The sequence below is a fragment of the Podarcis gaigeae genome (assembly GCF_964106915.1).
Source record: "Podarcis gaigeae genome assembly, chromosome: 8".
Classification (NCBI taxonomy): domain Eukaryota; kingdom Metazoa; phylum Chordata; class Lepidosauria; order Squamata; family Lacertidae; genus Podarcis; species Podarcis gaigeae.
In genome coordinates, this window is record NC_139684.1 from 56,868,890 (window position 1) to 56,929,837 (window position 60,948).

At 47.7% G+C, this 60,948-nt stretch overlaps 1 long non-coding RNA gene across 1 annotated transcript; it reads right to left on the reverse strand.

The window, feature by feature from the left end:
- Positions 1-6,830: 6,830 nt before the first annotated feature.
- On the reverse strand, positions 6,831-41,053 carry LOC310851983. Its single transcript, XR_014567933.1, has 4 exons — positions 40,934-41,053; positions 12,759-12,894; positions 10,408-10,495; positions 6,831-8,278 (listed from the first exon to the last, which is right to left on the reverse strand). It is a non-coding gene; the product is annotated as an uncharacterized lncRNA (long non-coding RNA).
- Between the last annotated feature and the right edge of the window lie 19,895 nt (positions 41,054-60,948).

Below are 60,948 nucleotides of genomic sequence, written 5' to 3' on the forward strand. Positions count from 1 at the left end.
GAGACCTATGAAGCGGTGAAGTATGTGCTGGAGAAAATTGGTTATGATCAGCATAAGTGGTTTATTTGTGTTGACCTGAAGATGGTGAACTTTTTGTTGGGACAAAGTCTGGCTTCACCAAGTACCCATGTTTTCTGTGCATGTGGGTTAGTAGGGACCGTGCTCAACATTACACGAAGAAGGACTGGCCTGTGCGGGAGGAATTGGTGCCTTGCAAAGAAAGGAACATCATCAATGACCCTCTGGTGGACAGAGACAGAATACTCTTCCCACCGCTGCACATCAAGCTTGGCTTAATCAAGCAGTTCACCAAGGCTCTGGACAAGGATGGTGACTGCTTCATTTACCGTATTTTTCCCTCTATAACACGCAGATTTTTTCTCCTAAAAAGTAAGGGGAAATGTCTGTGCGTGTTATAGAGCGAATGTGTGGTCCCTGGAGCCGTTTGTCCCAAGTGCATGGCAAAAATCATATTGCGCCATCACGGAGGAGAGGAGGCTGCTGCTTTCCTGCATTCTGCCTCAGGGTCTTACTGCCCACCCTGTTCTGTTTCGGTTGCTGTTTGCTCAGACGGAACAAAGAGCAGTGAAATCCCCTCCCCTCCAGGCAACCCCTCCCCTCCAGGCAAGTAGAGAGGAAAGCAGAGCGTCCCTGCTCCAGTGGTGCTGCTGCTGCTGCTGCTGCGTCTGGGGACTCAGCAGGCAGCGGAAAGCATGCAGATGAGAGAGAGAGGGCTGGCTTGAGTGGGTGGGTGGACTTTTGCCTTCCTTCCCCCCCCCCTTTAAACCCCTCTCCTGCATTCTTAGCCAGCTGCTTCTCCGCACACCCCTCTCGTGCTCCTTGTCCCTTCTATATTTTTCCTTCCCTGCCCACTTAAAACGTGGTTACAAAGCACGGATCCACATGGATCCTCAGGATCTTTGCATTGGGCCACCCCAAATTCACCATCAGATCACATAGCAATGATCTGATGCAAAAACAGGGCTGCAGTGGTGCAAAAACGTGGTTACAAAGCATGGATCCACATGGATCCTCAAGATCTTTGCATTGGGTCACCTCAAATTCACCATCAGATCACATAGCATGTCCATGGCTACAGCCTGCCCCCCAAAAATCACGTACCCACTGTTGCCTGGGGCTGCAATGGAGCAAAAACGTGGTTACAAAGCATGGATCCACATGGATCCTCAGGATCTTTGCATTGGGTCAGCCCAAATTCACCATTAGAGCACGTAGCATGTCCATGGCTACAGCCTGCCCCCCCCCAAAATCACGCACCCACTGTTGCCTGGGGCTGCAATGGTGCAAAAATGTGGTTACAAAGCATGGATCTACATGGATCCTCAGGATCTTTGCATTGGGTCAGCCCAAATTCACCATTAGAGCACATAGCATGTCCATGGCTACAGCCTGCCCCCCAAAAATCACACACCCACTGTTGCCTGGGGCTGCAATGGTGCAAAAACGTGGTTACAAAGCATGGATCCACAGGGATTCTCAGGATTTTTGCATTGGGTCACCCCAAATTCACCATCAGATCACATGTCTGTGGCCACAGCATGAAGCACAAAAATGATACATCCACTGTTTCATTCAGAATGTTTTTTCCCTTGTTTTCCTCCTCTAAAAACGATGTGCGTGTTATGGTCAGGTGCGTGTTATAGAGCGAAAAATATGGTACTTGTGCCAGGCTTTTCCAGGATTGACCATGGAGAAGTTGAAAGCTGGCATCTTTGACGGTCCTCAGATCCATCAGCTCATCAGAGATCCAGAGTTCGGAAACTCAATGAACAAAGTGGAACTGGAAGCATGGAAGGCATTTGTTCTGGTAGTGAAGAACTTTCTTGGCAACAATAAGGCCAGAAACTACGCAGAACTTGTCAACAACATGCTGACTGCTTTCAGAAACCTGGGCTGCAACATGAGCGTCAAAATGCACTACCTATTTTCACATATGGACCGGTTTCCTGAGAACCTGGGCTCAATGAGTGACGAGCAGGGGGAGAGATTCCATCAGGACATGAAAGAGATGGAGACCAGGTATCAGGGTCGCTGGGACGCAGTCATGATGGCGGACTCTGAAGAGAGACCTCCATCCCGCTGAGCATTCCAGGAGTTCCAAGAAATGGAAGTTCAAGCCCTGAAGCTTGAAAAATGGTGAAGCAACATGCAATTTACATGTACTTACCTTTATCAATGCCCACCATTCAGTTTACAGAAAACCTGACCTGATGGAGAGAAACGGATGCCATTTCCTGATTCAGCAGTGCAAAAATACCCTAAATCAGTTGTAGAAATCTAGACAACATTCAAAAAGTAAAAAATTGTTGCCCAGTGTAATTGATTCTGAAATTTTCCAAGGAAGCCTGTGGTCCGTCCGTCCCCCCCCCCCCGCCCCTCACCACCTTGGTTATTGTATTTTTAAAAGCAAGAACAAATAATCTCATTTTTCAAGGGCTAAAATATAATTATGAGCTTTGTCTACACGAATTCCCAGGGGGATGGCAGGCTTCCTCCTAATGTTGTAACAGAAAAGGCAAACATCATAATTAAAGGAGCCCACTTAATATATTGCCGGCAATTATGTTATTAGCGAGACGCAGAATTGAGGCATTAAAACAGCAGAAAGCAAGAAGACGCTCTATTCTGACACATTTTTCATTACCGCAACCCTGCCTCGCAGGGCTGTTGTGGGGATGAATGAGAGAGGAATTTCACAGTGCTCTGCATGCTAAACAGGCCATAAAACTGGAGAATAATCGGGCAGCAGTGATTAAAAATTAAGATAATATCACAGGAGCTAATAGGGGCATTATTGCACAGTGTTGTGTGAGCAAATTAAAAGCAAGCCGATTCTGAGTACGCATTAGGGAGAACATCCTGGTGGTGAGAGCTATTTAACAGTGGAATGGTCTCCCTCAGAAGCTGGTGGCCTCTCCTTCACTGGAGGAGCAGAGGCTGGATGGCCATCTGCCAGGGATTCCTTTGCTGTGACTCCTGCATTACAGGGGTTGTGCTAGATGACCCTAAGTCCCTTTCCAACTCTACAGTTCTGTTATTCAAGGCAGATGTATAGGAAGAGAGGGAAGGCAGCCTGATTCAAAATTCCTGGTTGGCTTCCAAAAAAGAACATCTCAAGGGGATGTGAGCAAGCTAGAAGTCCAGCTCTGGGTTGGCCACTCAGTGAGGAAGGGAGGTGTGAGGCCAGCCTGGCCACCCCACCCAAAGCCTCCACACTGGCTAGGCTGGACACACCACATTGCTTTGCTTGCAGGTAACTGCTGCATCTCAAGGCCAGCAATATCAGCCTGGGCACAGGAGGATCCCAGATCTGCATGCAAGATGGGAGGCAACACAAGCCAAACCCGCCCCCCACCTCGTTGCCTCCAGGAAAGGCCCAGTGGAATGCCCCTATTTCCCTCTCCTTTTAGCCAAGTAAGAGTCCCGAACAGACACATGCAATCTTGCAGACGGGAGATTCAGGCTCCGTGAGTGATCCAAACTAGGCAGCCAATCATGAAACTCAATTAAAGTGAGGAGGAAGGGAGGGGGATGGACCACCAGAAGCTGCGTTGGAAAGAAGCACAAGAAACATTCTCTAGCTCTCAAGTTCTCATTGTGGCTCCCAAAGGCACCACAGTGACCCTCCGCTCTTTCCCTTGCCACCCACCAATTGCCCCTCCCAATTTTAATATATGTAAAATAATAATACAGTGGTACCTCTGGTTAATTCGTTCTGGAGGTCCATTCTTAAGCTGAAACTGTTCTTAACCTGAAGCACCACTTCAGCTAATGGGGGCTCCTGTGTTTTGCTCGTTGGGAAGGAGAGGTCCTGAGTATCGCGCTCTCTCTCTCTCTCTCTCTCTCTCTCTCTTTTTTCTTTTACAAAATGGGTATTTAGTGCTGCCCATAAAACTTTCTTAGGTCTCCAGTTCTGCCTCCAGATTCAAAATTCTGGGGGACCCCTGCTCTGAATTCATCCCCTCAAGAGAGGGACAAGTGAGTGGGGTGTCAGCCTACAGACCATCTCAGGGTCAGCTGAGGGAAGGTGGGGGGTTAGTTGCTGAAAGGAGGGGGCAAGGAGCCTGAGGCAGCCCTGGGGCCAAATGTAGCCCTCCCAGCTAATCTATCTGGACCTCTGGATTCTCCGCAAGCCATGCCCCCTCACTGGCTCGGCTCTGCACCATCCTCTGGTGCTTTTGTCTCACTGGGATGTGCCCTTGGCTTGCAGTGCTGTCTCTGGCTTGCCTCTGCGTGTGCTCACACTCATACGCAGGCGGGTGCAAAAATGTCAGGCCTCTGCATGGCTGAAATGTAGCCCTGCTGTACAGGCACATTTAGGGATGGGGGGGGGATTTGACTCAGTTCACTTTTAGTGGCAAACATCCCAAACTCCCGCTTTCCGAAATAATACGGGACCCAAAATGCAGGAATTCGCATTTATCTGAATTTTTCAAAAATGTACTCCAACCAAGCAATATTTACAAAAACAAACTGGGAGGGGGGAAGGTTGTTCATCAGAATAAATGTGTCATTGAAAAGAGCATGCAGGAAAATGAATTACATTTGAAGAAATTGCTTGACCTAAGGTACACATCATTAGGAGAAATCAACCCTGAACTGCTGGTGAATTTTCATGAGAATTTTTTTTTAATGCAATTTGATGAAGAATGTAGAGAACCAAACGTAAAATTGGATGTATAAGAAGCTGAGAGAATCCAAAGGGACAGGCCCACCCATCCCTTGCCACATCAGTTGCCTCACCCAGTTTTGCATCTGGCCCCCTCCAGTTTTGTATGTGGCCCCCAGAAGGCTGACCACTAGGGAATGCAACCCTTGGGCTGAAAAATTTCCTTGACACTGATGTTGGGAAATATACACATACCCAACATTTATCTCCAGATAGTCGGGGGGGAGAGAAGATGGCCAGATGGAAGGGAATCCATGGGGCAGAAGGGATTATGAGGGAAACTGCAGGTAGGCAGAAAGATCTGCTTTATTAACACATGTTCAGCCCCAGGAAATACAATTAAAATGTGATAACTGAGAGAATGTTTGCTCATCCAGTCCTGTTAGACAGGACTTGTGGATTTTGAGGGCTGTCACTGGGAAGCGGAGTTCATAGCTTATTAGAACTGGATAGAAAGACTTTGAAAGGGACTGGCCTGTCATCAGCAGCGTGTCTTCACAGAAATGTTGTCTTTTCCATTATTAATTTCATATAGCCCAGGCAGCATTCAGAATGCTGTCTTAAGTTTCATTCTATCTGTCCATTTGCCCTCTTTTCCTGACGCTGACTTTTTAATTTAATTTAATGTTACACCTGTCTTTCAGGCTGGATGGTGTTTCCACCCCGAGCCTTTCAGCTGCATTTTAAACAGAGCGGGTTTGATCCAGCCAGATTTAAGCACTTCCATTTCAGCATTGACTTCAGCAGGAGAGCGCTGCAACAGGAGACCCTGTGATGTTGCTTTGAAGGGAGTTGGACTAGATTAGCCTTTGGGTCCCTTGCAACACTACAATTCTATGATTCTATGACGTTGCCTCAAGCTGGGGGCTTTTGCCTTTGATAAATTAGCACACGTACACACACTAATAATAATAAAAACAATCAGGCAGCATTTGAACCCGGTCCTGTTGACTACTATCTTGGCAGAAAATTTATGGCAGAATTCTATCAGTTTTAACACTTACAAGCAGCCCAGGTGTCAAGAGCTAAGTTTAGATGAGGGCTATTAAGTGCTGTTGAGTGAGACCCGGAGGACACTATAAAGGGGAGGGGAGGCATTAAATTCAGGCACTGAAATGCAGAGGTCAAGGCCATCTGCACATGCACGCACACACACACACACACACTTCCAGCATCTGCTCCAGTTGTGCCTTCTGCAAGCAGAGAGGGCTTTCCGCCGCTGCAGCTTTCTGGCTCAACGCTCGGGAGTCACCTCCATAAACATTTGTTTTAGGTCAGCTTCGGAGTGTAAACACTCCTGTTCACACTGCTCAGGGGCTGAAATTATTTAGATGTTGACACTGAAACAGGCTAAGCTACTGATCTGTTTGAAAAATGCTTGCACCACGCAGAGCCTGCAGGGCCCGGTAATCTCTGCGCAAAGTTTATACAAGCACCAGCTGTTGTGGGGAGTAAATTGAGAGGATAAACACACAATGTCAAAAGCCTTGGCTCCGTGGGGTGGGGCGGGGGGGCATGTGAGCTCCCTCCTGGGACCCAGAGGTGCTCTTCAGTGCTGAAGCATACCTGCCAAGCTGACTGGCTGAGGATTGTCATCCCAGATGTACGACTCAACACTGACCACAAACAAACTTTGCACATGCTCAGAGGCAACTCGACCGTGTTTCCACCAGCTTCATTTCCACCAGCATCCCTACTTTCTACTTCAGGGTTCAGCTGCAATAGTGGCTGGTCATTCCCTCCCCTCAAGGAACCCATAAATTGTTGTTTTGTGGAGAAGGGGGATTGGGAGCTCTGTAGTGGAGGGTTCTTGGTGCCTTCCTCAAACCACAATTCCCAGATCCTTTAGGGGGAAGCCATAAGACTTACATAGATTGTTGTGCGCATGTGCTTTGCCCATTTCTCATACATATGTGCCGCTGCTGTCCTCCTTGTGGGATTCTGCTTTGGGGTTGTGTTTTGAAAGAAACCTGCAAGCAAACAAACAAACTTTGTGCAATTACACCCAAAATTCTCAGCATGCACAAATAATGTTGCTGTTACATGCAAAAAGCAGGGGCAGGATTATGCATCAGCCAAAGTGGTGCAAGATCAGAAACAAGCATGAGTGATGGAATCTATGGCGAATGGAACCTGCTGATCTGCCCAACTATCTCTTGATGTTGCAGTCAACTCCTGGTGAGCATGCTTGTGTCTTGTGAACTGGACCCAAGTGATCTGATTATGGGGCTAGAAAGGACCAAAAGGTGATCTAGTCCAAGCGCACCCTGTCTGCCCAGCAGCCCCTATCTAGGAACCATTTCATGGCATCAATCCACAGGGTGACGCAGAGCAAACAGCAGCCCTGCAGTTTTATCCTATGGGTCAAGGAACCTCCTGGAGCCAGGAAGACAAACAAGGGATATTCATTCATTAACCATGGAAAGTGCCCTTTTCAGATACTGAAGGGTTTCTAATTGATTGCTTGATTGATGAATCGGTTAAAAAAGTAAATGATCAACTGAAAATCTTCTAATGGGTTGACTGTTCTAATCATCGCTAAAGATGGCCAAGTCATTGTAATCAGCAGAGGCAAATGAGCCAATGTAGCAGAGTAGAGGGGATTTAATTTGGATTGCAAAAGAAAAGCTGCCACACACTGTTCAAAGAAAAGGCCATCTTTAGTGTTTTCTTCTTTTATTCCTTAGTCCGGTACACAACAGAACAACAGCAAGTGCCTCAAAAATAAGCAAGGGAGCCTGGGCCCCTAATTCATATCCACACTGATTGTAAGAACATAGGAACGTAAGGTCCTGCTGGATCAGGCAAATGGCCCATCTAGTCCAGCCTCCTGTTCTCACAGTGGCTGACCAGATGCCTCTTCTGGGATACCCACAAGCAGGATCTGAGCACAAGAACCTGTGTTTCCTGCAACTGGTATTCAAAAATATTGCTGCCTCCAACTGTGGAGGCAGAGCAGAGCCATAATGGCTAGGAGCCATCCAAGTAGGTGGCCATCAGTGCCTCATATGGGAGCGAGTTTAGGTCCTTCAAGAAGCTCAGAGCAATAAAGGCTGGTCTATTAGGGCAAAAGTATACCCTACCCACCAGCATCAGTCTGTCTCAGTGAATTCACACCTCTATGCTTTCTTACCTGCAACCAGTCCAGAGGTGATACCACCTATCAGCTTCCTCTTCCTTACTTTCAGTGTTGGTTTTACAAACTTAGTGGGGAAGAAGGGGCTGAGGAGGATGGGGACAAGCTGTCAACTGTCATGGTGATGGTTGTGCGGCTTTCTGCACCAAACCACACATTTGTCAGGTTGCTGTGCACCATGGACTGAATCCTTTGCACAAACAGTGCTTCCTAATACATTGGCATCCATTTCTTGTATATCTACAAGTTGTGATGCCTATGGGCTTTTCTTGCCATCAGCAGACTTGCTTGCCTTGACCAATGTGCCAGCCTATTTTCCACGGGACTTGGAATCTGTAGATTTGCCTTTTGCCAAACTGAAACTTGGAAGCAACCTCAACACATGTGTCAAAGTTGTTCAGTTCACTAGATGTGTTCCTCACTTCCCACAGCCAAAGGAGTCCTGAAGTGATCTGCAAAAATAAAATTAAAAAACGGAAATCAGATCATAACTAAATGCTTGTTAAAAGGATGTGAGTGGTGCATTTTGTGTTGATGGAAGATTTTTTAAGCCTGCACATCTTTCTCATTCTGATCTGAGCACATTGCAGAATGTCAGCTGAATCTGTCCTCCCTTGTAGCTTCATACAATCTGCACACACAAATTCTTCAGCTCTGGACTGCATCTGGCCACCATCTGGTGTGTGAGATGCTCCAAACGGAGACAAGAGATGGAGCATTTCACAACAGATCTTCCAAGCAGCCTTTTTAGAAATCCCTGCAAGTATCCAGTGTTGGTCTGAAAGCCCAGCAGCCCACCCCTCCCTCCACTGCAGTGTGCCACCTTGTGCCCATCAATGTGTTCCCCTGAATATTCAGCAAGTCTGCTTCCCTCCACAGCCTAGTGCTGAGACAAGGACAGTATAGAGAGATGTCTGAGGAACTGGAATCCTCAGAATCCCAGTGGAAGCTGACTTAGGGTGCAATCTCCCATACAGATGCATGGATTGAGACAGACTCATCCTCCAGATCTTGCAGACTTCTCCAGACTTTTGCTCAAAAGAGGCACATGTTTTGCAAAATGCAAATGTTAAGACAAAATAAGTTTTGACTTGCATACATTGAGATAAAATACATAACATACATGTTAGAATTCCTGCCCCATGGTTGCAGTCATGGGATTTTTGTCTATCACATGGAGTATGTTTTGACTCCACAGAGTGGGAAGTAATGGAGACAGGACATTTGTGTTACTGTGTTCCGTGAAGTGGGACTATTGTCCTTTGTTCTTTTTCTCTTTGCTGTCTCATGCTAGAGGGAGAGGGAGCCATGTTGCAGTGCTCCGTGTGTGTTTATATGTAAATAAAGTAGATTAGCCAAAATGCTGAGTTCTGAGGTCTGTTACGTGAGCTGTGAAAACACTGCGGATCCCTAAGTGTGCCGATGTCTGTTGGCATCAGTCGCTATGATGTTCGGGCAGAAGAAAGCTTTTGAAGCTCCCGAACAAATGACCAGGAGGGAGAGAACATGCCAGTCGGGCATGTGTCTCTGCCAGGGTCCTACTCAAGAGTAGGACGAGCTCCTGACACTTAAATGTAAGCAGAGGAAAGGCAAGTGTGGATGAGCCCTTGAATGACTTTCAAAGTGGCTTAGACAAGCTCATTGAGGAGAGGGCTGTCAATGGCTACTAGCCTTGATGCCATGCTCTGCTCCTGAATACCAATTGCTGGAAACCAGAAGAGAAGAGAGTGCTTTTGTGCCCAGGTTCTGCTTGTTGGTTGACTATTGGGCATGCTTAGTGGGACTGACAGGGGCTGGAGTCCCACAGGTAAAAGGTAAAGGTAAAGGACTCCTGGACAGTTAAGTCCAGTCAAAGGCGACAATGGGGTTGTGGTGCTCATCTCGCTTTCAGGCTGAGGGAGACGGCATTTGTCCACAGACAGCTTTCCAGGTCATGCAGCCACCATGACTGAACCACTTCTGGTGCGATGGAACACCATGACGGAAACCAGAGCACATGGAAACGCTGTTTACCTTCCCGCCACAGTGGTACCTATTTATCTACTTGCACTGGCATGCTTCCGAACTGCTTGGTTGGTAGGAGCTGGGACAGAGCAAGGGGAGCTCACCCTATCATGCAGATTCGAACTGCCAACCTTTTGATCGGCAAGCCCAAGAGGCTCAGTGGTTTAGACCATAGTGCCACCCGTGTCTCACAACATCCAGAGGGCCACCACAGAGGGCCACCACATTGGCTGCATGTGGCATAAACAACTCCCACAGAGGCTCAAAAGCTTTTCTGACAGCTCTCCTCCTCTGGATGACCCTCTCCCCAGAGAGGTTCCTTCTCTTGGTCTTGCCTTTGCCTCATGGCTGCTTCCTGTAGTCCTTTGGCATCTTAATATGTAGACTTTATTGTGATCAGAAACCCTGATAATGCAGGGAGGCTTCTAACTTTTCTCAGATAAACATGCTGAGAAGCTCCCCTCAGACATCTCATTGCAGGAAGGTTGGGGCAGAGGGGGCACCCAGTCTACACTGAGATGGGGGGCAAGGGGGCAGTTTAAGCCTGAAGAGGACTATATGGGCTTCGGTAATTCACCTTCATATCATTTTCAGCAGTAGAAAGATGGATTTTCTGGTAATAGCAGCATTACACACAGAAACACATCTGGTTGTCCCCTTGCCAGCTGCAAGAAAGGAATTGGTGGGTCTGGGGAAAAACTGTTGTAAGCACAATTAGCCTTCTAATTAACAAAAATTCATAATGAGCACTCGCAAGTCAAATGGGTGTTTTGTACATGAGATAGATGGGACACATCCGCCATTCAAAAATGAATATTTATTTCGTATGAAATTTTAATTTTTCAGCATAATGAAAGGCTAATTCATTATGAATTAGAGATGAAAACATTTCAGGACTTTGGTGACAGTAAATGAGGCCAAGACAAGCGCCTTGCCAATTAGCCATGGAAGACAGATTGGCTGAGCCTACTCATCCATTTCCGAAACAGAATCTAAGGCAAACACGTTTGCAACATGCATTCACTAACACTAACCGGGTTTGAAGCCAAGAATGTATTACTAATCACTTCCCCATAGAAATGCTATTTGCTATGCAATCTCTAGTGTGTTCACCCTGGAAAACACGTAGTGGTTATTCCGTTTTACAGACATGGAAGTAAAACTGGGAGAAAATGATTTGTCCAAGACCACACAATGAGCGCAGGAGACCTAACAGAACCTTACTGGTCTTGTGTCCCAAGCAGAAGTAATGTAATGCAAAACAACTGTTGTTAAGACATTTCATTCTGAAGCTTCTAGACAGAGCCAAACAGGGATTGATGACAGGTGGATGTTCAGCCCCCCTAACATAAATCTTGACTACCTGACCCCCTAACATAAATCCTGGCTAGGCAGTCAAGATTTATGGGGACTTGCTTTATTTTGACCCCAAGTGCTCAGAAAAATCTGTCAAAATCTTTCTACAATTTCCACTTTTAGTTAAGTATTTTTATTTATTTACTTGATTTAGGAGGGGCAGCTGCCCTCCCCCCCCTTGGCTCTGCTCATGGTCACCCCCCCCCCCATTGAATGGGCACTTGTTGCCTTTCCAGCATTGGCTTTTTAATCCATGTTCACACAATACTATCCAAATTGCATATTTAGTGTGTACTTGGTTATAAAATGCTACTGTTTGACGTCGTTTCTCAGACCAGCTTCACACTGACTCAAGTCCTTAAGCCATTCCTGATTCATCTCCATATGTGAAAACCTTTGCAGAGGGTAAATATGTCCCCGTCCCATCAATGCCACCTACTGCAGCCATCCCCAAACTCGGCCCTCCAGATGTTTGGGGACTACAATTCCCATCATCCCTGACCACTGGTCCTGTTAGCTAGGGGTGATGGGAGTTGTAGTCCCAAAACATCAAGAGGGCCGAGTTTTGGGATGCCTGACCTAGTGTGTTTGCAGACAGAAAGGTATGAAGCCATGCTGATGTGAACAGCTGGACGTGGGGGAAGAGCTGTGAACCCCCCACCCGGGGGGTAGCAATTCACTGAACTCTAAGGCAGTAATGTAAACACACCCACAGTTGGACTCTAACAATCATCATCCCTGATCATCAGCCATGCTAGTTGGCCTGGGGCTGATGGGAGAAGAGGAAGAAGAAGAGTTTGGATTTGATATCCCGCTTTATCACTCCCCGAAGGAGTCTCAAAGCAGCTAACATTCTCCTTTCCCTTCCTCCCCCACAACAAACACTCTGTGAGGTGAGTGGGGCTGAGAGACTTTAGAGAAATGTGACTGGCCCAAGGTCACCCAGCAGCTGCATGTGAAGGAGCGGAGACATTAACCCGGTTCACCAGATTATGAGTCCACTGCTCTTAACCACTACACCACACTGGCTCCCGCCAGCCCAACAACATCCCAAGGGCACCATGATGACAAAACTAGCCCCTTGGAGCTGTGCTTTCCATATTAGTTCCATGTGATTCCTGGCTTGTTGTTCTCTGTTGTTCTCTGCTTGGTGGTGTAAGGAATCCAAAGGCCTTGTCCAAAAGCAGCAACATGGAGAGCTTTTGAGTTGCTCCCCCAGGAGCTGGCCCTCCCTTCAGTTCCTTCATCATCTTATTTGTATGCCACCTTTCCATATAAAGAATCATTCTCAAAGTGACTTGCAACAAAGAAAGCAGGAATGCATTTCAAAATCTAACTTCCCCCCAACCCCGGTTTTAATAAACGCATGTCTTTTATTTTATTTTCCTTTCTTTTCATAGGTCACTTTGAGTTGCCCAAGGCAAAAGAAAAGGATTAATAAATTTAACAATAATAATAATTGTAAGAACACTTGCATAACAATATAGTGCAACATAACAGCATACCGGAAAAACCCCAATATTTCAGTACAGTACTATAAATATAGCAAGATTACATTAACATTACACCTACCAGCAATAGCAGAAATAACAAGAGAGCTTGACAGCACATCCTTTCCAAATGGCAATTAATGTAAAATGCAGGCATCAGAAAGAGCGCGGAGTGAATATGTATTTTAAGACACCAAGCAAAAAGGTATTTGAACCACCTGAAACAAGAAACAACCAAGGCTGTTAGTCCAATCACACAATGTGCACATTTCCAGTGATGGGGGCTTTGATGCTGGGAGTGCATCAACAGAGAATATAACCTGTTTTCTGCAGGAGAGCAAATGGAAACAATGTAGTGGAAAACACCAGTAGGTTGTAATACCTAAATCAAGAAGAAGGAAACATTTCTTAATCAACTGCAGCCATGTGGATTGGAAATGGAAATGAAAAAGATAAAATCCCACCTGCCTTAATGTTAAAAAGGTAAAGGTAAAGGTACCCCTGCCCGTACGGGCCAGTCTTGACAGACTCTGGGGTTGTGCGCCCATCTCACTCAAGAGGCCAGGGGCCAGCGCTCTCCAGAGACACTTCCGGGTCACGTGGCCAGCGTGACAAAGCTGCCGTTTACCTTCCCGCTGGTAAGCGGTCCCTATTTATCTACTTGCACCCGGAGGTGCTTTCGAACTGCTAGGTTGGCAGGCGCTGGGACCGAGCAGCGGGAGCACACCCCGCCGCAGGGATTCGAACCACCGACCTTTCGATCGGCAAGTCCTAGGCGCTGAGGCTTTAACCCACAGCGCCACCTGCGTCCATTACTGAGAGCCTTAATGTTAAGCTCTCAGTAATTCAGGTACGGGAAAAGGATCTACCACATTCTTCTATTGCTCCCACATCCGAAAAACCCACAGGCTCATTCTGCAGGTTTTCTTTGTGGTCCTTGCATAAACCCTCTTTTCAGAGCAAGCCATTTACAAACATGCCCAGAATTCTAATCCAGCACAGATTTAAAATTTTACAAATTTTCAGAGATGTTCAGGTTCTGGGATTCAGTTGCCAGGAGTCCAGACTGCTCACCACTTGGCCATTGCTTTCCATCCTGCTTTCAAGCCTTTTGTGGTTTCTTAGACTTTGATGCCACACACTTCTTCACGGTATATATGCAAAATGTTCTATTAAGGCTAGAAACTGGGCTTGGCTTTTGTTTGTTCTTTTAAGTTTTAAAACTCTGTTTTATTGTTAACATGAGATGAGGTGCAGAATGTAGTACTAACTGATACACTTAACTCCCTGAGAAATTGAGTTTTCTTTTCTAAGTTATTATCTCTAGAGGTTAGGACTTGCTTTTCTCAACGACTAGCAAAACTAGCTGAAAGTATGGTTAAATAGTCAAATTGCAAAATAAACTGCAAGATGATAAATTCGTCAGCAATCTCTATAATTTACAAAGGTCACAGAGGCACCATTTCTTAATGCAGAATGTGGAATGCCAAAGTGAAGGTTTTTTATTATTTCTCTTGCGCGTGGCCTGGTGTTCAGTGCAGCTCCTCCACCCATCTTGCTCTTGGAATCCGCCAAACTGCCATTGATCTGCCGGTTTGTTTCTCCTCATATATTCTTTTTTCAACAATCGCTGCGGCTGCCTTGGCAACCAGAGACCGAAACTGACAAAACACCAATCAGTCTATTTCCATCGTCCCAGCTGCAATAAATCTAAACTGTGACATAAATTAAATTAAACTTTCAAAATACTTTTAGTTTTATTGGTGGGAAAGGGATTTTAAAGTCTTCCCCCCCCCCCCCAGTTCTAGTAGCAAACACACACACTCACTTTAAAAGATCAAAATAAATGTGCTATTTGACAATGGCACATCAGCTGCTGGCTGATTTATGAGAAAGTCACAAACAGCCCCTTCTCTTTCCCCACATTTAATTTGAATTTAGTACGTGTTACCTCCAGTTTAATAACTCGCTGCTCTCTTGCTAGCCACAGGCCGCCAGTATTAGCATTGTGGACAATGGAGCCCCAAAGGCCCTGCAGGGGACACTTGCTGGCTTCTGGGGAGATATAAATAATCTGAAAATCTTATCAGTTAGTCTTCACGTGTAGAGTATCTCAGTGTGATGGCCTGGGACTCGGAACCAGAGGAGACTCAGTCTGCATCGGATCCTTTGCCTCAGGCATCATCTGAACTAAGTCTGGGGCCTGATCCTGAAGAGTCCCAGTCTGCACAGGTCCCCCTGCAACAAACACCAGCTGGGCCGAGCCAGGGGCCTGAGCCTGCCCTGGCTCCAGATGCGGGGATTACCTCGTTGCCATCAGCTGGGCCATCACCTCCAGCTGCTCCACTACGGATTTGGTCAGGGGAGGCTGAGGCGGCCTCTGGGTCTGGTAACCCACCGACGTCTCCCGAGCTGGAGAGACTAAGGTTTGAGAGGAGAGACCTGAGTACTCACAGGAGGAGTGCTCACCTTCGGGTGAAACAGGGAGCTGGGGGAACAGGACCGGCCGCTACCCCAACAAAGATAAAAGGCTGTTGGACCCCTCCCCAGGTTCCAGGAGCAACATTGCTGTATGTTAGATCCTGCCTGAGATCCTGTACCTGTCCTTGCCTGGTTTCCTGCTTTGTGTCCTGCCTTGGCGCTGTTGGACTGACTCCTAGCGGAACCTTTGGATTCTGGACCAGTCCTGGGCTGCATTTCATGGGTTACCCCAGGGCCCAGCACACTCAGAGCTGCTCCCTCCCATTCTTCAGTGCCATCATAAACATCCATATGAGTTCCAGGATGTTTGTTTGATCAACCCCTCATAATGAGTGAGATACAATGGGGCCACCAAGTGTGGCCATGCCAGGCACCAGAGCTGGGCTGTGGATGGGCTGCTCCCCAGCCTCGGCTGAAGGTTGGCCAAGGCAAGAAGAGGCAGCCACCGCTCTTCCAGCATTTACACCAAGCCTGGTCAATGCAAAGACTTCATATAGTCTCCCCTGGGTTGATTATGACCATGCCTCCTCCTTCCAAAACCAAAGAGAGCTCTGACCATACCAATGGATTCAAGTGACAAGAAACAGCATTATGAGTAAACATTGGGAATAACTTCATGATGATATGAGCTGTTTGGCAGTGGGATGGACTACCTCAGAAGGAGTTGGGTGCTTGCAAGGGGTTTGGTGAGGTAACCCTTGGGATCCCCTTCCAACTGTACAGTTGTATGATTCTATTATTCACTAGAGGTTTTTAAACCAAGGATGGATGGCCATCAGCTTTGGAGCGACGCAGAAACCAAACTATGGTGTCACAGGCAAGAGAGGTTATGAGCTGAAGTGTCAAACCAAGGGGAAGGCAAGTGGGTAGCTGTGTCCCAAAGGGCAGCGGAAGGATGAGTTTAAAGTTCAGGCAGAATTCTGTGAGATGCAACCCATGGTCAGAGAGGAAGTTTCTAGGCCTGCTGAGTGACCTACAGAGGAAGCAATATTTGGCTGATGGAAGAGAAGGGGAGGAGAAGCTGTGAGTTCTGTGTTGCAGGGCGTTCCATCAGATGACCCTTAAGGTCCCTTCCAACTTTACAGTTCTATGATTCTATGATTTAGTGGAGGCGTTTAAGCAGGGATTCTTTAGCTGCGATTCTTGCAGTGCAGGTGGTTCTGCAGAGTAGAGCACAGCCATCATGGCTAATGGCCTTCTCCTCCATGAATTTGTCTGATCCTCTTCGAAAGCCATCCAGGTTGGTGGCCATCACTGCCTCCTGTGGGCACAAGTTCCATACTTTATGCACTACCCGAGAAAGGACTTTCTTTTCTCTGTCCTGAATCTTCCAACATTCATCTTCACTGGACCCCCATGAGTTCTAGTGCTATGAGAGAGGAAGAAAAACTTTTCTCTTGCACTTCTTCCACAGCCCCCGGTTTGGCCTGAATGTCTTGCTCTTACCCATCCTAGATATTCCTGGGGGCCCTGCAGCTGGACACAGCTGAGCCTTCATTGAAAGGTGGCCCAAGTTTATGCTGCTGAGAGTTGTCTCTGCTGAGCAGACTGGCAGGAAATCAATCCCAAGATATAGAAGCATCCTCTCTTTCATCCTTTTTTATGATTGTTTTAAGGTGAATTATTAAAGGTCATGGAGGGCCAAGTGCACAATGTAATAAAGTTGGAAATCGCTGCCTCTATCAACAGCTGAGAAAGTAATACCCTGTTTATTCTCTGCTACCATAGCAAGATTCTGGTCATCTCGTTTTGAGAAATAGACCTTGTGGCATGTAGAAGGAGATTAGGGATTGTTGCAGCTTGATCAGTGGCAATGATCTAACAGTATGACTTGACCCTCTAAAAATACCTAAGAAATCATAGAATTGTAGAGTTTGGAAAGGACTTCACCTAGTCCAACCCCCTGCAATGTAGGAATAACAGCTAAAGAATCCCTGACAGATGGACATCCCACCTTTGTTTATAAACCTCCAATGAAGGAGGGTCCATCATCTTTCAAGGGAGTCTGTTTCAAATGGTGTGATTCTACACCCTCAAGACTTTCTGGGAAATTCCCAGAATAAAGAACCTTCCTTCTATGAATATTTGTAGCTGGGTTGTCCTGAGGCTTGGACATATAGCGCCCCCTCTCTGGATGCAAAATGAGGTGGAAAAAGAAGAATGCAGTGGTACTGATTGAGGTAATGGAGACCCCTCTTCAGAATTCTCCCTTTTTTACAAACCACCACAAGCAGAAAATGAGCACAGGAGGAAGCCAGACAAAGAGATAACATTTATCCTTTATCTGCTAGTTTCTTTTTTTCATTTGAACTTGCCTGGATTTTCTGCATAGGAATGCATTCAGAATAATTGGGTGTTATTATTAACTGGGAGCAAAACCTCCCAGCTTCAGTCCCAAACATCTCCACATAGAGCTGGGAACAAGTCCTGGGTGCAGCCGTGAAAAGCAGCTGCAAGTCACTGTTAATCATATTGAGACAGGTGAGCCAAGAGTCTGACTGATAGGGCCCCACCACACAAACTTATTCCAGGGCCCCTAGATTGGTCAATTGGCCCTTACCTGATCCTAGCTGAACTGCAGAACACCTAGCGTGGATCTAGGCCCAAATCATTTGGGGCTAATGTTTAAATAGTGTTCCTTTAACCCTAATTGAATATGGAAGTGAGTGGGCGGGGGAAGAAGCTGTGTCTCTCCTGTAAGCTGGCACAGGCTGGGGCATTTCAGAACCTGAGTCGAAATGCCCTCTGCTGCCCCTGCAATTGGGGTGCAAACTCCATAAAGAATCTTCACTGCTGAGCAGGGAGGAGATCCTTTCTGAATGCCATCCTCCTGCCTGACTGTGGGGCTTTGTATCAGCTCTTCTCTTTAAGAGAAGCTGGTGCAAAGCCCTGCCACACCACCTGATGGGAGGGAAAAGCTGGTGGCAAAGCTGGCTGGCAAAACAGGAGTGATGACCCTTGGGAGATGCCACCTAAGGCAGCCGCTTCATCCAACCTCATGGGTGGGCTGGCTCTGCCTGCCAGTCCACTGCAGAGAGCAGGATTCAACCTTCCACTTAGCAACTGTTTGTTACAGGGACTAACAGTGTAACCCTCCGTGAGGGAGCCTTCCCAGACCCACTGAAAGAGGCGGTTATTAAACCGCTTCTTAAAAAACCATCTTTAGATGCGGCCACAATGGCCAACTATCGCCCAGTCTCAAATCTTCCATTCTTGGGCAAGGTGATAGAGCGAGCGGTTGCCGAACAACTCCAGGCACGCCTGGAAGAAGCGGACCATTTGGATCCCTTCCAGTCGGGATTCAGGCTTCATCATGGGACTGAAACTGCCTTGGTCGCACTGGTTGACGATCTCCGGCGGGCTAGGGACAAAGGTGAGAGCTGTTTCCTAGTTCTGCTGGATCTCTCAGCGGCGTTTGATACCATCGACCATAACATCCTTCTGGACCGTCTTGAGGGGCTGGGAGCTGGGGGCACTGTCCTACAGTGGTTCCGCTCCTTCCTCCTGGGCCGTGTTCAGAAAGTGGTGGGGGGGGATGAGTGTTCAGACCCCTGGGCTCTCACTTGTGGGGTGCCTCAGGGTTCTGTCCTCTACCCCATGCTTTTCAACATTTACATGCAGCCGCTGGGAGAGATCATCAGGAGGTTTGGGCTGGGTGTTCATCAGTATGCAGATGATACCCAGCTCTACCTCTCTTTTAAATCAGAACCAGTGAGGGCAGTGAAGGTCCTGCGTGAGTGTCTGGAGGCGGTTGGAGGATGGATGGCGGCTAACAGATTGAGGTTGAATCCTGACAAGACAGAAGTACTGTTTCTGGGGGACAGGAGGCGGGCAGGTGTGGAGGATTCCCTGGTCCTGAATGGGGTAACTGTGCCCCTGAAGGACCAGGTGCGCAGCCTGGGAGTCATTTTGGACTCACAGCTGTCCATGGAGGCACAGGTCAAATCTGTGTCCAGGGCAGCTGTTTACCAGCTCCATCTGGTACGTAGGCTGAGACCCTATCTGCCTGCGGACTGTCTTGCCAGAGTGGTGCATGCTCTGGTTATCTCCTGCTTGGACTACTGCAATGCACTCTACGTGGGGCTACCTTTGAAGGTGACTCGGAAACTACAACTAATCCAGAATGCGGCAGCTAGACTGGTGACTGGGAGCGGCCGCCGAGACCATATAACACCGGTCCTGAAAGACCTACATTGGCTCCCAGTATGTTTCCAAGCACAATTCAAAGTGTTGGTGCTGACCTTTAAAGCCCTAAACGGCCTCGGTCCAGTATACCTGAAGGAGCATCTCCACCCCCATCATTCTGCCCGGACGCTGAGGTCCAGCGCCGAGGGCCTTCTGGCGGTTCCCTCATTGCGAGAAGCAAAGCTACAGGGAACCAGGCAGAGGGCCTTCTCGGTAGTGGCGCCCACCCTGTGGAATGCCCTTCCAGCAGATGTCAAAGCGATAAACAACTACCTGACATTCAGAAGACATCTTAAGGCAGCCCTGTTCAGGGAAGTTTTTAACGTGTGATATTTTACTGTATTTTTGGTTTTTATGGAAGCCACCCAGAGTGGCTGGGGAGGCCCAGCCAGATGGGCGGGGTATAAATAATAAATTATTATTATTATTATGCTAAACATGTCTACCCAGAAGTAAGCCCCATTGCATTTCTCCCAGGAATGTGGATGTAGTAAAGGTAAAAGGTAAAGGTACCCCTGCCCGTACGGGCCAGTCTTGACAGACTCTGGGGTTGTGCGCCCATCTCACTCAAGAGGCCAGGGGCCAGCGCTGTCCGGAGACACTTCCGGGTCACGTGGCCAACGTGACATCGCTGCTCTGGCGAGCCAGAGCCACACACGGAAACGCCGTTTACCTTCCCGCTGGTAAGCGGTCCCTATTTATCTACTTGCACCCGGAGGTGCTTTCAAACTGCTAGGTTGGCAGGCGCCGGGACCGAGCAGCGGGAGCGCACCCCGCCGCAGGGATTCGAACCGCCGACCTTTCGATCGGCAAGTCCTAGGCGCTGAGGCTTTAACCCACAGCGCCACCTGCGTCCCATAATGTGGATGTAGACTGCAGTCTAAATTATGTTGAATATAAAGATGTTGTCATTCCACATGTCAAGACAATCTTGAATGGTTTCGCCATGTATAAGTCGTTATTATTGTTCCTGTTTGTTTCTTAAGTGTTTTGATTACTCCTATCTTATAAAACCATATTTTTTATGGCAGCCTTGCCATTTTTTCTGATAAAATAAAAATAGAAATGCTCATGAGGATTAGACATATTACATTGCTGTTCCCATGTCTTGCAGAGCAGAGAAGTGAGCTCTCTCCAAGAGAAAGTTTGGGAAACTTTGCAAATATTGCAAGATCTTTGGGGCTAGAGAAAAGGCTGTGAATGTGGAGTTATGAAAGTTTCAAAAGCCCACCAGAGCCCCTTTCGATAACTTCCTCTGTTAATTCATTTATTGGAGTCGCCCAAAGATAAATCAATATGGAGAGACCAGTAAGTTCTGTTCATCATCATTGCCTTTTTTCAGGCAACGAAAACGCCGCACTTCTGTTCTGCTCAACTCAATTATCCCTCGGCTCCATTTTTAGAGAAAAGAGTCGTGATTACTTTTTCTCTCCCCTCCCCTGCTGGCTTCTGCCTGGCTAAGTTAATAACATTACAACTTGGCTTGGATGCACCAGAGGATTTTGCAATTACTCAGTGGGGAATTCAGATAGTTATGGGAAATGCGACCCCCACCCCTTCCCCATTCCCTCCATGCACCTGGAGCGCAGGATAATCTTGGGATTCAGGAACACCCTGGACTCTTTGCTCTGTTTTCTCACAACACAATAAGACTCAGTAAAACAGCACAATAATCTTAGGGATCCCCGCCTCCAGTGTTTGCAAGCTCGGAGAATCAGCTTGGCAGGGCAAGCACAGCTCCTGGATTATTAAAAGCTGGGTTTTGAGCAGCAGGGACTGAAACGGTGTTAAATAATGATGTACTACATTAGGTTAATCTAATTTGTTCCCCCGCTAATAGGGCATGTACATGGTAATAAGCAATATCACGCATGGAGCCATGAGGCTGTCAGTGATATAGGGCTGCTGAAACTTGCTTGCCCAGCCCCAGAAATATGTGTGAAACAACAAGGAAAGCAGCCTAGACCCAACAAACAAAATGTTCATCGTGTCAATGGCGGGCAGCATTTGGGTGTGTGCAGAAGTGTCTCAAAAGCCCAGAGGTCTGTCCTTGGCATAATACTCCCCCTCCCTGAACTTACACTGGGGCAATTTTGAGAGGCAGCTCAAGAGGCAATTCAGAGGCTGCCCAGGAGGAGGACTGGCAGCTCCCCTCCCCTTATCAATAGGAGGAAAAATGGGCTGAACTTGCCAACAGGAGGTTTTCACTAAATGCCAGTAGGGCCCCTTTGCAAATGGAAAAGGGTCTTGGCCGTAAGGAGGGCAATGGCTCGATAATATACCTGTAGTGGTATGTTAAGTGCTGTATGGAACCTCGCTTTTAATGGAGATGCACTCCATTGTCTCTCGAGACAGACAGGTGCCAACAATCTGGACCTCTTGCATAGGTGGGAGAAGTCAAAATAGCACTGTCAAGCTCACTGCAGAAAAGCAATGCCTAAGCTGCATCAAAGAGCATTAGTGTGGAAACAACCAGAGAGGTGGTGGTGGAAAATTTTTTGCTTGGAAACCTGCACTGCAAAATTTGGAGCAGTGCTCATTTTTATAGAGTAGCCAAATTTTGCTTTGTATATTGTTGCAGGAAGTTTAAATAATAATAATAGCATTTTTATTTTTGTGCCCCGTCCATCTGGCTGGGTTTCCCCAACCACTCTGGGTAGGTGGCTTACAGCATATCTAAAAACATAATAAAAACACAAAGCATTAAAAATCTCCCGATAGAGGGCTACCTTCAAATGTCTTCTAAAAATTGGATAATTCTTTATCTCCTTGACATCTGAATGGAGGGCATTCCATAGAGAGGGTGCCACTACCGAGATGGCCTTCTGCCTGGTTCCTCGTAACTTTGCTTCTTGCAGTGAGGGAACCAGCAGAAGACCCTCAGAGGAGGACCTCAGTGTCTGGGCTGAGCGATGGGGGTGGAGAAACTCCTTCAGGTATACTGCGCCAAGGCTGTTTAGGGATTTAAAGGTCAGCACCAACATTCTGAATTGTGCTCGGAAACTTAGTGGGAGCCAGTGAAGATCTTTTTAGAACTTAGGTGAGTTTGGAAATGTAAACCAAACCAAATTTCTCCCCCCACCTTACACATGGGGGCTATTTGAGGCAGATAAATCTAAAGCCTCTTTGGGCATATACAGTAGAACTCATTTGGATGAATCTGTGAGTTGTAGCTCTTGAAAGGATAGAGATGCAGCGTCCCATTTCCCTGTGATGCTTCTGCCTGGCTTCCCTCATTCACTGTATCTGACAGACTCTCAGGTATTTTTACTTGCCACACAAGTTCTTTGCCTTCAGAGTGCTCACCAAATGAGAAGTATGCAAGGAGGGTATGATCATAGTGCAGCTCATTAGGCAAGCTTAGTTTACCACATTACAAATTTGGGGCTGGAGAAAGGTCAGCGCTGATCCAGTGGAGCAGGAAGGTCTTGCGCTCAGAGTCCGCTTGGGAGATCTCTTAACACCACCTCCAATCAAAGGGAGCAGAAGGATGCCTATGTAGAGCTTGCCATTCAGACAGGAAAACCTGGTTTCAGGTAATGGGTGCCAAAATGTGTGTAGATTTTGCTCACAGTTTCAAGGCTGCAGGACTATCTGAAGTTATGGCTTCTGCTGCGTTCCCTTTTTTCTTTTTCCATAGTGCAGTTGCAGATTCTGCCTTTTGTGGAGGGAACGGGATTGAGGACCCCCTACTGCTCTGCTCTGTGTAGGACTGAGGAACTCTTCTTCCACTGCAATGAATCTTTTTCAGTCCCTGCAGACTATGTTCCCTTCTAGGCCACATGCCAGGAGCCACGTGCCGGTGGTGGATGAGGCAAGAAGTGAAGAGTGAGTGGACATGTGAGTCTTACCTTTCTACATAGAATCACAGAGTTGTAGAGTTGGAAGGGACCACAAGGGTCATCTAGCCCAACCCCCTGCAGTGCTGGGATCTTCTGCCCAATGTGGAGCTCAAATCCATGACCGTGAGATTAAGAATCTCACGCGTGACTGAGCTATCTCAGCGACATTCCCACTGTGCAAAAAGGTGTCCTATATATACAGAGAGAAACCTCTATCCAAATGAGTAAGAAGCATAATGACAGTTGCAGCCACTCATGAAGGAATGATCGCCGGGTGTGGAGCACACTTTCACCCACAGACAAGCCACAGCTGTCTGAACACCATGCCCTCTATCTAACCTTTGCTCTCTTAGTAGCACCCTGTCTGTGACCTTTGTCTCCTTCATTATACATAGTTCAAGGGGGAAATGACACGGTGGAAACAGGTGCCAAAATAACTTTGTACCACCCCATGATCACATGATTGGAAGATGTGTAAAGGGCACAGTCCAAAATGTATCTGACTGGTTTTGCATATTGTGCTAATAAAAAGAGCCTTCGCAGAGCTAGCTGGCAGCTTGCTTATGCACAGCTCACCTGATGACCAACACCTGTCTCGTGTCCTTCACTTCGCACTCAAAAGTATTTGAAGAGGCTACAGAGCACATACCCTCCAACATTTCTCCATTGAAAATAGGGACATCCCATTCCATAATGATAATTTTGCTATTATTATTATTATTATTATTGGGTTGCCCCAGCTACTTTGAGTGGCTTCCAACATGTATAAAAGCATAAGAAAACATTAGACATTTAAAAAATTTCCCAATGCAAAATTGCCTTCAGGCGGCTCGGGGGTCGGATAACTCCATACCCTCCAATGTTTCTCCAAAGAATAAAGGGACATCCTACTATGTGTGTCTAGGAGGTGATATTTGGATATTTGGATCTCTGAAACCAGACTGCCCTGTGCTCCACTGTCCAAAGAGGGAGGCATCCCTCTGTCTCCATCCCTGTCATTAGCACATCCTCTCATTAGGCCTGAATTCTTCCCTGGATGGGTTCTGAAAGTCCGTGGCTTCAGACGCTGCTTCCATTAAGCATCATTTGATGGAAAGTTCAGATTTGCCTGTCATAGAAAAGGGAGGGAGGTTGTGGGGAAAGTGCATCGTGCGGCTTGTCACTCTGCATCTGACAAGGCAAAATTACCCAGAGCCGAGCATCTTTTCTTATTTATTTTAAATACTGGGGGAGAGTTTATTTCGTTGGTGCCTGGGGCCCGCAAGGTGTCATTTGCCACCAGGCAGCTGACATGTGATTTCATGAATGTCAGGCCTTCTGGTGGGGTGGAAGAGTTTCCTTCTGGAAGCACAAAAGAAATAAGTAATTGGAAATGGGGAGTGAATTCATCTGAGGGGGGAAACTAATCAAGCCAGCCGACACCTGAATCCTTGGTGGATGCCCATCACCATTCCTGAAATCTGCCAGGGGCACGGGTGAGGAAGCCTCGTGCAACTGGGGAGGGTCACGTGGATACCTTGTGCACATACGTGCCTCGGGCATGTCCTGGGGGTGTGAGGTGTCACTGCCTACACACACAGTTCTGTGTGGCCTTTGCCTCCAGCTGCCCCTTCTCATATCACTTTTCCAGCTTCTAGCTAAGCAAACATTCCTCCATCCTGCCTTTCAACCTGAGTTTCCCATTATACATTTTTCATTATATGTTCTGAGGATGTGGCTATTCCATTATCCTCAGAATCTAAGACCGATTGCCTTGTAGTGTCTCCTTCTCCACCTCTTGGTTAAAGACCCCAACACAGCTACAGGAATGTTCTACAGGGGGTTGGGGGGGACAGAGGGTTGGAATAAATCATCCTTTGTTAACTTGGCACCCTCTAAATCCCCATCAGCACCAGCCAGCAGAGGCGCCAGCTTCTCAAGATGATTGAGGGGCCCCGATGTGAAGTCCTGACATCATGCATGCAATGTCATGAGGAGCCAGGAGGTGGAGCCCATCTCCTTCTCAGCAGTGGGGGGGGGGCCTCCTCAAAAAAAACCATGGGGGGATCAAAGTGCCTCAGCGCCTAGGAGCTGGCACGTATGCCAGCCACTATGGCCAGGGCTGAAGGGAGTTTTCATAACCCAAAACATCTGAAGGCCACCGGATTGGTGAAGGCTGGAATAGGAACATTAGGAGCTGCCCCACACTAAGTCAGACCCATAGACCGATTTAGCTCAGTATTGTCCAGACGGACAAGGGCTCTCCAGACCTTCAGTCAGGACTCTATCTCAGCCCTACCTAGAGATTTCATGGGGGGTGGAACCTGTGGTCTTCTGTATCCAAAGAAGATGCTTCTACCTACCATTGAGCTATGGTCTTTCCCAGTGCTTTTTTCTGGGGGGAACACAGGGGGACACATATCCCTAAACATTTTGTGAATCTAAGTTTGGCCTCATTGAGGGGCAGTATTTCAATATGAGTAGGGAAACATTTTTTTGTGAGGGAGCACTGGTCCTTCCCCTAACAAGATGGCGCCTGGGTTCCTTTCACCTCCATGAACTATCATCTCCCTCATTTACATCACAGCGGAGAAGTTTGAGTTTAGCAGATGGGGAACTTTCTTCCCTGCTTTTGCTGATGTCTGTCATGGGCTTGCTCCTCCTGAAGGGATTTTTTCCCCCTCCTCTTTTTCTTTTCTTCTTCCCCCCCCCCTATTTGTAAATTTTCCCAAACAGCTTCCAAACTGTGATGCGACTAGTAATGAAGAGGATGAGGAGAAATCAATAGAGCAGCCGAGTGAGGGGAAACTAATGAGATTCTGTATCTGAGCCTCAAATGCATCCACTTGACAGAGGAAAGAGCCGGCAGAGGGATCCACTTGTTGCTCAGGGCCTTCTTGGCTAACGGGCGATATTGACTCACGATGAGCAAGAAGTATGGAAATAACAGCAATGATTTAGTGCCTGCCTGCAGAGCCAGCATGAAGAGGAAGTAGAGCCAAGGAAGGCTATTTGGGGGGGTGCCCCCATAAAGAGTGAAGTTCCCCAAGAATGCTTCAGCATGCTTCTGAAGTATCCAATGATAATGCCCTGTTGGACTGCTTGAAAGAAACCCAGGGATGTTGGCGTGACCTGTGGTGATTTCTTTCTGGCAACTATTGCTCATATCAACTTCATTTTGGAGAAATCCTCAATATATGCGGGTATTCACACACTTAAATTACATTCCAGAGAAGACAAACAACAAAAGTGGGTTCTGGGAGTGAAATGAGTTGTGCTGCATGACTGGAAGGACTAATATCCACCATCATCTCATGGTCTGAAGATCTTACTGCCCTTTCTGCATTTGAACACATAGATTATAGTTGTCGATTTCATTTAGATGCTTATTTGGACTGCCTATATTAATTTATACATTTAAATCAGTGTCAGCAGGCAGTGGTGGTGGTGGTGATGGTGTTGAGCTGTATTCATTGCTAGACCTACTCAGAATAAACCCATTGAAATTAATGGACGTGACTAACTTCGGTTTATTACAGGTAGGTAGCCATGTTGGTCTGTCGTAGTCGAAACAAAATAAAAAAATTCCTTCCAGTAGCACCTTAGAGACCAACTAAGTTAGTTATTGGTTTGCATGCACATGAAAGCTCATACCAATAACTAACTTGGTCGGTCTCTAAGGTGCTTCTGGAAGGAATTTTTTTTAATTTTGTTTCAGTTTATTAATTTTAGTTGGTCTATTTTAGTAGGGCTAGCATTAAATACAACCAATAACAACAACTGCTACAGTTTGTTATTCTCGTTCTTCTTCCATTTTGCTATATTTGCAGATAAGGATGGGAGACACCTGGTGGACCATGCCTGCCAGCTTGCAACCCAAAGATAGTGTGTTCCCCTAAAGATTTGAGGTTGCAAAAGATGTGGCCATCATGGTTTCTGCTATCCTGCCCATCAATCCCTTGGCCTGTCCCTGTTTGTCTCCTGCAGTAGTGCTGAGAGAAAGACCAGCTCTCTCGGTTGCAGCCGGCAACTCCAGCATGGATGTGTCTTCTTCTGTCCTCTTGGACAGAAATGTTCGTGTGAATGGCTTCCACCCTCCTCTGATGGTTCTTCAGAGCCCCAGGGATTTTCTTGCCTTCAAGAGACAACTGTGGAGCTCTTCATTCAGGTGAGGTGCTTCCCCATTGACCCCTCCATCATCAGATGTGTAAGCAGTTTTCCCCTTCCATCAGTTAAGCCTTCCCACCTCCTCGACTCTCGAGTGGAGTGGCTAGCCCCAACATTGCTGCCTTGGCCTTCCTCCCAAACTGTGTGTGTCCTAACAGGTCAGTGTGCTGTGGCTTGACCACAGCCTAGCCGTTTACTCTTCTCTGCTGTTCCTTCTCTGTCCTTGCTCCCTCCCTGCTTGGAACCCCCTCTAAATATGCCACCTTGCTGAGCCATTATCCTCCAGCTGGCCGAGCATCTCTCCTCCTTCAGCGGGGCCAGCCTCTTCTGGCCTGTTGGGCTCACCTCCTCAGCTGACCCTTGGACTAACAGTGTGAGCACCAGCTGCTCCTGACAGTCTGGTAAAGTGATATCTTCAAAGGCAGGTGCACCCCACACCTCTCCCAATACTGGGGGAGGGGATCAAATAGCTGCAACTTCCTTCTCTACAAGGGAAAGATGAACAGCAGCAATTAAGTGATGCACTATCCTAAACTATTTCAGACCACTGCCCCCATGCTTCCATCAACTCATCCTCAGTCCTCACCCTTTATTCTATGAAAAGCATTATTCAGAATAGCAGTTGGTATGACCCACTAAGGTAGATAGAATTCAAAACAGTAGCAATTAGTTGCACATTTATTAAAAATCCAATTAAAAGTGTTTTGTTTAATTAATTTAATGAGAATGATGAATTTGATCCAGTGATGTCAACTTTTCAAAGTCAGGTACTCATTTACACCTCCAATGGTGCCCCCGCTAGGTAATTCCACCCTGGGGGTGGTACTGCCAACCGGGAGCCAATGCAATATAGTCTAGTGATTTCCGTAGTTGTATTTTTGACTTTTATTGCAAGGGGTGGAATGTGCCCTATAGTGAGGTTATGGAAAGAGTATAATTTCTTTCTTTCCATATGTTTATACCCCACCCTCATAATAGCAGCCGGCAGTGGAGGAGTGGGGGGGTGGATAACAATATAAATTACAAGAAAAACAGCCTCACTTAAAATATCAATAAAAACATACAAGGAAGCATAATAAAACAAGCAGCAGAGTCAGCAATATATATATATATATATATATATATATATATATATATATATATATATATATACATACACACACACACACACACACTGGTGGGGGTTTTTATACCCCAAAGGTTTGGTGGAATAAAAAAAAACTTTTTACATTATGTCTGAACATAGGGAACAATCAAACAGAGATCAGGAGGGAGTAGAACAGCCCCGGACTTGATATGAGAGGAAAGTGATACTGCTTAAGAAGATTACTGTTTTTCGTTGCTTAGGAAGCCGTTGGGAGGAATGGAGGCAGGTCTGTCCCTCAGGAAATTAGACAGCTCCAGAATGCAAGGAAAGAAGCCCCTTCATAGAGGGGAGGGTGGCTGTGCACTTCTGGGTCCTGCCTCACTGCTGGGGAGTAGAACACAGCGCCCCCCCCCCAAATTGCTACCACAGCGATGGTACCTGAAACACGTAGATGTCACCAAAATCTCTGTTTTGACTCCAGTGGTCCCTCTCTGTAGCCTTCAGAGTCATCACAAAATATTTATAACCAGGAGAGTGTTTTGATTTGCGAATATACATTGAAGAGCCTTCCTTAAGGTGGCACCCACCTGTCAAAGGTGGTCCTTGGGGTGGGGGGATTTATTAATCCATATTACGGACCGGATCCAGTTCCCCACGATTCTTGTATACATCGTTTCATGCTAGCAGGTTTACACTCGAGACAGATCCATGCATTTGAATTTATGGGGTAGGGCTTGCTTAAGGCAACGACCTCTAACATCCCCGGGAACAAATCAGACTGAATCCTCAATAAATTGGCAACGTCATCTAACCTCCCCACAAACGTCATGCAAACAATTCAGGGTGGATGCTCAAGAGAGAGGTAGTCTGGAAGTGACCCAAACAAAAGTTGTGCAAACACACAGCTCTCCGTGAGGCCATTTGTGAAATGCTACTTTCCTGGCACTTTGGGAAACATGGAAGCAAGCTTGATGTCTGGCTAATACAAAAATCAACAGCCACACCATTTTTGTTGTTGTTGTTGTTGTTTAGTCATTTAGACGTGTCCGACTCTTCGTGATCCCATGGACCAGAGCACGCCAGGCACTCCTGTCTTCCACTGCCTCCTGCAGTTTGGTCAAACTCATACTGGTAGCTTCGAGAACACTGTCCAACCATCTCGTCCTCTGTCGTCCCCTTCTCCTTGTGCCCTCCATCTTTCCCAACATCAGGGTCTTTCCCAGGGAGTCTTCTCTTCTCATGAGGTGCCCAAAGTATTGGAACCTCAGCTTCAGGATCTGTCCTTCCAGTGAGCACTCAGGGCTGATTTCCTTAAGAATGGATAGGTTTGATCTTCTTGCAGTCCATGGGACTCTCAAGAGTCTCCTCCAGCACCATAATTCAAAAGCATCAATTCTTCGGCAATCAGCCTTCTTTATGGTCCAGCTCTCACTTCCATACATCACTACTGGGAAAACCATAGCTTTAACTATACAGACCTTTGTTGGCAAGGTGATGTCTCTGCTTTTTAAGATGCTGTCTAGGTTTGTCATTGCTTTCCTCCCAAGAAGCAGGCGTCTTTTAATTTCATGACTTCTGTCACCATCTGCAGTGATCATGGAGCCCAAGAAAGTAAAATCTCTCACTGCTTCCATTTCTTCCCCTTCTATTTGCCAGGAGGTGATGGGACCACTGGCCATGATCTTCGTTTTTTTGATGTTGAGCTTCAGACGATATTTTGCGTTCTTCTCTTTCACCCTCATTAAAAGGTTCTTTAATTCCTCCTCACTTTCTGCCATCGAGGTTGTGTCATCTGCATATCTGAGGTTGTTGATATTTCTTCCAGCAATCTTAATTCCGGCTTGGGATTCATCCAGCCTAGCCTTTCGCATGATGAATTCTGCTTATGTTGAATAAGGAGGGAGACAATATACACCATTTTTATCTGACATCAAATGGCTTTTTTTCTTTTACTTTGAGGCCCTTGAGTGTCGGTGTGATATAGTGGTTATAGCATGTCAGAGCAGGACCTGAGAGAGACCAGGATTCAAATCCCCACTGAGCCATGAAGCTCACTGTGCTGGTCCCGGGGGTAAGGTACCGTGGGCGTAAGCAGAGTCCACACGAAGAGGGGCAAGGTCCGAGGCGGAGAGCCGGGCGGGGAACAGGAACGCTGGAACAGGAGACCGAGCAGGGAACAGGAACACCGGATGATCAGGAACAGGAGGCCGAGCAGGGAACAGGGGCACCGGATGGTCAGGAACAGGAGGCCGAGCAGGGGTCAGGAACACAGGAAGGTCCGAAGCCAACAACGACGTTGCTCCCGCAACCTGGGACCGAGCTGACTAGGCTTTTATCCTCTTCTAAGGCCGGGGGCGGTCCCGGCCCCCAGGAGCCCCGCCTCCTCTGGCCTTAAGGCAGCACTCCTCCTGGGAGCAACCAGTGCCCTTCGCCTCTCTTCCCTAAGCCTCTGCAGATCAGGAGAGGCCGAAGGGTTACTGGGCCCTGGAGGAGGATCACCTGACGCCACTGAGTCCTCAAGCACCTCTGGGGCCAGAAGGGTTTCACCTGGGGCCAGCTCCTGGTGCTCTGCCACAGGTGCAGGCTCTTCAGCATCTAGGCCTTGCCCCAGTTCAGCCGGCCCTGGAGGTGGGGACTCCTGTGCAGGCTGGGATTCCTCTGGTTCATCCTCTGAATCGGAATCCCAGGCCATCACACCATCCCCCCTCCCAGGCCCCCCCTCAACCGAGGGTCCGGACCCGGCTTACCGGGGTACGTCGCATGGAACTCTCGGAGGCAGGCAGGTGCGTGGACGTTGGCCGCTGGTTCCCAGGAACGGTCCTCTGGTCCGTACCCCTTCCAGTCAATGAGATACTGCAGCTTTCCCCTGCGGTATCGGGAGTCCAGGATGCGTTCCACCTCGTACTCAGGCTTTCCCTGAACCAACACTGGCTGCGGTCGGGGACGATTCGGGTGGAACTCGTCGGGTGGGGCCACCGGACTCAGAAGGGACCTGTGGAAGACCGGGTGAACCTTCAGGGTTGCGGGTAACCGGAGACGGAATGCCACAGGAGAGACTTGGTCCACGATAGGGAACGGGCCGGTGAAGCGGGCGTCTAACTTCCGCGAAGGTCGAGAGGGGTGGAGGTGGCGAGTGGAGAGCCAAACCAGGTCACCGACGTGAAGTTCCGGCCCCACCTGGCGGTGGCGGTCAGCCTGGGCTTTGTACGCCAAAAGCTGTTGCTGGGACTGGAGCTCTTGTAGCCACTCCATCACCGCCGGGACTGCGGAAGCCGGCAGCACATCTGGAAACAGCCGTGGATGATAACCGTAACTGGCCTGGAACGGGGTCTGGTGGGTGGACGCATTCACCGCGTTGTTGTAGGCGAACTCCGCCAATGCCAGGTGGTCGACCCAGTCATCCTGCTGGTAGCTGCAGTAACACCAGAGGTACTGCTCCAGCACCGCGTTCGCCCGTTCCGTCTGGCCATCGGTCTGTGGGTGGTAGGCTGACGAGAGGCAGACCTCTGTCCCGAGAGTCTGGTGTAATGCTCACCAGAACCGGGACGTGAACTGAACGCCCCGGTCGGACACCACGCGCTCAGGTAGGCCATGCAGGCGGAAGACATGCTGAAGGTACAGCTGAGCGGTTTCCTTGGCTGTGGGTACAGATGGGCAGGGGGCGCAGTGCACCATCTTGGTGAAATGGTCAGAGAAAACTAGAAGGCAGGTACAGCCACGAGACGGGGGTAAGTCCACTACAAAGTCCAACGAAACCGTGTGCCAAGGGCATGGTGGAACTGGCAATGGCTGAAGTAGGCCGGGGGGTCGCCCGGTAGGGCCCTTGGCGCGCCGGCAGACCTCACAACCAGCAACGTAGCGAGCCACGTCAGCCTTCAGGCGGGGCCACCAAAACTCACGACTTACCAGATGGGTGGTCCGATACCGTCCAAAATGCCCCACTGCTGGGGCATCATGAGCCATCCGGAGAACCTCCAGCCGCAGTGGTCCTGGCGGGATATACAGACGACCGTGGTGCAGCAGAAGGCCCTGATGCAGGACCAGCCCCGGATACTGAGGGCTGGACCCCTCAGCCAGCTCCCGGAGTCGTTCCTGGGCCCAAGCGTCGACCTGCTGCTGTTCCCGCACCCGAGCCTGCAGTGGCTCCGCCTCCTGGGTGGCCAGGAATGCAGCTGGAGGTAGGATCGTGGTGGGTACTGCTTGCTGTACCGTGTCTGCGTTGTCTTCAGGTTTCCGGGACAGGGCATCCGCTTTCTGGTTCTGAGAGCTAGGGATATAGTGGATCCGGAACTGGAACCAGGAAAAGAACAACGCCCACCGGATCTGTCTTTGGTTCAGCTTGCGGGTGGTCTGGAGGTACTCCAGGTTCCGGTGGTCGGTTCTCACCTCCACCGGATGTTGTGCCCCCTCAAGATGGTGGCGCCAGACCTCAAAGGCCACCTTGATGGCCAGTAGTTCCCGCTCCCACACAGTATAGTTACGCTCCGCTGGTAGGAGCTGGCGGGAATAGAAGGCACAGGGTAAGAGTAGCGCTTCAGGTCCATTCTGTTGAGACAGGACGGCACCGAGAGCCGTACTGGAGGCGTCGGTCTCCACCACAAAGGGTCGAGAGGGGTCAGGGTGTTGTAAGATTGGCGCCCTCTTGCATGGTTTGGGACCCCAGGTTGCTAGGGCCTTTGGCTACCGAGGTTGGCGGTTTTCCTGCGACTGGCATCTTCTCGGGACAGGATCAGGCATAATGTCCACTCCCACCGCAGTAAAGACACAGGTTCCCCTCCCGACGCCGCGTCTTCTCCGAGGGGGAGAGGCGAGGTCGCACAGCCCCGAGTTGCGTTGGCTCGTCCGGCAACTCAGCTGTGGGCATGGACCTGCTGGGAAGGACTGGAGCCAGGAGCCGGGGGTGCTGGCGGTCCCGGGCCTGGCGACGGTCCTCCAACCGATCGTCTATCTGCAGGCTCCGCTGAAAAAGGGCGTCCAGCATGGTGGGACGATCCATCACGGCCAGCTGGTCCAGTATCTCATCCGAAAGCCCCTCAAGATACTGGTCCCGAAGTGCAGAGTCATTCCAAGACAAGTCTTGCGCCAACAACCGAAATTCCATGGTGTAGGCGGCCGCAGTAGACTTGCCCTGTTTCAAACGCCTAATTGCCCGGTTGGCCTGACTCTCCTTCTGGGGGCTGCCGAACGCGGCCTCCAAATGGTTGCAAAACCCCATATAGTCTGCAAGCAAGGGGGAGTCTTGCCTGAGTAGCGGCAATGCCCACTTGGCCGCCTGGTCCTTTAACAAACTAATCAAAAGGTCACCTTGGTGCGGTTGTCAGGAAAGTTCCGGGCTCGCCCCTGAATATACAGTTTGGCCTGGGCAAGGAACATGGGAAAGCTGGCCGGGGCCCCATCAAATTTCTCAGGCAAAGCCACTGGGTACTTGCCAGGAGCCGGGGCGTCGGCCCCAGGAGCCGGTAGGGCTTCCAAGCGCTGCTGAAGTGCCGTAACCGCGTCGCTGAGCTGCTGCACGGTGTGAGTCAAGGCCTGGTTCTCCTGGGCCAAAGCCACCAGCGCAGCAGCCTGGTCAGCCATGGCCTCTGGCTCTTCCCGAACGCACCCCAACGAAGGGGGAGTGCGGGTGGGGCGGGAGCAAACTGTGCTGGTCCCGGGGGTAAGGTACCGTGGGCGTAAGCAGAGTCCACACGAAGAGGGGCGAGGTCCGAGGCGGAGAGCCGGGCGGGGAACAGGAACGCTGGAACAGGAGACCGAGCAGGGAACAGGAATACCGGATGATCAGGAACAGGAGGCCGAGCAGGGGTCAGGAACACAGGAAGGTCCGAAGCCAACAACGACGTTGCTCCCGCAACCTGGGACCGAGCTGACTAGGCTTTTATCCTCTTCTAAGGCCGGGGGCGGTCCCGGCCCCCAGGAGCCCCGCCTCCTCTGACCTTAAGGCGAGCACTCCTCCTGGGAGCAACCAGTTCCCTTCGCCTCTCTGCCCTAAGCCTCTGCAGATCAGGAGAGGCCGAAGGGTTACTGGGCCCTGGAGGAGGCTCACCTGTAGCCACTGAGCCCTCAAGCCCCTCTGGGGCCAGAAGGGTTTCACCTGGGGCCAGCTCCTGGTGCTCTGCCACAGGTGCAGGCTCTTCAGCATCTAGGCCTTGCCCCAGTTCAGCCGGCCCTGGAGGCGGGGACTCCTGTGCAGGCTGGGATTCCTCTGGTTCATCCTCTGAATCAGAATCCCAGGCCATCACACTCACTGAGTGTGGCCTTAGATGCCAGTCACAGTCTCTCAGCCCAGCCTACCTCACAGGGTTGTTATGGGGATTAAATACAGAAAGGGAGAATCATGTATGCCACCTTGAGCTATTCGGGGGGGGGGGGAGGTGGCCAATAAATAAATGCAATAAATGGAATGAATGAATGTGAGCATACCCCTACCCATGGTGGCTTTATGCAATCCTACTTGCTGTAAGGAGGGCAGGAGATGGCAGCTGTCCTCATGGCCTCCTTGTGGGCTTCCCAAAGGTGTCTGATGGCTGCCCATTGACAGCAGGCTCCTGGGCCAGATGGACCTTCTCAGTCTGATCCAGAAGGGCTTTTGTGACATTTATCAGCATAGAAAGCTACTACTAGTCTCCTGCTCTGACTGGCCATGACTTTGCACAGTTTCAGGTGGGAGACTTTCCCAGCCCTGCCTGCATGAAGCTGCTGCCAGGGGGTCTGATCCTGGTATGTTCTGCATGCCAGCCATCAATCCTGCCACTGAGTTTTGGCCAAGACAGAAGGGTGTTTGTTTGTTTGTTTGTTTGTTTGTTTGTTTGTTTGTTTGTTTGTTTTAATAAACCAAAATCTAATGCCTTGAGCAAGGCCAAAAGCAGCCAAGAAGCTCAAGGCACCTGGAAGAAGCTTTAATTTCATTGCCTTGTTTCTCACCCAGCAGCAAAGGTCTCTTCCTTTCCACTTTGTCAGATTGTCTTTTTGAACCCAGGAGAAAACAGCTCAAATGCTCCTCTCTAGCGCAGATAGATTTAACTTGATTAGAAATTCAACTCTTTCCTCCATGCTGGCTTATACTTTTTCAGATACAAGGGCCCCTCCCCACCCCTCTCCACCCCTCCCCCTTTCTCTTTTTCTTTCCCCTCCTTGATTAAAAAAGAAGAATCAATATTTAAAGGGAGGGGGATTAAATCAGAAGGCAGGCAGGCATTTTCTGCTCTGGCTCCTTTCCTGGAAGGATGCCATTTTCTCTGCTCTTTAGAGAATACAAAACCCATAATAATAAGCGGACGGGATAAGTCTCAGACCTTAACTCCCCTCTATGGTTAATAAAAGTCTAGTGTTTCTTTATCTCAGCCTGACCCTCACCAATTCCATTCGCTCTCCCTTCTTAATGCATTTTCCGGGTCTTCTGACAAAAGCATTTTGCAAGATGGATATACATTTGGTGCCTGGCTATAAGAAGGAAGGCGGGCAATGAATATGATGGACGGGCCATACCAGTGGACAGAAGGTGTGACATCGAACAGAATTCTCTCTCAGAATAAAGAACTGTACTGTGGGTTCCTTATAGGCAGCTCGCCCACGACGAGAGTAAGCAGCTCGCGTGAATAAACCTTCAGCTAGCCTATAGATTGCCTGTTACCTTCTTCCATCCTCACAGTCCCCAGCTTGAGGACTAGAAACTTGCCTTTTTTAAAAAAATAGTGCAAGTGTTATTTGGGGCTGTGCCCACAACTCTGCACATAGATTGAGAGCCCAACTAGAGGGGACATTAAATGTGTGTGAATGCATTTAACATGTTTCAGGTGGAATTGTAGAGTTGGAAGGGTCATCTAGTCCAACCCTCAGCAATGTAGGAAAGACAGCTTGTAGGCTTGTCTCTGGGCCTGGCTGGCATCTAGAGGCTTGAGGTCTGGCACTTCTCAGTGCTGAGAGAGTGCTAAGAGCGTGCTGAGGAAAGCACCCTTCATTCCAGCAGCCATCTTTCCTGGCCTGGGGACATAAATATAGGGATCAAACACAACTGCCAGGAAATGTACCTGCCTATACCTTAGAACTCCCCACCCACCCTACCCATTTGAATACTTTGCATCTGGCTCTATGGAAAAGCTCATTGTTCAATCTCAAGAACATTGCTGTGTTTGTCTGGGATCAAAATGGAGTAGCTGCCCCCTGACAGCCTCTTGCCTAGTAGAGATCCCTCAAAACCTGATGCTCTGGACTTGGGCCTGATTGTCTTGCACCAAGATTCTCCCCAAGTGGGATGATGAGCATGAGGAGAGCCTGCTGGATCAGGCCCGTGGCCCATCTACTCCAGCATCCTCCTCTCACAGTGGCCAACCAGATGCCCCAGTGGGAAACATGCAAGCGGGATTTGAACACAAGTCCTCCTGTGGCTTCTAGCAACTGGTACTCAGAACCACTGCTCTCTCCAGCTGTGGAGGCAGAGCATAGCCATCATGGCAGGAGCCATCAATAGTCCTCTCCTCTATTAATTTGTCCAGTCCTCTTTTAAAGCCATCGCTGCCTCCTGCTGGAGGGAATTCCATAGTTTAACTACCATATTTTTTGCTCTATAAGGCCCACTTTTTCCCTCCTAAAAAGTAAGGGGAAATGTGTGTGCGTCTTATGGGGCGAATGCAGGCTGCGCAGCTATCCCAGAAGCCAGAACAGCAAGAGGGGTCGCTGCAATCCCTCTTGCTGTTCTGGCTTCTGCGATTCAGAATATTTTTTTTTCTTGTTTTCCGCCTCCAAAAACTGGGTGCGTCTTATGGTCTGGTGTGTCTTATGGTCTGGTGCGTCTTATAGAGCGAAAAATACGGTATGTGCTGTTCAAATGACTTGTTTTTCCTCTGTCCTGATCTTCCAACATTCAGCTTCACTGAACATCCACAAGTTCTACTGTTATGAGAGAGAGAGAAAAACACGGTTATGAGAGACGCATCAGCTGTGCTTCAACTTCCCCGAATCTAGGCTTGTCTGTTCCCCTTTGGCTCCATAACAGCGCTTCGGCGCAAGAGGAGTTAAACCGCTTTCAAAAACAATAAGGCTCTTACCCAGAGAGCGCGTCCCAATTAGGTTGAGCAGCTATGAAATCCATTGACAAAACTAAATCCTGTAATCTCTTTTTAAGAACCCTTGTAATGACTGGATTAGAGCAATGCTCCTTTGCTACTCAGAGCATAATAGCTAATGCTGGGGGTGGGGGTGGGGGGGGACATGACCCCAATCTAACAACCTTAATCAGGGTGCACCTCCCACCTTCTTATCCCATTGACAGATTGATAAAATTGCCACTTGCAGACTGTGTCCAAAACTGCTAATTTTGGAAAGGTCTCGTTAAAGTGCACTTAACGAGCTGATCATTTCCCAAGCGGCGCCTGTCCAATGCACACACACAAAAACACACACACACACACAATTGCATCCTTATTGTTGTCATTATTAAACCTATTCCCTGCCCTTCATTGACAGGTCCAAAGGTGCATTTGTAACCATTTTTAATTCAATGTTAAAAACAGCTAAAGCAAATCACAGGAATAGTGTGAGTCCTATAAGTGCACATACCCAAAGGCCAGGGGAAAGATGGTTTCTGTATATTAAGAAACAACATCCCAGTGATGGTAAGCAGACCAGTCGTGGTTGTTTGGGGGGGCGTGGACAACCAGGAGGGGGGACCTCCTTTATTTCAAGGCTGTTACTTCCAAGTGCAAGATAAATCTCAGGTCAAAAAGATTATACTACCAAAAAAACAAAAAAAGAAAAAGAAGAGGAGGAGGAGGAGGGGGGGGAGGAGGAGGAGTTTGGACTTGATATCCCGCCTTTCACTCCCCTTAAGGAGTCTCAAAGCGGCTCACAATCTCCTTTCCCTTCTTCCCCCACAACAAACACTTGGTGAGGTGAGTGAGGCTTAGAGACTTCAGAGAAGTGTGACTAGCCCAAGGTCACCCAGCAGCTGCATGTGGAGGAGCGGGGAAGCGAACCCGGTTCACCAGATTACAAGTCCACCACTCTTAACCACTACACCACGCTGGCACAACATATTGGCTGCCACAGTATCATGCAGGTCCTTGGAGACAAATGTGGGATTGAAATGCATTCAATAAATAAACAATAAACACACTTTTCATAGAATTGTAGAGTTGGAAGGGATCCCAAGGATCATCTAATCTAACCCCCAGCAATGCAGGAATCTTTTCCTCCTCTTCTGAGATGTACACAAGTAAGAAGAATGGGCGGTAAGGCTTCATAGAAGTATTTTGTTGTGGGCTTGGGAAATCTCTGTCTGGAAAGGAGAGGAAGGGTCTACGTTAAAGTCCTGGGCATCCTGGCAAGAGGCCCTGAATGGAGGATACATCCTCTCCTTTTTGGGTGGGAGGGAGTGGGGTTGTCTATTGCCGACCATTAATTGAGCTCCCTTTCGGGAAACCCAGGCTCCCTCCCTCCTGCCCACCCAGAGCACCACTCCACAGGAGCCGCCACTTAGCCACAGTATGAAAATCCACTGGGCCTTTTGTGTAGGCTGGCGTTTCGATTATTTTTAATGATGTGCAGCCGTGGCTGGGGAGGAGGAATCAATGGCAAGTTCAAAAGGCTTCTGGTGGGGAGGGCTGCCGTTTGCTTTCCAGAGGCGGGAGCTTCCCAGGGGGTGCTGGGCAGCCTCTGAGCTTTGTTTAAAGGGGAGACGGATTCCGCCTTGATGTTCTCCTGGGCGGCTCTTCCCATCCTCCAGCTAACAGCAGGCATTGATTTCGGATTGCGTGGCGGGGCTGGAGGTGAGGCGGCCGCCGTATATTTCACTGGTGGGCCCCGGCTTGAAAGGCTGTGTTATTCATGCGGTGCCTTTGAGTTACAACCATTTTTGTGTGTCAAATGTACCAATTCCGGCAGATTTAATGGAGTTGGCCTCTGCAGCCCCTCTCTCAGTGGCAGTTGATATTTTCTACATATATCAATTGTATCTACAAGCACATGGCAGATCCATTATCCTTGCAGTTGTGGCTTTTTTCTCTCTCTGTTTTCACAGAGGAATGGGAGACATTGAGGATCCTGGTGGGAATGCCACATGGGGAAAGGGGGGGGGATATCTCTTGATACCCTTTCATTTATCCCGTGTGAATTTCCCCTTCCTGTTCCCAAGGAGCTCACAGTAAAAGCAGCTCTCCAGGTTTAGCCTCTCCCAAAAAATCAGGGCTGCAGGTGAGGCAGAGACAGAGCAGCTTGCAAATGAAACGCGGAGCAAGCTTGTTTTCTGCAGGGCAGAAACTCGAATCAACGGATTCAAATGGCAAGAAAGGAGGTTTTGACTAAACATTAGGAAGAATTTTCTGATGGTCAGAGCTGTTCAACAGTGGTGCGAGCTCCCTTGGAAGATGGTGGACTTTCCTTCATTGGAAGGTTTTCAGCAGAGGTTGGGTGGCCATCTGTCAGGGATTCTTTAGCTGTGATTCCTGCATTGCACTAGACTAGATGGCACTTTGGGTCCCTTCCAACTCTGTGTTTCTGTGACTCTTACCAAATTTCTTGGCAGATTCTACTAAAGGTGCAAGCCCTCGTGATGGTGCTCCACCTCAAGTGTCGGAGGTGGTATGCACCTGAATTCCAGATGCAAGTGAGGATAGTGCAGCTGTGCTCAGGTTCTGCTTTCAAGCTTCCCATGGGCAACTGGTTGACCACCGGGATAACATGGTCCTTTGGACTGATCCAGCAGCCAGCATCTTCTGGAGCTCTTAATTAACAAATTTGGGACATCTGGAAGATCCACCAGGAGTCATTCATGGAGAAGGTGGGACTTCTTGGAGAATTGTGCCTAGAGGTTGGGAGTCGGGAAAATGTTTCTAGAAGACTGTCTTCTATGGAAAGGCGAACAGCTTCTCAGGTTAATCCTGAAGGAGATTCATCATCAACCAAGCCCCACTAGGTAGCCTCTTTTAGGGGGAATAAATATCCCCAAAAGCCAAACATTGAGATCTTCGAAGTCATCTAAAGAACCTCTCCTTTCATAACCAACTGGCAGTTTTCCCCACCTTTAATTTTTCTTTCAGCTAATTACCTCTAATTATCTCTCATCATAACAGACAGCATGTAACTAAATAATTAATTGGTGGAATATAATGCACGGGGAAAGTGTGCTTCACTTGCACAGCCCCCCCCCCCCAGTTGTTCTCCTCTGATTAAAATTATTGCTCTTCTCTTGAACTTCATTTAATCTGTTCCTCCTCTTTTTAGGGGGTGGGGAATGCAAGAGAAAACTTCAGTACAGTTTCTTCCCAGCAGAGTGGGGAATATGTAGCAGGAAATAATTGGTATCTTTTCCTTGTTCCTTCATCTCTAGAAAGAGGGGTGCTGTGGCCTGTTCTTCCCATTCCCTCTGGCCTGCAAGACCTTCACCCTAAAAGGGTGATTCTGGGCAAATGCAGCTCAGCCTCCCAGCCTCACTCATCTTAGCCTGCCAGAGCGCAAGTCCCAGAAGGGTAGAATCATAGAAATTTAGAGTTGGCAGGGAGCTCAGGGGTCATCTAGTCCTACCCTGGGGGATGCAGGAATCACAGTTCAAGAATTCCAGACAGATGGCCATCTAACCTCTCCTTAAAAACCTCCAATGAAGGAGAGTCCACCACTTCCCAAGGGAGCCTCTGTCGGTCAGCTCTTACCATCGGAAAGTTCTTCGTGAGGTTTAGTCAGAATCTCCTTTCTTGTCTTTTGAATCCATTGCTTCATGTCCTTCCCTCTGCAGCAGCAGAAAACAAGCTTCTTCTGTCTTCCATGAATCAGTGCCAACAAAAGGAACAGATGCAAAGTCAATGAAAGATGACCACCAGGGCGGTTCACCCAGGCAGATGTTCCCAGAGATCTCCAGCACAGCAGGGGAGTCCTTCCAAATGGCTCCATCCTCCCTTATTCCCAGGGGTGGGCAGTCTAAAATTGTAACTTACAGCATGCTCAGTAATGCAGCACTGTCTTTTTTTTTTAATCTCATATGAGAATTAACAGCACCTACCTGCTGCCTGGAGGTGAATATGCGCCTACATTTTTGATCCATCACCGGCTGGCACCTTCCCAACCGAGAGGTACGGCTCCATTCTGAACTTGGCTGCCATATGGAATCATACAGGGAAGCTGATTAGAATATATATGAGGGATGCAAATCAAATTCTGTTTCCGCTTTGTGCAGGGGCGGGGGAGGGCAAACAACACTTTGTCTAGAGTTTTGCATCTCTTCTCCCCTCCGATTCTTCTCCTCTTCCTTTTATGAAAAGAAGCTTTAAGTCAGGAGCAGGTGGGGAGGAAAGGTGCTTAACCCTTTCTTCTCATTCTGTCTTTCCCCAAATCACCCCGAGGCACATTTATTCATTCATTCATTCATTCATTCATTCTTTGCTTTGCTATTCCACCATTCTTTCCAAGGAGCTCAAGGTGCTGTACATGGCATAGTTAAAGGTAAAGGGACCCCTGACCATTAGGTCCAGTCATGGCCAACTCTGGGGTTGTGGCGCTCATCTCGCTTTATTGGCCGAGGGAGCCGGCATACAGCTTCCGGGTCATGTGGCCAGCATGACTAAGCCGCTTCTGGCGAACCAGAGCAGCACACAGAAACGCCGTTTACCTTCCCGCCGCAGTGGTACCTATTTATCTACTTGCACTTTGACGTGCTTTTGAACTGCTAGGTTGGCAGGAGCAGGGACTGAGCAATGGGAGCTCACCCCATTGTGGGGATTTGAACCTCCAACCTTCTGATCAGCAAGTCCTAGGCTCTGTGGTTTAACCCATAGTGCCACCATGCACGTTTATTCAAAATCCAATTAAAACTATGCAGTTTGATTAATTCAACAAAACTGATGAACTTCATCCACTGATACCAGCTTTTGGAAGCCTGACAGTCATTTACACATCCATAATGCCTCCTGCCATCCTCTTGCCTCTGAGAACACCCTCATGTAATCTCATCCGCCTAACGGGGGCCATACAACCCACTTTGGGAACCACTGTGGTATCCCATGATTGGCCAACCCCACGGCTGACAGTGCAGTCATACACAGGTGTACTCAGAAGGGTGCCTGCCCACTAAGGGCTTATTCACACTCACCTTTTACCCCACTCTTTCCAGGCACTGATCCACACTTAAAAGCTCCATACCTGAGTGTGTGTTTTTGCCCCAGAGCTTTCCCTGCAAAAATCCTCTCTTTAGCGCTCAGTCAGTTTGGGTTTCCCATGGATTGCCATTTGCTCTGATTGAGCTTTAAAGAGTGGGTTTCCACAGGGAAAACTCTAGAGCAAAACAGAGGCACTCGAACACAGAGCTTTAAAGCGCAGGCCATGCCTGGAAAGAGCGGAGGAGAGGTAAGTGTGAGTTCAATGAGACCTAATCCTAGGTAAGGGCATGGAAGGTGGCAGCCTAAGAAGTGTTGCTAGACTCCTTTCTTTCTTTCTTCTTCTATATTATAATTTTATATAATTATAATTTTACTTTTCTGTATTAATTTTTTATTCTTTTTTTATCTACTTAATCTGTTTGATGACTGTAAATTTTGTTCTAATTGTTTGTGTATGCAACATAATTCAATTTTTAAAAAATTCAATAAAAAAGTCATGAGGCAAAAAGAAAAAGAAAGAAGTGTTGCTAGAGCTCTCCTCCGTGAGCTTCTCTGGTCCTTTTCTAAAGCCATCTAAGCTATTGAGAGTCACCACATCTTGCTGCTACATAACTTTCTTATTATACTGAGAGGTACTTTAACCAGTCTGGCACTTTCATTCAGTGATCTCAGGACCTACTTTTATGAAAGAGATAAACAAAAAACAAAAACAAACCACATTCCTCTCAATTAGACCTCTCACAGATATGAATTCTTGAACTTGTTTCTAGAATAAAAGACACCTCAAATCATCCTTGTGTGAGCCAAATACTGCAATCAGGCAAAAGGACCATGTAGTGACACTCAAAGAATTATCTCCTAGGAGGGGAAGGTGAATTTTAGGCAGGTAGATCTGAGATAGCAGACAGGGACAGCTGCAATTCTACGCAGGCACAGAACATAAGCAAGAACCTCAGAATCTGTTTTAAGCAAGCTACTAGTCCTTATGGCTGTAAAACTCCAGGGCCAGTATGTTTTCTAGTCATTACTGTTTAAAGCTGCAGTTCCCAGAGTTCCTTTGAAAGGTGGGCTAATTGTTGAACCTCGCTGGGAACTGTAGCTCTGAGAGGGGGAACAGGTGTCTCCTAATAAATCTCAGCATCCTTAACAAATCACAGTTCCCAGAATTATTTGAGGAAATCAGTTAAGAGTGGCATAATAGGGCTTTAAAATGAAGGTGAGGGTGTGGCCTTTGTCTTTCTTGCTTCAGGCCTTCTGCACAGAAGGAAAACATTCAATCAAACAGAGTCAAACTCCCTCAGAATTGCACACCCAATCAGGGCACATGATACTCCCAAACATCATGCCCCTCTGCCTGATTGCTAAGCAACAACTCTACCCACCCTGCTCTTGCCTAGTTGACTTTAAAATTAACCCTTAAATTACAAACTGGATGATCCCTGCTGTTGCACTTCCAGCAGGCACTGCCCATTCTTGGTGCAGAATATTGATTTACTTTACTTTGTTCATATATACTTTGTCTCTGCATGTTCTGTATTATTTTATAAATACTATTGCCTGGCACAAGTTTGTCATGGCCTTTGGCTAAAAAAAAAGTGTGATGGCCTGCAAGTCGGACTCAGAGGCTGAACCTGAGGAATCCCAGCCTGCACAGGAGTCCCTGCCTCCAGAACCAGCTGAGCCGGGGCTGGGGCATGAGCCTGTGCTGGGTCCTCAGGTGCAGGCACCAGCTGAGTCTGCTCTGGCCCCTGAGGTGATGGAGGACCCATTGCCTGCAGGTGCTCCACTCTCAGCCCCGTCAGGGGAAAAGGAGGTTGCATCTGGGTTCGGTAACCCTCCAGCCTCTCCTGAGCTGCAGAGGCTCAGGGCAGAGAGGCGGAGGGAACTGAGTTCCTGCAGGAGGAGTGCTCACCTCCAGGCCAGGAGAGGCGAGTCACCTGTGGACCGGGGCCGCCCTATGCCTCGGGGCAGATAAAAGACAGTCAGCCCCAGTCCCAGGTTGCGGGAGCAACATTGTTGCTAGCCTGTTCCTCCCTGCACCCTGTCCTGTTCTTCTGCCAGAGTTCCTGAACCCACCTGACTCCCCGCCTTGGACCCAGCTACAGCTTTGACGGACAGCCTCCATACCGCACCTTCGACCTCAGACTGGACTCGGACCTCGCCTCTCGGTTAGCCCCCGGGACCAGCACAATAAGCTTGTGAACTTGAATTAAAACAACAACAACAAAATTGTCTAACACACAAAACACACAGCCCTGAAATTCAGATCTCCACTTCAGCAGACAGGCAGGCAGGCAGACAGGCAGACAGGCAGACAGACAATGCTGCCTTCCTGTCACTTGCTGGCGTTTCCTTTGCCGAAGGACCAAATGGTGAAAATTTGTGGCGTCCTTGTTTATTAGAACCCACAAAGTGCAGCTGGGAGATAGGAAGAAGAAGGTCAGTGAAACTCTTCCCTGCCATTCAAAGCAGGAGGGATTAAACTGCAATTTTGTTTCAAAACAAAACGGGGAAAGTGTTGGGAGAACAGCGGGGAAACCCAAGATGGATAAAGGCTGCCAGCCCCTGCGGCTGCTTCCCTTGCCTAATTGTGAGCTTGCCCAAAGCTGCCAGGTAGAGGCTGACCTTCCAGCCTAAGTCCTTGCAGGATTAATTCCATCTCTGGGCACCTTGCAGAGAGACATTAGCTCCGCAGCCTGAGAAGTCATCAACAGGGCAGCAATTGGGTCTGTCTGTGGGGGAAGGAAAGTCAGGGAAAGGTTATCAATGTGTTCTTGCCTGCGGAAAGAGAGGGGAGGCTCATTCAAAGCAGGTGATGGAGGAGGCTTCCAGCACCATCCTGGAAGAGGCACCCTCCTCCCCAGAAGGCTGGCTCTTGGCTCCATGATTCCTGGACCAGAGGCAGCCTGCTGCTCTTTGCATTTAAAGGAGTTGAATCTGGACCTTCTTTCCAAGGCTCACTGATGCCGACAGGCAAAGCCCTTTTTTATTTACACAGGTGTTTGGCTTGCTGGACTGCTTTGTTCAGCTCTGCTGCTTGGTGTTTTATTCTGTATTTCTCCTTTAATTATGCTTTTTAACAAGCTGCCATTTTTATCTGCTCTTATATGATTTTATCTTCATATTGCTTACTTGTTTGTGAATTGGTTGCTGTGGTGTGTGTTTTTATTGCAGATTTTATTGTTGTTAGCCACCTTGGGCGTTCTTTTTTATGGAAAGGAAAGGTATAGATGCACTAAATAAGCAAACAGCATAGGCAAGGTACTTTTTGCAAATATTGATTTGTAGACTTGCAACATCTGTTTGAGCAGAAGGGACTGGGGTGGGGGCCAAAGCTGGTGCCCCGCCCCACAAGTCGCAGTGCGATTCACAAGACTCCCTCTGGATTAATCAATCGCAAGTGTATGGTACGGAGACCCAAACGTGTTTGAGCCAATCCCAGGTCCTCTTCTGTATTTCCCAGAATCCCTTTCTGCCCTGCTACTGGCACGTGGAGGGCGCCAGCGTCAACTCTGTCACTGAGGAATGAAACCGGGAAGGACACGTGGGGAGAGAGCGAAATAGAAGAATGGGTCACTGAACCTGAAATGCTTGTCCCACTGGGCTGGGACTGGAATCAAGGTAATAAACATCTCCTCCTGCTGCGAGCGACGTGACAGCCAACACAGAGAAAAACCACTCATACTGTGCAGTGCCCAGGCTGGCTGGCTGAGCAGACTGAGAAGCTACACACACACACACAAATATCCCTACGCCTGCATGGCCACAGAAGGGCAGGGAAGAAAGGGTTTTCCTAGAAAGAAACCAACCCATTGCAGACCCTTCTGACCCTCCTACCACAGCAGGGTGCTGGCAGAAGGAACAGGAGGAGGGCAGCTGTAGAGAGCAGACTTGGCCACCCTTTATTTTTTTGAACACTCATCTTGGTTCGCTTGGACAAAGCTTTAGGGACCATTCATTCTGATTTATTTGCAGGACAGTTCTCGGACAATGAGTATTCATCTATTTCTGTACCTTCCCATTCATCATTTGCTCATCACACACTTTTCAGTGCCTCTCTCTTTTACACAAATTTTAAGGTGCACACACAGTGGACACACACTCCAGAAAACCAATCCTTTACCCTTCCAAAATTAAGAAATATCTCTTGAGGGGGAACACTTTGAGTTTGACACTTTATTTGGAGGTTGTGTCTCTTAAAACATGTGTGTGTGTTCTCATAAAACAAAAAAGTGTGTTTTTTATATTTCAGAACTTGTGTTCTTTCTGTGCAGATATGTGCAGACACAAACAATCAATGAATTGATTTACAGCTCACAAAATTCATTGACTAATATTTCCTTAATTTGGTGCTGGGCGTCAGTATTTTTTGGGAGGGATTTAGCTGCATACTGGAAATTTAGGTTTGCACAATTAAAGTGAATTAAAGCATTTGGTCACTCTGGCACAGCAAATCATTTTTTTAAAAAGCAGAGAGCTATACACAATGTTAGCCCTAAGAGTGGAACTTAGTTGGGTACTACCAACACTTTTTGCAGTTAAGAAAACGTGTGGAATGAATGAACAATTAACAGGGGGAAGCATAACCTTATTGAGAGACAGTGTGGCGTAGTGGTCAGCATGTCAAACTAGGACCTGGGAAGCCAGGGTTCGAATCTCCATTTAGCCATAAAGCTGAAGGGGTAACCTTGGGTCAGTTGCTGCCTCTCAGCCTAAGCTACCTCACAGGGTTGTTGTGGGGATAAAATGGGAAGGAAGAGAACTACATATCACCACCTTGAGCTCCTTGAAGAATAAAATAAACCGCCTGCAAACAAATCAGGAAGTGGAATGCAAATGCTTGACAAAGGCCAGACATGGTCTCCCCTCCATGCAGGCTCTGTGCAAGCAAATCAGGATGGATGATCCATAAACAGAAGCCCCAGTTTACAGCGATGCCTCTCTGCGTCTCTCTGGCTGTGGTCTCGGGGGCCTTGTGAGGTAAGCCAGGAGCAAAAGATGCCGCTTGGGGTCCGGAGAAGTGGTCCGATGCTGCCACCTACTGGCTGGCCCAGCTAATTCACCGTCCCACCCCCCACCCCGGCTCTAATTAGCCCCTTGGATCATCAATCAGCTGACAAGTTGTCAGCCCTGCGCTCCCAGAAGGGGACCCTGGAGGGCTTTTCGAATTGACTCTGATTACAAGGGGCACTTTGCCTTTCTGCCTGTTTTGTGTCTTCAGTTTTGCTTTGCCTTGGCTGCCACCACGGCTAATAGATTTACATGGGGGTTGCAAAACGACATTGCGTGGAGACCTGGGTAACCCCTGTTGCCTGGGAAATCCTGTAAAAAGCTTCGGAATTCTGAAACCGTGTCAGTGGGCTTGTCCACACTTTGGTTTTCCCTGCGCCTAGAATGTACAGTTACAAGCACTTTTCCACTCGTCTCATGTTTTCGAGGCATGGGTCTGAGCAGTGATGCTTTCCCCAATGAAACCCACTATTCAGTACTCAATTGGAGCAAATGTCAATCCGGAGAAAACCCAATGGACATTTGCTCCGATTCAGCAGGAAAGATAAGGTTTTCCAAGGGAGAAGGGGTGGGGAAATTGGAAGTGTGGGTGGGCCCTGTCTTAGTTCTCTGCAAGGGCCAGTCCACAGTGTGTGTGTGTGTGTGTGTGTGAGAGAGAGAGAGAGAGAGAGAGAGAGAGAGAGATTGGTTTCTCTATCAACTTTCTCAAGGCCTAGCAAAATTTTATAAACTTCTATCACCTCTTACTCCGCCCTTTCTTTAAACCAGGGTTTCCCAAACGTGGGTCTCCTCCAGCTGTTTTTGAACTACAACTCCCATCCTCCCTAGCTAGCAGGACCAGTGGTCAAGGATGATGGGAATTGTAGTCCAAAAACAGCTAGGGACCAAAGTTTGGGAAACCCTCCTCTGAACTATAAATCCCACACACTGCAATCTTTCTTCATGGGAGAGTTGCTCCATCCCCTGCCTCATTTTGGTTGCCCCTTTCTGAAACTCTTCCTGCTCTACAATATCCTTTTTGAGGTGAAGCAACTGGAACTCTACCCAATATTTCAAATGTGGTTGCACCATAGATTTGTATAACAGCTTTATGATATCCGCAGTTGTATTTTCAGCCTCCTTGGATGGAAAAAGTCCAGGGCCTCAGGGTAGTTCGCTCATCAGATCAGATTCATTCATTTGTATCTAGTCATCAGACCATCACAAAACAATAGCACTGGTGTAAAACAAGAGAGTATCAATAGATATTAGCTCAGACCCAAATAAAGCAGTATACAACAAAATAAATTTGAAGCGCTGGCTTTTTTTCATCCTGGCAGACCTCACCATGCACCTTTGAAAAACCATGTCCTTCTTTTAACAAATATTAAAATAAAAGACTAAAATACAAATGAAATTAATTTAAAACAAATCTGCATTAAATTGTGTAAAAGCTAAGTGCATACTTTTATAAACTTCTTTCATATTGCCTCTTATTGCCTTTTCTTTAAACTAAAAAGTTTCCATTGTGCATCAATGATTTTTCCAAAAAATTGTACTGGCCTTAAGTACACCTTCAGCAGATTATTTTGTTGATGCTGCATATATCATACAGGAAGCCAAATAGTGAATAATATTGTTATAGCTGTTGGAATATCTCTTCCATGTTCAAGATAGTAGAAACCTACTTTGAATTTCTGCTTTGGATCTTGTGGTGCCTCTTCTTAATAATATAATATTAATTTATTATTTATAGCCCGCCAATACTTGGACCTCATACTCAAAAATGCTCTTTGTGGTTGAATTATCATTTTATTTTTGTTTAAGTTTAAAAGATAGAAACCTTATTTACAGGTACAGAGAGGCAGCCCCCAGATTCCTTGTAAAGGAATCAACCACTGTCTGGAATCTGGTGGGTTCATGATCTGGCCTGAGTCCTGATCTGCCCAGTTCAAATCAGGTGAGTCCACTTAGGAATTTGAGTTTGTTGGATTACTGGTTTTAGGAACCTAAGGGACACGAGTAGCACTGTGGCCTAAACCACTGAGGCTCTTGGGCTTGCTGATCAGAAGGTCAACGGTTCGAATCCCAGTGATGGGGTGAGCTCCTGTTGCTCTGTCCCAGCTCTTGCCAACCTAGCAGTTCAAAAGCACGCCAGTGCAAGTAGATAAATAAGTACCACTGTGGCGGGAAGGTAAACAGCGTTTCCGTGCACTCTGGCTTCCATCACAGTGTTCCATTGCACCAGAAGCGGTTTAGTGATGCTGACCACGTTACCTAGAAAACTGTTTGGACAAACGCAGGCTCCATCAGCCTGAAAACGAGATGAGTGCCACAACCCCATAGTCGCCTTTGACTGGACTTAACAGTCCAGGGGTCCTTTACCTTTTTCACCTTTTTAGTAGCAACCTATAACTGGTATAGGTTAAGTCCTGTTTGCATCCTGGCTCTGGCGAAGGAGCTCCTTGTCACCATGTGCAGGAGGGGAAAGCAAAGCACTCACGGTAATGAAGTATCTTCTGCTGATGCCTTTTAATTCCCCAAATGATTAATTTTCAGTGGATTAGAATCAGGATGGCTATTTAATTAACAGGAATGTCAAGCTTACTTATGAGTCATTTTAAAAGCCCTAGTGATTGACATATTAATATGTAAGAAATCAATTAGTGTGTCTCCTCCTGCATACGCACACCTTTCTCACTAAGACTCCTCCCCCCCCCCCCCCAGTTTAGAAGGAAGAGGGAAAGAAGTGCAGGTTTAGAATGAAGGCAGCCTCTGGATAGATTGGCGCCCTTGCTCAGCAGATCTCTGATATGGGGCTCGTGCATCACCACCACTTCATTTGCGGCAGCTGTGTGAGTCTGATGGAGACCAGCAAAGACTCGTGGCTTTGTAACCTGATGGGGTCCATTGTTGATGCTACCCGCTTGGGATCATGGGAGAAAAAGATTCAGGGTTTTGCAAAACATTTTTACATTTAGGGGAAATTCCTAGGCAAAGATTAACTACTCTTTAACAATAAATAAATAGACCAATTATTATTATTATTATTATTATTATTATTATTATTATTATTATTTCTTCTTCTTCTTTGGTGATCATTCGTAGCTGCTAACAGGGTTTTAGCAGTGAGTCCATAAGTGACTGTGGAGGCCAGTTCTGGATCCAATCATCCTTCCACAGTGGGTACACAGGTTTCTGGGTGGGGGTTGATCATGGGGAGGGTTTGTCAAGTGTGCCTTCCTCTTAGCACATTTCTTCTTTTCGTCCCAAGTTTGAGCGTCTTCAAAGACCATGACACCTTTGGTAAAGGCTGTTCTCCAATTGGAGCACTCGCAGGCCAGTGTTTCCCAGTTGTTGATGTTTATAGATAAACAAAGAAATAATAGTTAGCTAGTATACACACACACACACACATCATACCTTATATACTTATTTAAAATATGTTTAGCCCACCCTTCATCACATAGGGATACCAGAGCTGGGTACAACCAGAAAATCATAAAACAGTTCCCAGTTGCAAGCCAAAACAACCCAAAAGCAAGAGCAATTGGTGGGGGGGGAGAGATGGGGAGAGGGGGAAGAGAGAGAGAGTCTCAGATAAGCCTGCTGGGGAATGCAGGTTTTGAGCTGGTGCCTAAAGGTCATCCATTTTTCAAAGCTGGAGGCATTCCATAGTCAGGGTGCCACTGCAGAGCACACCTTTTCCCTGGTTGTGGCATAGCACATCTCCCTTGGATGCAGGTCAGCCAGAAGAGCCCCTGCTGCCCTCATTCATATGCAAGCCGAATAGCACAGGAGGTAACAATCCTGCAATCCCAAAGTCATCTAGTACGTTGAAAGTTCACCTAGCAAACAAATCTGAATCGTGGAAATTTGCTTTCCAGAATTTCCCCTATCAAATAATGTCTGCTTCAAAAGCCCGTGTTTGATCTCCCATAGAGCTGTGACATGATTTATCCTGGTTTTAACACATAATACTTGGCACCACACGGCATAGCAGGTGCATGAATGGAAGATAGATGAGACTTCCCTGCCGATTTAATACATCAAAGCTGAGAATGACACAAACCGTCTGAAGCAGCTGCCGAGTGACATGACAAAGCCACACAGTTTAGCCCGGCTCTGGGAGTTTGCAGCTTTGTGAGAAAGAAAAGTAAGAATAATTGCCACCGTTGCCAGAGACACTGGGTGCTTCCTCCATAGGCTGCATGGGTTGAGAAGGAGCCTGGTGAAAATGGACAAGGAAGGGAGAGGTGTGATGGACACCCCTCGGAATGATCTCTCTTAACCTTGGAAGCAAACCGCTTGGAAAACATGCACATCTCTCTGCAAGACATTCGCTTAAGTACTTGCCATCTGTTTGCTCACATGAATTGCTTTCCCTACTCTGAAGAAGCTTGTTTAGGACTGTTTGCATGTTCTGTCCCTGAGAGGTTTGCAAATGAGATGAGATGCCGCTTGGGTCTGTTTGCACAGCAGCTGTGCGTCTTGGCAACCGAGATGGCAAGAAGGGGACTGGGCTGCTGTGAGCCACTGGTCCTTACCTCCTGGCCCGAAGGGCAGGTTGTCTTCATTCCTTATCCTTCAAAGTAGACTGGTGTGCCAATTGACAAAGGGCATGCCCTAGATTCTCGCAAGGCTGTCTCGGAAACTGCAGCTGGTCCATGTGAATATTGATGGGTGCTCATCTAAAGGGTCTACAAGGGCTACACTGGCTACCCTTTTTGTGATGGCCTGGGATTCAGACTCAGATGCTGAACCTGAGGGATCCCAGCCTGCACAGGATTCCTTGCCTCCAGAACCAGCTGAGCCAGGGCTGGGATATGAGCCTGAAGGGTCCTCACCTGTGCTGGATCCTCAGGTGCAGGCAACAGCTGAGTCTGCTCTGGCTCCTGAGATGATGGAGGACCCATTGCCTGCAGGTGCTCCACTCTCAGCCCCATCAGAGGAAGCTGAGGTTGCCTCTGGGTCCAGTAACCCTCCAACCTCTCCTGAGCTGCAGAGGCTCAGGGCAGAGAGGCAGAGGGAACTAAGTTCCTGCAGGAGGAGTGTTCGCCTCCAGGCCAGGAGAGGCGAGTCACCAGAGGATCGGGGCCACCCTATGCCTTGGGGCAGATAAAAGCCAGCCAGCCCCAGTCCCAAGTTGCAGGAGCAACATTGTTGGTTGCTAGTTCCTGCCTGAACCCTGTCCTGCTTTGCTGCCTAACCTCCTGACCCACCCTGGCTCCCTGCTTGCATGCCTGTTCCTGACTTCATCTGACTCCCTGCCCTGCACACAGCTTCAGCTACTACAGACTGCCTCCACGTTGCATCTTTGACCACGGGCTGGACTTGGACCTCGCCTCTCAGGTAACCCATTGGACCAGCACACTTTTGCTTCCAGGCACAATACATATTCTTTGGAGATAATGGCCTTCAAAGCCCTCAATTGCTTAGGTCCAGAATGACCACCTTCTTCCATACTTTCATTCTGACACTGAAGCCCCACATCTCATCTGTATAAGAAGCCCAGCTGAAGGCAACTTAAAGTGGGTGTCACTGTGACCCTTCCTTCATCCAAGTCATTTATAAAGATGTTGAATAACAACGGGCTCAGAACAGAACCCTGAGGCACTTGTCACTTTTTCCCAGGATAATGAGGGATCGTTAGTGAGCACTCCTTGGGTTCAGTTAGTCAACCAGCTACAAATCCACCTGACAATAATCTTGTCCAGTCCATATTTTACCAGCTTCCCTGCAATAATATCATAGGGGACTTTGTCAATAGCCTTAATGAAATCAAGATACACTATGTCTACAGCATTCCGCTGATCCACCAAGCTTATAACTGTATTTTTAAAAGAAATGAGATTGGTCTGGCATGACTTGTTTTTTATAAACCTATCCTCTGTTTTAGTGATCACAGTCTCCCTTTCTACATGCTAACACACCAACCATGTAATGATCTGTTTTAAGACCTTTCCACCTATTGATGTCAAGTCAGTAGTTACCTGGGTCTTCTTTTTTTCCCCTTTTTGAAGATGGGGAGGACAACATTTGACCACCTCCAGCTTGCAGGGACCTCACCTGTTCTCCAAGAATTCTCAGAGATTATTGACAGTTATAGATGCCGTCATGATACACCTTTAGGTGCCAGGCAAAAATGTTCCTCTTCAACCAAGCCTTTGGCTGATTAACACTTTAAATGTGTTTGTGGGAGAAAGGAGGGGTGTGGGGTGGAAGTTTATTGGTTTGCAGGTTTTGTTCTTATTTTTATCATGTGTTTTGTGTTTTTATATTATATTTTATGTTGTGAACCACCCTGAAATCTAAGTATGAAGGGCAGTATACAAATTTGATAAATAAATAAATAGAATATTCAACACTTCTGTTTTAATTTGCTGCAATGGTTTCTGTATTTATAATAGCTTTTCTGAGAGTGCTGAGAGGTAACAGCCAGACACCAGGGTTCCTACATTCACAGGAAAACAGGTGAGTGGAAGGTTAGTATCTCAGCCTCTCTTTTTGTGGCCACGGTGGCTTGGTCCTCTTATCTAGGAAAAGGGAAGGAGGCATTGCATTCAGAAGATCCCAGTTTCAATGTCCAGCTGAAAGGCTCAGGTTTCAGGGGAAGGTAAAGACCTCTCTCTACCTGAGACCCTGCAGAATACCAGGAGGATACCATGTGCCCAACAAAGGTCATTGATCAAGGTGACTAGGCAGTATCAGTTCAAAAGCAGGACATGGAGCCAAGTTGAAATGAGAGCAGAAACTCTGCTTCTTCCAAGTATGTCTGAAGTTCTTGAGAATCTTTAGCCCAAAAAGGAGGTATGCGTAACAGGGCAATAGTTATCCAATACATCCAGGTTCAGGTCCTCTTGAGGAAAGGTCACACTAGCACCTCCTTTAAGGTTACAGGCACCTGCCCCAGCTTCAAAGCATCTTTCTATCTATGCTTTCAAGGTGAATATCAGGGAGAATCGTAAGTTCTATGCAAAACGCTTACATGAAGCTTGCTAACAACAACGTCTGACTGAGATATTCGAAAGTGTTCGTCATCTATGGTCCCCCCCCCACGCCCACCCCAATTTCCAATGTGCTGGGCTCACCACCCAAATTGCTAGCTTGAAATATGTGCTCACTCTCTCTCTCTTTCTCTCTTCCAGCTGAAGAATGAGCAAGAACTGAAGGGTTAAGTCAGTGACTGTTTCACAGCACAGGCTGCAGGGCACTGGGAATCCAGGCGCTGATTGCTTAAATTGTAGATTGCCTCTTGACATTAATTACTATGTAAATCCAACAGATTAACATTGTTGGATGATGAGTGACAAGTTTCACTTGGAGCTCGTGTTCTCAGGTGTTTGGCTGCTATGGAAGTTGCCATGGCAATCTTCTCACTTGGAAAGAAAAAAAAAAGATACTGGTAGCCAGCATCCCAGGCTGCACACAGAGGCATATTCTGGCTGCCAAAACACACAGTGCAAGGTGGTTGATGGTGCCAAGACCCCAGAGTCTTCCCTCCCCTTCCCAGAGATCCCATTTTTGAAGGTCTCTTGCTCCCCTGCTGTCAATGTTTCTATTTTTAAAGGGAAATTCCCTTATTCTGAATAGGATTCCTCGCAAGAAAAGGGAAAAGTTGACAGCTATGCTCTTGCTCCCTCTCCTTCCCATCTCATCATCTGTAGGTCAGAAGGTAAGGACATTGTTAGCTGTAATATTTTTCACTTTCAGGACCATGGAGAGCAACCCCGCCACACCACATCATCAATGAAAGTCCCCTCTCTAGATAGGATTTCAGGGAGACTGGCAGTTGCATAACCAGTTTCCCTTATTGTGTCAATCTACGAAAAGGCCTCTGTTGGCTTCCATGGGGCATGGCATGGTGACCACCTTCACTTTGGGTATTGAAACCACTGCCCCCAAGAATGGACATGAAGGATCACCCAAGGTGACTGCCTCAAGGTCACCCGGTGTACTTCATGACTGAGTGGGGTTGAACCCCGGTCTCCCAGGTCCTAGTCCGATACTACGCTGCACTGGCTTTCATGAATTGAACCCCACCCTGCAGACAGTGGCAGCCTGGGAGCTCCCAAATGTATGTGAAGCTTCAACTGGTCCCTCTTGGACATCTCAAGGCGCAGCTCAGCCTGATTCTTGGAACTGCTGTGACAACTATTTCCCTTTTGGGGAGAACATCTCCTCTCCATCACCTACAAGCTGCCGTCTGGTGTTTGACAGAGTGTCTGAAACAATCCCAGTGCAATCTTTCTTTGTTGCTGCATTTATTTCCTCGTGGTGTCACTCAGTCTCTTGGCAAAGTATGATGAAGAGCTACTTGCTTCTGTCTCCTGCCTCCCCCGCCTGCCCGCCCACCCACCCACTCGCCCATTGGTCTCTTCTCTTCCTCCTGCCTTCACCTTGCCCAAGTGACAAGAGGGATGTCTTTGCAGAAGAAGTTATTGTGAACTGATGGGGCTGAGAATGAGCCTGTGCCAATCTGTGATAATCAGAGCATGACACAGTGATGTGTAAGGGAATGGGCTGGGCTTGGTATTATTGGTGCCAACTGTAGCTAAACTCTTGCTTAGTTCCTTGTGGGCATCTCCTGTTAGAATCTATCTGTGACATCGGTGGATGGGTGTCAGGCCTCAGAAGTCCCCTGCCAGTGACTAAACAACCTCTCCCCATTTCTTTTCTCTGTGCCACCATGGTGCAAAAAGGACACTGCAGTTGGCTTGATTGATTGATTGGTTGATTGATTGATTGATTGATTATAGTGCTTGCACCCCTCTCTTCAGACAAAAAGGCTCCCCAAGCAGCTTACATACAATCAAAACAAGACAGTCCCTACCCACAAGTTTACAATCTAAAACAAAAGCAAAAACACAGCACACAAGGGGAAAGGAGTGGAAAGAGGAAAGATCAACAATCAACACTGAGGCATCAGTTTCTAAACAGTTGTTTCTGCACTGACCAGCTGGCATAGTTCTGGAGCTGGAGGTGCCTGATGGAGCTGGGCCTCCAGCAAAATTGATGAAAGGAGCCCTGCTTCCTATCAGCTGCTGCTACTGCATCACTTAGAAGGTGACATATGGGGCTCAGAGGGCTTTTTCACCCAACTTCTCTGTCTTGAGTGAAGATGACATTACCCTCACACTGGCCATGTAGCTCAGCCCTCACAGTGAAAATTGGCAAAACAAAGAGAGGAAAACATTCTGCATTTGTTGGGTTCCAGCACAACAAATGGGGTGTTTCATTGCTGATAAATGTAAGGTTTTTAGGTGTGCTGCTGCATAGGCTTGTGAGCCAAAGTCCAAGGTCTGGGAGTCAGCAGACAGGAGGTGCCAGGTGAGACATGAAAGGAAAGGGAGAAGGTGAGGGTGGCAGCCAAGGGACAAGCAGTCAAGGAGGTCAGAGTTCCAGACAAGAGATTCCACCACATTAGCAGGCTCAGAGATCTTGCAAAGGTAAAGCGGTGAGTCATTGTGAGGACTGCACAATATTAGCCTTATATTGACATGCTGGAATGCGTGCAGAGGACGGTGACCAAGATGATCATGGGTCTGGAAATCAAGCCTTGTGAGGAATGGTTGAGGGAGCTGGGTACGTATGTTTAGCCTGGAGGAGAGGAGAGGATAGCTATCTTCCAATATCTCAAGGGCTGTCTCGTGGAAGATGGAGTGAGCTTGTTTTCTGCTGCTCTGGAGGGCAGGATCTGAAGCAATGGCTCCAAGTTACAAGAAAGGAGATTCTGACTAAACATCAGGAAGAACTTTCTGGTGGTAAGAGCTGTTTGACAGTGGAGCAGACTCTGCTGGAAGGTGGTGGGCTCTCCGTCTTTTGAGGTTTTTAAGCAGAGATTGGATGGCCATCCACCAGGGATTCTTTCACTGTGATTCCTGCATTGCAAGGCTAGATGACCCTTGGGGTCCCTTCCAGCTCAACAATTCTATGCTTCTATGAGAGTATTCTGTACTCTTGAAATACTGAAGAAGGAGGGCTGTTCTGAATCCATCTGTGGTTCAACATCAGGACCAGGGTGATGTTTTATTCCATTGGTATCACTTGTCTGTTTGGTTTTAGTTATTTAATTATGTGAGCTTATTTGCGCCACTTTATACTATGCCCTTGAGGGTAAGTGCTTAAGTTAACTTATTTGCATTGTTTTACCCAATGTTTCATGGCTTGATATTTTTATCCCTTGCATTTAGTGAAATTGTGATTATTTATAATTGTTTCCAACAAGCTTTGAGTTGTTATACTTATTCATCTGATACGCCGTAAGCCAACCTGGACACAATTTTGTGGGTGAGTGGTCTAGTGGTAAGAGTGTCAGACTAGGATGTGGGAGACCAGGGGTCAATTCCCCACTTAGCCATGAAGCTCACTGGGTGACCTTGGGCCAGTCACTCACCCTCAGCCTAACCTACCTCACAGGGTTGTTGTGAGCATAAAATTGGGAGAAGAACTACGTTTGCCCCCTTGCGTTCCTTTGGTGAAAGGGTGAGATATAAATGTAATAAATAAATAAATGGGTGGTGTTGAGATGAGGATGCTCTGCAAGCAATGGGAACTTTATTGCTGCCCCATAGAGAGGGAAGCAGCAGACGGAGGAGTAACATCATCTTCTTGAACGTTTTGAAAAGGTACCTCTGGACTGACCTTTGCTTGAGCTCTTATACCAGCAAAGACACAGTGTTGGTGAACACCTTTTAAAGCTGCTAGGGGAGCAGGGCATGAAGATGGACAGTAAAACATCTCTTCCCACTGCACATTCAGTTTCAAGGGATTTATTATTATTATTATTATGCACTGGGAGTGCTACAGATTATTGGAAAATGGCATACACTTTCAGCTTCTGCTCCTTCCCTGTAAACCTACACACCCACTCACCCCAGACGAAATATTATTTCATGTGAACTGCTTGACCATGCCGGCTTTGGGAGATCAGATTTTGCCAGGGGCAGGGGAGGCAGAATGAAGAGCAAAGGTGGAGCTGCTGTTCCATCCTTTGTTCTGCCTGAACAAATACGTGGGGAGAGGATAAAAGAGCCTTGCAAATTACAGGGGCAAAGGGGTTGTCTCCAGAACCACAGGTAGGGCAAGCCCACCAAAAGGCACCCTAGTGGCCTCTGCCACAGGGATGTGGTGGGACAAGAGAACATCTCTATCATTATGCTTAATTAGAGCAGAGGTATAATTAGGGGTGATGCCTGTATCGCAGGGAAAGACTCTCACAATGGACAATTAGCACTTTGGTGAGCCCCTGGGAGAAAGAACTGAGGGGGGATTGTTGTTTTTCCTTCTTTGTTTCAGAGGAGAGGTCAAAAGTGTCATTTTGTGTGCTGGGAGGGCGGAGGAAAGTGGGTGTCCTTCCCCAACCTGGTGCCCTCCAGGTGTTTTTGACTCTCATCAGACTCAGCCCAGCCATTTGATGCAGGGGCTGATAGGAATCGTAACACCTATAGAGCAGCAAGTTGGGGAATGCTAGTCTCTAGAGCCCATAATGTATGGCAGAGAGGATGTTGATGATGTGGGTCTTTATAGGAGAATGATGGTCCAGTTAACTGGTTGCTTGGTTAAATAGGAGCCAAAACTAACTCAGACTCCCAAACCTAATTGCAGCACCAGGACGTAGTTTCAGAGTAGTTGAAGTAACAAGGAATATTTACCCCAGGGCATATGCTGAGTGTGATTCCATCTCCACTAAGCAATCCACAGCCTGCCTGTCCCTTTCTGGGTGACCTGGTGAAAGGTTTCTACTTTATACTTCTTTTTGAAATCCACCACAAGTTTTGCCAACAGCTCTCCCCCCCTCCACACACTCACACACACACAAAAAATACATCCAGGAAGTGTCTTCCCAGACTCTGACTTCCTCCTCCAAATTAATCTGCTGCCAGCCTGATTGTCTTGACTTCTCCACCCATATTTGAAGAGGCATGGAGTAATTAGACAGGCTGCACTAGTCTAAGTGGCAGAGGACATCTAGGACTGGGCGCATCCTCCTGCCACAGGCCCAGCTCTGCCTCCGTGACTCCCTTAATGAGCAGCCTTGTCTGCTCCCGACAAATTTGGAAGGCTCTGTGAAAAGGCCTGGCTGCTCCTTCATCTCTGGACTGTGTGCACAGCAGCAAAACGACTGCAGAATATTTTCTAATGGCTTCCCACTCGTAATGCCTTGTCTTTGGAGGGGTGCTGAGGGACTCTGGCACTAAGCTTCTGAGGCTGTGACCTTCCGAAATCCAGCTTACAGCTGAATTAACCAGCTTTGCTCAGGTGGATGCCTGCAGAATTTCAATGGGGTGCCTGCCCACAGCTGTGCAACAGGTGCAAAAACCCTGATGGAAATGAGGTGGCTGCTTTAGCTTGTGGAATCAGGTGAGGTGGTGGGGGGGAGAGAAGCAATGCTATATTTTTTCCATCATGCCAATTGATCACCAAGGAGCCCAACACAATAGCAGATTGCCCAGAAATCAAAATAGTGTTGTGTTTACCTGGGGTAGGTTTCTTTTGTCTGGGGCAGGGAATAGGAGAGATGTCCCTGTCAAGTGGGGTTTGGTCCTTCAGACCTTTTCTACCTTGCACAAACCAGTTTAGAAATAACAACTGAGAGGATTAAAATGTTCTGTTCTGGACAGAGTCCCTCTTGCTTCATCCTCCCAGATGTTCCATCAATATTTCTGGAGGCATCTCCGTAAAAGGTGCACAAGTGTCTCTTGACTCCCAAAACTGCTAAAGAGAAAGGTGAGGGAAGTGGTCATGTACAAGATGCACGTGCTATATCTATGTGGCATGTGGAGTTACTTCTAAAGCAGAAACAAATTTTCACCAAAACCAAATAAAATGGTCAAAACTTGTATTTGAATGTTCAAATTTTGATTTCAACCAATATTTCCAAATTAATGATCAAAGTTAAATCAGTAATGCTAAGTTCACTTCTTGATTTTAGAAGGGAAATAACCCAAGTGGTTATGTGGTACCAAATATCCATGATTATAAATGTTGCAAATAAAATAATATGAATTCACCATTTCAAATAAAAAATCAGGTTTGGGAGACCTACTTTTCCCAGACATACCTTCAGGTCAAATTTCACCTTAAATTGTCATAGGGATGAACCATCTAGTCTTCAGATGTGTGAACAGGCAATAACATCAGACATTCCACACACCCCACTACCCACTGAGCTGCCATCAGGCCCCCAGAGTTTTGCTGCCTTCAAAGGAAGGAAGGAAAGGAAGCTGAGTTCCCTTTTAGGAGAGGAAAGGGAGATGGGCATCTGTTCTAATGTCCTCCCCTCCCCAATTCCTTCTCCCAACACTCTCTGTGAGATAGTCCAGGTCAGGCTGTAACTCTCAGCTGCAATCACAAGCACAAAGGCACAAGCTATTACTGTCTAATCACAGTGATAAACCACCAGCCAGAATGAGTGCAATAGGGGAGAGAATCGAAAAAGCTACTTTCTCCACTTACGTA